Raw genomic sequence first — 72,089 nt, 5'->3', positions numbered from 1 at the left:
CAAATGTCCCTTATGGAGGCCCAGGCATTGGTGGTGAAGTGCTGCTGGTCACTGCTTCGAATCATATTGGTGTTCTGGAGCTGGAATTCCACAATTGTCTGCTGCTGTTCACACTTTCCAGCCTACACAAAGGGGAATTGCATCTAGTTGGTACATCACATATGAGGCAGTACGTGAGCAGGCCAAAGTTCCTCTGTGGAGCAGTAGGGTCTGAATGCCAATCATTCAAACTGCATGCACTCACTTTAAAGTGACAGGTTGCAAGAGCCCATTACACCTGCATTGCAAAGATGACTTTGTCCATTTTTTGAGCATTTTCATTGAAATATAATTGTGTTTTTACTTATCTGGCTCCCTGCCAGAATCCTGTTCTGAGTCCCGGGGGAAGGGGGATGGGCTTTGTTTCATTGTGCTGCTCAATTACTCCTCAACCTCCACCTTTCTGCTTGTTTACAATACCTCCCTATCCCATTGATGCCATCCCACCACAAGGTGAGCTCTGTCCCTGAGTGAAGGAGCAGGAGGGAGGTGTTGTAATCAAGCAGAAAGGTTATGGCTGAGAGCAAGAGTGATTGAGCAGCACAGACAAGTATTTTTTTTAAATGCCTCCAAACCAAAGCCCCCCGGACTCAGCACCGGACTCTGGCAGGGAGCCAGGTTGGTGCAGAGTGGGGTCTGCCTGCCTTTCTTTTCATCATTTGGGACATGAACAGCTGAACACATGGTGTGGACAGGCTTGGTGATGGTGGCAATGGTGCTGCTGGTGGTGGTAGTTGTGATGTCACATCCTCCCTTTGTGGGGAGACATGTGGCCTTGTAACATGGGAGACAGTGGAACAGGTTGGGCCACCTGAAGTAGTAGGGGGAGCCTTAGGTGTTTCCGGGCTCTTTTAGAGCCAATGCAGCTCATGTTTACTCTGCAGGTGCCGGGTCTTACATGAGGTGCTCAGATTGTTAAGGCTTTGGCCACACTTTATGGACACAATGTGCAAATGACACATGTTTTGTCTTCTGCATTCTGTGAGAAAAATGGCACACTACAGGCACCCTGTGTCTTAGGCCTTTGTTTGGGTGTAGGCCATGACATTGCTATGGGTTTACCACTGTGCCATGGCCCCTTTTTGCTTGGTCTACTGGCTGACCAGCACCTCTTCGTCCAAAATATCAGAGCCTTCCACTCATCTGGGCTCTTGGCCCTCACCATCACCCATAGTTTTTTTTACCACCATGACTGACTACTCCATGACTTGTAACTTAAATTGTATTCCTACTTTCAATGGGGTGAGGTGGAGGCCTCTGAACTTCCAGCTAAGAATGAGTGTGGCGAACATCATCCTCTTCCTGCAGCACCAGCTCCATCATCAGCAGTAGCACCATGCCCTTTTCCCTGTCTCTTAAATAATTTTAAAAGACATGGGGGTAATTCATCTTAGAATTTTCTCCTTCATTTCTCTTATTTTTGCAATTTTTTTGGGCACATCTGATATATTTTCATCTAAATTTGCGACTTTTTCACTCGCCTAATAAAAAGTTGCAAACCCCCCCCCAGACTCAGCTGTCTGATATATCAACCTCAAAGATAAATCAAATAAGGCCAAAAGTCAGAAAAACAAGAAAAGACATGCACAAATGTCCCAACTAAAGATAAATGACCCCAATGCAGTACCAAATTGCACAGAGACAATGCCTTCACTGACAGAGCCTTTAAAACCTACCATGAGGATTCTGCTATCAGAAGTAGATCTTATTGTTGTTGTTTCAAAGGAAAAAAATGTTGTGGGGGGGTTGTGCATCCAAAAATACCCATAGTGAGTGCTAACATGGACACAAAAAACAAAAAAACACAAGACAAAAAGCGCAGCAGTAACAGGTTTCGAACTATGTATTTCTAGTCCTTAATCATACCTACTGTGCACTGTAAGAGAATAACATAATAACTAATAACTAGAGATGAGGGAGTATACTCGTCCGAGTATACTGCTCGTTCGAGTATTAGCATACTCGGACCGGCTCGTTACTCAGACGAGTATTTCGGCTGCTTGAAATCGAGCATTAAATTAATAAAATAAAGTGAAGAAAAGTATTTTTATTGCAAAATAAAATATTCCACATGTTTCCAGATGTTTTAACCCCTTAACGACTTGGCCTTTTTTAGTTTTTTCACTTCCATTTTTCACTCCCCACCTTCAAAAATATATAACTTTTTTATTTTTCCGAAAACAAGCTAAATAGGGGTATATAGGAGTAGAATTATGCTAAAATGTAACTTTTATTTAGTACACATAAAACCGCACCAAAGTAACATGTGCTATTGGTATGATGTAAGGAAAAAAAGACAAAACAATTTAAACCTTATTGAGTGCCGTATCCTCACAGGTCTCGGTGTGAATTTGGACGTCAATATCAGAAACAATAACACTCTTACCGTGATTCTGACGCCAAAAGGATCATTCGGGCCGGAGGTTAGGGGTGACAAGTGGACATCTGTCCCTATAGTACCCCAATTGACTCCTGCCCTTACAAGGACAGTCCACAACTGACCCTGTAAAGTCAAAGCATGCCCCCTAAAAAACACCGTATACCCTGACGCGTTTCGTCAAAATAGACTCTTCAGAGGGATTTGTAGATAAATAAAGCAACCTGCCAGATGCTCGGCTTTAGTTGCGGTCGCAAGTGGCATGCATAGGAAAACATGAACGGGCTCGCTGTAAGCTGCTGCCCCGAAGACATTAATAGAAGCTGCTTATCCCTAGTCCCAGTGGTGGACTTAGGAACCTGTTGTGTGCAGCTGGCACAGGAACTTGCACCATACTGAGAGGGTTGCCGGCCTTTTAAACTCTAAGCCCCGCCCAGGCGACAATCCTATTGGGTGCGCAGGAGAAAAAAAAAAAAAAAAAAAAAAAAAAAAAAAAACCTCGGCTCCCTATTGGTCACACAGCGGGCCGCACAAAGGATCATGCGGACCGCAGTGTAAACTCACCCCGGCTGAGAGGCGGAAAGACCGCCAAGTGAACAGCAGGGGGCAGCTCATGGATCGGTGCTGCGCGTGCGCCAGATATGGCGTGTGAGTTTATTTGTCGCGCTGACATAGCAACGCTAAATAGCCCATCCCCTTACTGGGCGTGATTACCACTATGCGTCATGGTGGCTAGAACAGACAGCAGGTAAAGACAAAAAGGAGGGTGTAAACAAAATATCAACAAAAATGTAAACACAATGTAAACAAGCTCTGATAGTGATCAGAGTAAAAGGGCAAGGAGCAAAAATAGAAGGAAGACAAAAGAAAGCGAGGAGAACATTGGGAGGGAGTTAACATTGAGAAACACTGTTAGATAACAAGTAGTTATATAAATGAACAAGGAGGCCACCTAAGATATATCTATGTGAGCCTCAGGGAATAAGGTATGTATAATCATATGGGTCTAGGTCAATGCCGGAGGACGGAGTATGATATACAACATGTCAGAGGGGAACCAGATCCAGAAAAAGTATAATGAACCATCACAACAACCTTGTAGTCTAGATAAGTATCAAGCCGGGATCTCAAAAGGTATAAATTGTGTTATACAAAGTATTATAAAAATGGGGAAAATACAATTTGGTCATTTAAGCCCTTGGGGTCGATGGTGTCTAGAGTGAAAATCCATCTGGCCTCTCTTTGGAGGATAAGTTTGTCCCAATTGCCCCCTCTTTTTGGGTATGGGACACTATCAATCCCCATGAAACGTAAGGCCGTTGCATCGCCGAAGTGATACGTCCATACATGGTTCGCAAGTGGTTTATCTCTCCGGTGTGAGATGTCACCCAGGTGTTCCCCCACTCTCCTGCGTAATTCCCTGTAGGTTTTTCCTATGTATTCTAAACCACATTTACAGGTTACCTTGTAAATTACGCCAGTACTCTTACAGTTTATGTATTTGCGGATGTCATAGGTTTTACCTGTAACATTGCTGGTAAAGGTTTTGCCTGTTTGCATGTATGGACATGCAATACAGCCACCACATCTGAAATTTCCCACAACCTGCCTCTCCAGCCAAGTACCCCTTGGTTTCGGTGCTACAAAGTGACTATTCACCAGTCGATCCTTAATAGACCTAGTTTTACGAAAGGTGATATTAGGCCTGGTACCAACGATATCCTTGATGTCCTTGTCTAGTGTCAAAATGGGCCAGTGTTTCTCAAGGACCTTTCTAGCCTCCACTGAGCCATTGTCAAAAGTGGCTATGATTCTCAAGATGTTATCCCCTTCTTTTTTAGTCTTAGGAACATTTTGTAGGAGATCAGTGTGGCTTTTACCAAGGCTACTACGGTAGGCTTCCCTTAGGATCTTATCTGGGTACCCCCGTTCAAGAAACCTGTTCCTTAGATCTCCAGCCTGTCGCTGGAACTCACTTTGGGAACTACAGTTTCTACGTATCCGCAGATATTGACCCTTTGGGATTCCCTTGCGTAGAGAATAGGGATGGTGACTATCCCATCTAAGCAGGGAATTGGTCGAAGTGGGCTTACGGTAAACTGATGAATGTATGGTACCGTCCGCAGATTTGTTAATCAGAATGTCCAGGAAGGGGAGTCTGTCAGTGTGAATCTCAGACGTGAAACGTAATCCTATGTGATTGATGTTCAGTACTTCCACAAACTTCACGAATTCGGAAGAGTCACCTTTCCATAAGATGAATATATCATCTATGTACCGAAAGAACATTTCCACATGTTCAATCCCCGGAGGTGGATTCTCCCCAAAAACACACGTGGCCTCCCACCAGCCCAGGAGCAAATTGGCATAGGAGGGAGCACACGGGCTCCCCATTGCCGTGCCCCTGAGCTGGTGGTATATTTGGCCGTCAAAAAGAAAAATGTTTCTAGTGAGAGTGAACTGTAGGAGATCCTGGACCAGTTTGCTATGTGCCTGATATTGTATGCCCCTTGTTGAGAGGAAATATTCCACCGCCTCCAGGCCCTTATTGTGAGGGATGGATGTGTATAGTGCCTCCACGTCGATACTACCTAAAAGAGTGTTAGGTTCGATGGTCAGACCCTCCAGATGTCGTAGAAGATCTGCCGTATCTCTCAAATACGAAGGTAGGGCATGGACGAATGGTCGAAGTACTGTGTCAATATAAATACCAACGTTCTGACAAAGAGAGTTCACTCCAGACACTATCGGTCTTCCTTTTAGGGGAGTTACTCCCTTATGGAGTTTGGGGAGACAGTAAAAAGTCGGCATCACTGGGGTGGTTGTGGTCATAAAGTCAAGTTCGTCATCACTGATTATCTTAAGAGACTTGGCCCATATGAGAATGCTACCCAGTTCTGACATGTATTCGTCCGTGGGGTTAGATGTTAACACTTCATATGTTAATCTGTCACTCAGTAGGTCCCTACACATTTGTGCATATTTTGAAGTGTCCATTATGACAATATTTCCGCCTTTGTCGGACGGTTTAATCGTAATAGTGGCATCCTTTTCTAGTTTACAGAGTGCTGTGATTTCCTCCTTGGAACAGTTATATGTAGTGTTAGTCGGTCGGATCTTTTTAAGATCTGAACATACCCTGTCAACAAAAACATCGATGCATGAAATGTCCCCTTGGGGGGGCATCCTGGTACTATGATTTTTTAAATTGGTGAAGGGACCATGTCCCTCTGGTCTAGGGTTTGAATGTTCAAGACTGGCCAATAATCTCACATCATCCACCATATCAGGGGGAACCCCAAGTTCTCTACTCGACTTCTCCATTCTTTTTCTAAAAAACTTTTGCCAACTAACCTTTCGTGCAAACAAATTTACATCCTTGGCCCATGTGAAGGGATCGTAATCTGACGTCGGGACAAATGACAAACCCTTTGACAAGACCGCCAGATCGAACCCACTTAGTTCTTTTTGTGACAGATTAATTATTTGGGGGGAGCGCTTGCATTGGGCGCTTGACTGCGGTTCCTGAGGGGGTATGGGTTTTCTAAAAAACGGGCTGAAGAACCCCTGCCTGCCCCCCTACCTCCCCTAGAAGTGCCCCTTTTAGTACTCCTCCCCCTTCGATCCTTCTGTGGTCCTTCACTATCTGAGATTTCGCCCTCTGTAGACGAGACCTCTGTGTCTGTGACCCGAGGTTGTGATCGTAAGCTCAGGACACTATAGGCTCTATTCTCCTTGAAATCTTGGAGGTCCCTGACAAATTGTCGGTGCTTTCTCTCCTTCAAAAAGTACTGGTATTTCTCTACTGTGTTTTTGAGGGTTGTTTCTTTACTCCCAAATTCTGACTCTGTTTCAAATTTCTTGACTAACTCAATTTGATCCTGTAATTTTTTCTCCTGCTTGTCAAGATTTAATTTCTCCTCTTCTAGGAGGATATTCATAAACCTAAGCGAGCTTGATGTCGCTTCCTTTTCCCACTTTTTAGTGAGGGTTAAGCTTCTCAATCGATTACCTGGGGTTAATGTAATCCGTAGGCCCCTGGGGACAATATTATTTTTGATATAATTTTCCAGGCTTTGTACCTCCCACCAGGATGTACAGTGGTCCTTGTAGATCCTGGTGAGATCTCTAAAAGCTGTCTGGAAAGAGGGAGTGTATTTTTTCTGTATAAGATCTTTCTCAGAAAAAACATCTTTCACTTCTGAGAGCCATTGCTGTCTGTCGATGCCCGCTGAAAGGAAGCCAGCCATAACGTGGTCAAAAATTCAATAACAAAAATAGCAACCAAATGGATAAGTTTAAAGTTCCTCCCGTAACTTACAGTACAGAAAACAAGCTAAATAGGGGTATATAGGAGTAGAATTATGCTAAAATGTAACTTTTATTTAGTACACATAAAACCGCACCAAAGTAACATGTGCTATTGGTATGATGTAAGGAAAAAAAGACAAAACAATTTAAACCTTATTGAGTGCCGTATCCTCACAGGTCTCGGTGTGAATTTGGACGTCAATATCAGAAACAATAACACTCTTACCGTGATTCTGACGCCAAAAGGATCATTCGGGCCGGAGGTTAGGGGTGACAAGTGGACATCTGTCCCTATAGTACCCCAATTGACTCCTGCCCTTACAAGGACAGTCCACAACTGACCCTGTAAAGTCAAAGCATGCCCCCTAAAAAACACCGTATACCCTGACGCGTTTCGTCAAAATAGACTCTTCAGAGGGATTTGTAGATAAATAAAGCAACCTGCCAGATGCTCGGCTTTAGTTGCGGTCGCAAGTGGCATGCATAGGAAAACATGAACGGGCTCGCTGTAAGCTGCTGCCCCGAAGACATTAATAGAAGCTGCTTATCCCTAGTCCCAGTGGTGGACTTAGGAACCTGTTGTGTGCAGCTGGCACAGGAACTTGCACCATACTGAGAGGGTTGCCGGCCTTTTAAACTCTAAGCCCCGCCCAGGCGACAATCCTATTGGGTGCGCAGGAGAAAAAAAAAAAAAAAAAAAAAAAAAAAAAAAAAAAAAAAAAAAAAAAAAAAAAACCTCGGCTCCCTATTGGTCACACAGCGGGCCGCACAAAGGATCATGCGGACCGCAGTGTAAACTCACCCCGGCTGAGAGGCGGAAAGACCGCCAAGTGAACAGCAGGGGGCAGCTCATGGATCGGTGCTGCGCGTGCGCCAGATATGGCGTGTGAGTTTATTTGTCGCGCTGACATAGCAACGCTAAATAGCCCATCCCCTTACTGGGCGTGATTACCACTATGCGTCATGGTGGCTAGAACAGACAGCAGGTAAAGACAAAAAGGAGGGTGTAAACAAAATATCAACAAAAATGTAAACACAATGTAAACAAGCTCTGATAGTGATCAGAGTAAAAGGGCAAGGAGCAAAAATAGAAGGAAGACAAAAGAAAGCGAGGAGAACATTGGGAGGGAGTTAACATTGAGAAACACTGTTAGATAACAAGTAGTTATATAAATGAACAAGGAGGCCACCTAAGATATATCTATGTGAGCCTCAGGGAATAAGGTATGTATAATCATATGGGTCTAGGTCAATGCCGGAGGACGGAGTATGATATACAACATGTCAGAGGGGAACCAGATCCAGAAAAAGTATAATGAACCATCACAACAACCTTGTAGTCTAGATAAGTATCAAGCCGGGATCTCAAAAGGTATAAATTGTGTTATACAAAGTATTATAAAAATGGGGAAAATACAATTTGGTCATTTAAGCCCTTGGGGTCGATGGTGTCTAGAGTGAAAATCCATCTGGCCTCTCTTTGGAGGATAAGTTTGTCCCAATTGCCCCCTCTTTTTGGGTATGGGACACTATCAATCCCCATGAAACGTAAGGCCGTTGCATCGCCGAAGTGATACGTCCATACATGGTTCGCAAGTGGTTTATCTCTCCGGTGTGAGATGTCACCCAGGTGTTCCCCCACTCTCCTGCGTAATTCCCTGTAGGTTTTTCCTATGTATTCTAAACCACATTTACAGGTTACCTTGTAAATTACGCCAGTACTCTTACAGTTTATGTATTTGCGGATGTCATAGGTTTTACCTGTAACATTGCTGGTAAAGGTTTTGCCTGTTTGCATGTATGGACATGCAATACAGCCACCACATCTGAAATTTCCCACAACCTGCCTCTCCAGCCAAGTACCCCTTGGTTTCGGTGCTACAAAGTGACTATTCACCAGTCGATCCTTAATAGACCTAGTTTTACGAAAGGTGATATTAGGCCTGGTACCAACGATATCCTTGATGTCCTTGTCTAGTGTCAAAATGGGCCAGTGTTTCTCAAGGACCTTTCTAGCCTCCACTGAGCCATTGTCAAAAGTGGCTATGATTCTCAAGATGTTATCCCCTTCTTTTTTAGTCTTAGGAACATTTTGTAGGAGATCAGTGCGGCTTTTACCAAGGCTACTACGGTAGGCTTCCCTTAGGATCTTATCTGGGTACCCCCGTTCAAGAAACCTGTTCCTTAGATCTCCAGCCTGTCGCTGGAACTCACTTTGGGAACTACAGTTTCTACGTATCCGCAGATATTGACCCTTTGGGATTCCCTTGCGTAGAGAATAGGGATGGTGACTATCCCATCTAAGCAGGGAATTGGTCGAAGTGGGCTTACGGTAAACTGATGAATGTATGGTACCGTCCGCAGATTTGTTAATCAGAATGTCCTACCGTAGTAGCCTTGGTAAAAGCCGCACTGATCTCCTACAAAATGTTCCTAAGACTAAAAAAGAAGGGGATAACATCTTGAGAATCATAGCCACTTTTGACAATGGCTCAGTGGAGGCTAGAAAGGTCCTTGAGAAACACTGGCCCATTTTGACACTAGACAAGGACATCAAGGATATCGTTGGTACCAGGCCTAATATCACCTTTCGTAAAACTAGGTCTATTAAGGATCGACTGGTGAATAGTCACTTTGTAGCACCGAAACCAAGGGGTACTTGGCTGGAGAGGCAGGTTGTGGGAAATTTCAGATGTGGTGGCTGTATTGCATGTCCATACATGCAAACAGGCAAAACCTTTACCAGCAATGTTACAGGTAAAACCTATGACATCCGCAAATACATAAACTGTAAGAGTACTGGCGTAATTTACAAGGTAACCTGTAAATGTGGTTTAGAATACATAGGAAAAACCTACAGGGAATTACGCAGGAGAGTGGGGGAACACCTGGGTGACATCTCACACCGGAGAGATAAACCACTTGCGAACCATGTATGGACGTATCACTTCGGCGATGCAACGGCCTTACGTTTCATGGGGATTGATAGTGTCCCATACCCAAAAAGAGGGGGCAATTGGGACAAACTTATCCTCCAAAGAGAGGCCAGATGGATTTTCACTCTAGACACCATCGACCCCAAGGGCTTAAATGACCAAATTGTATTTTCCCCATTTTTATAATACTTTGTATAACACAATTTATACCTTTTGAGATCCCGGCTTGATACTTATCTAGACTACAAGGTTGTTGTGATGGTTCATTATACTTTTTCTGGATCTGGTTCCCCTCTGACATGTTGTATATCATACTCCGTCCTCCGGCATTGACCTAGACCCATATGATTATACATACCTTATTCCCTGAGGCTCACATAGATATATCTTAGGTGGCCTCCTTGTTCATTTATATAACTACTTGTTATCTAACAGTGTTTCTCAATGTTAACTCCCTCCCAATGTTCTCCTCGCTTTCTTTTGTCTTCCTTCTATTTTTGCTCCTTGCCCTTTTACTCTGATCACTATCAGAGCTTGTTTACATTGTGTTTACATTTTTGTTGATATTTTGTTTACACCCTCCTTTTTGTCTTTACCTGCTGTCTGTTCTAGCCACCATGACGCATAGTGGTAATCACGCCCAGTAAGGGGATGGGCTATTTAGCGTTGCTATGTCAGCGCGACAAATAAACTCACACGCCATATCTGGCGCACGCGCAGCACCGATCCATGAGCTGCCCCCTGCTGTTCACTTGGCGGTCTTTCCGCCTCTCAGCCGGGGTGAGTTTACACTGCGGTCCGCATGATCCTTTGTGCGGCCCGCTGTGTGACCAATAGGGAGCCGAGGTTTTTTTTTTTTTTTTTTTTTTTTTTTTTTTCTCCTGCGCACCCAATAGGATTGTCGCCTGGGCGGGGCTTAGAGTTTAAAAGGCCGGCAACCCTCTCAGTATGGTGCAAGTTCCTGTGCCAGCTGCACACAACAGGTTCCTAAGTCCACCACTGGGACTAGGGATAAGCAGCTTCTATTAATGTCTTCGGGGCAGCAGCTTACAGCGAGCCCGTTCATGTTTTCCTATGCATGCCACTTGCGACCGCAACTAAAGCCGAGCATCTGGCAGGTTGCTTTATTTATCTACAAATCCCTCTGAAGAGTCTATTTTGACGAAACGCGTCAGGGTATACGGTGTTTTTTAGGGGGCATGCTTTGACTTTACAGGGTCAGTTGTGGACTGTCCTTGTAAGGGCAGGAGTCAATTGGGGTACTATAGGGACAGATGTCCACTTGTCACCCCTAACCTCCGGCCCGAATGATCCTTTTGGCGTCAGAATCACGGTAAGAGTGTTATTGTTTCTGATATTGACGTCCAAATTCACACCGAGACCTGTGAGGATACGGCACTCAATAAGGTTTAAATTGTTTTGTCTTTTTTTCCTTACATCATACCAATAGCACATGTTACTTTGGTGCGGTTTTATGTGTACTAAATAAAAGTTACATTTTAGCATAATTCTACTCCTATATACCCCTATTTAGCTTGTTTTCTGTACTGTAAGTTACGGGAGGAACTTTAAACTTATCCATTTGGTTGCTATTTTTGTTATTGAATTTTTGACCACGTTATGGCTGGCTTCCTTTCAGCGGGCATCGACAGACAGCAATGGCTCTCAGAAGTGAAAGATGTTTTTTCTGAGAAAGATCTTATACAGAAAAAATACACTCCCTCTTTCCAGACAGCTTTTAGAGATCTCACCAGGATCTACAAGGACCACTGTACATCCTGGTGGGAGGTACAAAGCCTGGAAAATTATATCAAAAATAATATTGTCCCCAGGGGCCTACGGATTACATTAACCCCAGGTAATCGATTGAGAAGCTTAACCCTCACTAAAAAGTGGGAAAAGGAAGCGACATCAAGCTCGCTTAGGTTTATGAATATCCTCCTAGAAGAGGAGAAATTAAATCTTGACAAGCAGGAGAAAAAATTACAGGATCAAATTGAGTTAGTCAAGAAATTTGAAACAGAGTCAGAATTTGGGAGTAAAGAAACAACCCTCAAAAACACAGTAGAGAAATACCAGTACTTTTTGAAGGAGAGAAAGCACCGACAATTTGTCAGGGACCTCCAAGATTTCAAGGAGAATAGAGCCTATAGTGTCCTGAGCTTACGATCACAACCTCGGGTCACAGACACAGAGGTCTCGTCTACAGAGGGCGAAATCTCAGATAGTGAAGGACCACAGAAGGATCGAAGGGGGAGGAGTACTAAAAGGGGCACTTCTAGGGGAGGTAGGGGGGCAGGCAGGGGTTCTTCAGCCCGTTTTTTAGAAAACCCATACCCCCTCAGGAACCGCAGTCAAGCGCCCAATGCAAGCGCTCCCCCCAAATAATTAATCTGTCACAAAAAGAACTAAGTGGGTTCGATCTGGCGGTCTTGTCAAAGGGTTTGTCATTTGTCCCGACGTCAGATTACGATCCCTTCACATGGGCCAAGGATGTAAATTTGTTTGCACGAAAGGTTAGTTGGCAAAAGTTTTTTAGAAAAAGAATGGAGAAGTCGAGTAGAGAACTTGGGGTTCCCCCTGATATGGTGGATGATGTGAGATTATTGGCCAGTCTTGAACATTCAAACCCTAGACCAGAGGGACATGGTCCCTTCACCATTTTTAAAAAATCATAGTACCAGGATGCCCCCCCAAGGGGACATTTCATGCATCGATGTTTTTGTTGACAGGGTATGTTCAGATCTTAAAAAGATCCGACCGACTAACACTACATATAACTGTTCCAAGGAGGAAATCACAGCACTCTGTAAACTAGAAAAGGATGCCACTATTACGATTAAACCGTCCGACAAAGGCGGAAATATTGTCATAATGGACACTTCAAAATATGCACAAATGTGTAGGGACCTACTGAGTGACAGATTAACATATGAAGTGTTAACATCTAACCCCACGGACGAATACATGTCAGAACTGGGTAGCATTCTCATATGGGCCAAGTCTCTTAAGATAATCAGTGATGACGAACTTGACTTTATGACCACAACCACCCCAGTGATGCCGACTTTTTACTGTCTCCCCAAACTCCATAAGGGAGTAACTCCCCTAAAAGGAAGACCGATAGTGTCTGGAGTGAACTCTCTTTGTCAGAACGTTGGTATTTATATTGACACAGTACTTCGACCATTCGTCCATGCCCTACCTTCGTATTTGAGAGATACGGCAGATCTTCTACGACATCTGGAGGGTCTGACCATCGAACCTAACACTCTTTTAGGTAGTATCGACGTGGAGGCACTATACACATCCATCCCTCACAATAAGGGCCTGGAGGCGGTGGAATATTTCCTCTCAACAAGGGGCATACAATATCAGGCACATAGCAAACTGGTCCAGGATCTCCTACAGTTCACTCTCACTAGAAACATTTTTCTTTTTGACGGCCAAATATACCACCAGCTCAGGGGCACGGCAAGGGGGAGCCCGTGTGCTCCCTCCTATGCCAATTTGCTCCTGGGCTGGTGGGAGGCCACGTGTGTTTTTGGGGAGAATCCACCTCCGGGGATTGAACATGTGGAAATGTTCTTTCGGTACATAGATGATATATTCATCTTATGGAAAGGTGACTCTTCCGAATTCGTGAAGTTTGTGGAAGTACTGAACATCAATCACATAGGATTACGTTTCACGTCTGAGATTCACACTGACAGACTCCCCTTCCTGGACATTCTGATTAACAAATCTGCGGACGGTACCATACATTCATCAGTTTACCGTAAGCCCACTTCGACCAATTCCCTGCTTAGATGGGATAGTCACCATCCCTATTCTCTACGCAAGGGAATCCCAAAGGGTCAATATCTGCGGATACGTAGAAACTGTAGTTCCCAAAGTGAGTTCCAGCGACAGGCTGGAGATCTAAGGAACAGGTTTCTTGAACGGGGGTACCCAGATAAGATCCTAAGGGAAGCCTACCGTAGTAGCCTTGGTAAAAGCCGCACTGATCTCCTACAAAATGTTCCTAAGACTAAAAAAGAAGGGGATAACATCTTGAGAATCATAGCCACTTTTGACAATGGCTCAGTGGAGGCTAGAAAGGTCCTTGAGAAACACTGGCCCATTTTGACACTAGACAAGGACATCAAGGATATCGTTGGTACCAGGCCTAATATCACCTTTCGTAAAACTAGGTCTATTAAGGATCGACTGGTGAATAGTCACTTTGTAGCACCGAAACCAAGGGGTACTTGGCTGGAGAGGCAGGTTGTGGGAAATTTCAGATGTGGTGGCTGTATTGCATGTCCATACATGCAAACAGGCAAAACCTTTACCAGCAATGTTACAGGTAAAACCTATGACATCCGCAAATACATAAACTGTAAGAGTACTGGCGTAATTTACAAGGTAACCTGTAAATGTGGTTTAGAATACATAGGAAAAACCTACAGGGAATTACGCAGGAGAGTGGGGGAACACCTGGGTGACATCTCACACCGGAGAGATAAACCACTTGCGAACCATGTATGGACGTATCACTTCGGCGATGCAACGGCCTTACGTTTCATGGGGATTGATAGTGTCCCATACCCAAAAAGAGGGGGCAATTGGGACAAACTTATCCTCCAAAGAGAGGCCAGATGGATTTTCACTCTAGACACCATCGACCCCAAGGGCTTAAATGACCAAATTGTATTTTCCCCATTTTTATAATACTTTGTATAACACAATTTATACCTTTTGAGATCCCGGCTTGATACTTATCTAGACTACAAGGTTGTTGTGATGGTTCATTATACTTTTTCTGGATCTGGTTCCCCTCTGACATGTTGTATATCATACTCCGTCCTCCGGCATTGACCTAGACCCATATGATTATACATACCTTATTCCCTGAGGCTCACATAGATATATCTTAGGTGGCCTCCTTGTTCATTTATATAACTACTTGTTATCTAACAGTGTTTCTCAATGTTAACTCCCTCCCAATGTTCTCCTCGCTTTCTTTTGTCTTCCTTCTATTTTTGCTCCTTGCCCTTTTACTCTGATCACTATCAGAGCTTGTTTACATTGTGTTTACATTTTTGTTGATATTTTGTTTACACCCTCCTTTTTGTCTTTACCTGCTGTCTGTTCTAGCCACCATGACGCATAGTGGTAATCACGCCCAGTAAGGGGATGGGCTATTTAGCGTTGCTATGTCAGCGCGACAAATAAACTCACACGCCATATCTGGCGCACGCGCAGCACCGATCCATGAGCTGCCCCCTGCTGTTCACTTGGCGGTCTTTCCGCCTCTCAGCCGGGGTGAGTTTACACTGCGGTCCGCATGATCCTTTGTGCGGCCCGCTGTGTGACCAATAGGGAGCCGAGGTTTTTTTTTTTTTTTTTTTTTTTTTTTTTTTTTTTTTCTCCTGCGCACCCAATAGGATTGTCGCCTGGGCGGGGCTTAGAGTTTAAAAGGCCGGCAACCCTCTCAGTATGGTGCAAGTTCCTGTGCCAGCTGCACACAACAGGTTCCTAAGTCCACCACTGGGACTAGGGATAAGCAGCTTCTATTAATGTCTTCGGGGCAGCAGCTTACAGCGAGCCCGTTCATGTTTTCCTATGCATGCCACTTGCGACCGCAACTAAAGCCGAGCATCTGGCAGGTTGCTTTATTTATCTACAAATCCCTCTGAAGAGTCTATTTTGACGAAACGCGTCAGGGTATACGGTGTTTTTTAGGGGGCATGCTTTGACTTTACAGGGTCAGTTGTGGACTGTCCTTGTAAGGGCAGGAGTCAATTGGGGTACTATAGGGACAGATGTCCACTTGTCACCCCTAACCTCCGGCCCGAATGATCCTTTTGGCGTCAGAATCACGGTAAGAGTGTTATTGTTTCTGATATTGACGTCCAAATTCACACCGAGACCTGTGAGGATACGGCACTCAATAAGGTTTAAATTGTTTTGTCTTTTTTTCCTTACATCATACCAATAGCACATGTTACTTTGGTGCGGTTTTATGTGTACTAAATAAAAGTTACATTTTAGCATAATTCTACTCCTATATACCCCTATTTAGCTTGTTTTCTGTACTGTAAGTTACGGGAGGAACTTTAAACTTATCCATTTGGTTGCTATTTTTGTTTTTTATTTTTCCACATAAAGAGCTCTGTTATGGCTTATTTTCTGCGTAACAAATTGCACTTCGTAGTGACGGTATTTAATATTCCATGGCGCGTACTGGGAAGCGGGAAAAAAATTCCAAATGCAGTGAAAATGGTGAAAAAACACATTTGCAACGTTTTCTTGTGGGCTTGGATTTTACAGCTTTCAAATGACATGTCTACTTTATTCTTTGGGTTGCTACGATTATGTGGATACCAAATTTGTATAGGTTTTATAATGTTTTCATACATTTAAAAAAATTAAAACCTCCTGTACAAATTTTTTTTTTTATTTTGCCATCTTCTGGCGGCAATAACTTTTTCATACTTTGGTGTACGGAGCTGTGCGTGGTGTCATTTTTTGCGACTTTTTATGGAGTTTTCATTGCTATCATTTTTAGGACTGTGCGACCTTTTGATCACTTTTTATTCATTTTTTTATATTTTCCAAAATGGCAAAAAAATGTCATTTTTGAATTTGGACGCTATTTTCCGTTACGGGGTTAAACGCAGTGAAAAACCGTTGTTATATTTTGATAGATCGGACATTTTCGGACGCGGTGATACCTAATGTGTTTATGATTTTTACTGTTTATTGATATTAATATCAGTTCTAAGGAAAGGGGGGTGATTTGAATTTTTAGGTTTTTTTATTATATATTTTTTTTTTTTAACTTTTTTTAACTTTTTTTACTTTTACTATTTTTCAGACTCCCTAGGGTACTTTAACCGTAGGTTGTCTGATCGATCCTACCATATACTGCCATACTGCAATATGGAAGTATATGGGGATTTTACTCCTCATTCATTACAATGTGCTGATAGCACATTGTAATGAATGGGTTAAAACGAGACAGCTTCGGGCCTTCGTGAGACCCGAAGCTGTCATGGCAACGGATCACCGCTCCCCGTGACGTCATCGGGGAGCGGCGATCCGCGGCAAGATGGCGGCGATGGCTGTGAAAGCACCCGCGATCGGTGCTAGCACGGATCGCGGGTGTTACCGGTAAGCCTTTGCTGCAATATGCAGCAAAGACTTACCGGCTATGGAGAGGGCTCGGCCCGTGCATCGGGAAGGGGTTAATTGTTAGAATACATTGAAAAAAAACTATTCTTCACTTTCCAGGTGTTCGCGCTTGTCTCCCGCCAAGTTCGGAGATGTTCGGAACATCTGGAATGTGAAGAATATTGTTCTTTGAATGTGTTCTGCAATTAAATGCTCCTGTGTTCACTGTTTTAACTGTTTATATTCTATTCTTCACATTGCAGGTGTTCGCGCATGTCTTCCGATAATGTCAGAGATGTGCGTGCACATCAGCAATGTGAAGAATAGAATAAAAACATTAAAAACAGTGAAAACACAAACATTTAAGTGCAGAACTAATTCAAATAACACTATTCTTCACATTGCTGATGTGCGCGCACATCTCCGACATTATCGGAAGACATGCGCGAACACCTGCAATGTGAAGAATAGAATAAAAACAGTTAAAACAGTGAACACAGGACCATTTAAGTGCAGAACGCATTGAAAGAACACTATTCTTCACATCCAGATGTTCGACGCACATCTCCTAACTTAGCGGGAGACACGCGCGAACACCTGCAAAGTGAAGAATAGTGTTTTTTCAATGTACTCTAACAATTAAAACATCTGGAAACATTGGGAATATTTTATTATGCACTGTTCTTTTAATGTTCTATTTTATTTAAAAAATGCTCGGGTCTCCCATTGACTTTAATGGGGCTCGTTATTCGGTACGAGCACTCGAGCATCGGGAAAAGTTTGTACCGAATAACGAGCACTCGAGCATTTTAGTGCTCGCTCATCTCTACTAATAACCAATTTGCGTACAAGGCACCCCAGATACTGTAAGGAGGATTTTGAGCATTCAATAAGATACATTAACTGTGAGTCGTCATATATAGTGTAAGTTTTGATGTAATAGGACACATTTGTACTAGTTAAAGTAAATAAGGATTTTTCAGCATGTACTTCCATATGTTGCAACGGATACTGCCACAGCAATAGCTACCTTTGATTTGTAACCAGGAACTCTCCTGTTTTTTGTCAGTGTATGAATTCGGAGATAGAATGTCCCCAATGTAGAATAATAAAAACACCTCATTAGTTTGCAAAGCGACTGCGAGCAATGTATTATTGCACGCTTCTAGATGTCACCCTTCACATACAGTAAAGAACCATCCTATTGGAAAATTTGTAAGAGCAAAGCGCTCCTGAACGCTAAAAGAAAGTTATAAATGAGAATGCAATACCATTACTCAGTGACTAAGAGTAAGGGGTCACAAAAAAATTCCTGCAAAAGGGCTGTGAACATCGTAGATAAAAAAACTATCACACTAACAACCGAAAACAGCCAGCCAAACAGGAGCATCACATAGTTGCCGCAGATTTGTCGGCTGCACATCCATGATGCGAATCTCCGGTTCCACCACATCCCAAAGATGCTCTATTGGATTGAGATCTGGTGACTGTGGAGGCCATTTGAGTACAGTGAACTCATTGTCATGTTCAAGAAACCAGTCTGAGATAATTCCAGCTTTATGACATGGCGCATTATCCTGCTGAAAGAAGCCATCAGATGTTGGGTACATTGTGGTCATAAAGGGATGGACATGGTCAGCAACAATACTCAGGTAGGCTGTGGCGTTGCAACGATGCTCAATTGGTACCAAGGGGCCCAAAGGGTGCCAAGAAAATATTCCCCACACCATGACACCACCACCACCAGCCTGAACCGTTGAAACAAGGTAGGATGGATCCATGCTTTCATGTTGTTGACGCCAAATTCTGACCCTACCATCCGAATGTCGCAGCAGAAATCGAGACTCATCAGACCAGGCAACGTTTTTCCAGTCTTCTACTGTCCAATTTCGATGAGCTTGTGCAAATTGTAGCCTCAGTTTCCTGTTCTTAGCTGAAAGGAGTGGCACCCGGTGTGGTCTCCTGCTGCTGTAGCCCATCTGCCTCAAAGTTCGACGTACTGTGCGTTCAGAGATGCTCTTCTGCCTAACTTGGTTGTAACAGATGGCGATTTGAGTCACTGTTGCCTTTCTATCAGCTCGAACCAGTCTGCCCATTCTCCTCTGACCTCTGGCATCAACAAGGCATTTCCGCTCACAGAACTGCCGCTCACTGGATGTTTTTTCGGACCATTCTCTGTAAACCCTAGAGATGGTTGTGCGTGAAAATCCCAGTAGATCAGCAGTTTCTGAAATACTCAGACCAGCCCTTCTGGCACCAACAACCATGCCACGTTCAAAGGCACTCAAATCACCTTTCTTCCCCATACTGATGCTCGGTTTGAACTGCAGGAGATTGTCTTGACCTTGCCTACATGCCTAAATGCACTGAGTTGCCGCCATGTGTTTGGCTGATTAGAAATTAAGTGTTAACGAGCAGTTGGACAGGTGTACCTAATAAAGTGGCCGGTGAGTGTATGCAAGTACAGTAGTACAAATGTGTCCTATTACATCAAAACGTACATTAACTGTGAGTCGTCATAGGTAGTGTATCTTATTCAATATCAAAATGCTCCTTACAGTACCTGGGATGCACAGTACGCAAATTTAAAGATCGCATTAGTGAACACATCCCAGACGCAAATCCAAACACTACCACTAGTACCCGTAATTTATCGGGGTTTTCTAAACATTATAAGGAAGTTCATGCAGGATCAATGAGTGGCAGTGCTATGGAACAGGTATTTTGACCAAACAGAGGAGGGGATTTTTGGATCCTGGGCTTAGATCCACATTTCCCTAAAGGATTAAACCATTAGGATTATTGTATTTTTACTATATGTGAACAAGTTATTATGTCACTCTCTTACAATGGACAGATGTGGCTCATTAGATACGTCGTAAGGTCTCCACCTTCATAGGAGTGTGCACTTCACACAACCCACACTCGATACTGAATACTTCCATTATTTAAACTCAGTGCGAGGTTCAGCATGATAGGTATGATTAACGACTAGGAGTGTGCTTTTTGTCTTGTGTTTTTTGTTTTTTATGTCCATGTTAACACTCACTATGTGTTTTTTAATGAAGAAATTATAAAACCTTTTTCTATGTTTTAACAGCTTTTTGTAAGTATTTTTGGATGCTGGAACCCCCGAACAACATTTTTTCCTTTGAAAAAAGTATTACCTAACTCTGGATTTCCAGACCAGCATTTTTTAGGGATTCCGAGCACCCGCCCTTCCCAGCATAATTGACCAACAGACCTTCTAAGGGTGAGTTGAAACCTTCCCTTTTTCCTTTTTTTTATATAGATGTGATTGTAGATTCCTCCTGCCTGCTTCTGCCCTAATCTGTAATTTAAAGGAAACCTACCATTGGATTTGATGCATTATGAATTAAACATACCTTGAGACTGATGTAGCTACACTGATGCAGGATAATTTCTTGGTTAATCCCTGAGCAGAGTGGTTTTGCTGGAAAAACAATTAGGAGCGGTGAGCACAGAATATCTGAGAAGTCCTAACCTCTCTCAGGTCCTCTTCTGCTCCAGGCGCCGCTCTGCTCTTAGTCCTGTTGCTGGCACATATTGCCATCACCTGCACCTATAAGTGCTGCATTCAATGATCGAAGTGCTCATTGTCCAAGGCTCTCTAGGCCAGAAGCTCTACCCCATTCACAGTAAGGGTAACAATATTGAAACCTTTTACTCTCAAGTGGCTACATGATTCAGTAACATTAACAAGAAGCAATTGCAGCATTGAGATCCCTAGCTGATAATATACATATACATATTAGGACTGCAGACAAGTTGATGATTCAATCAGTCTTATATGCATGTTACATGTAAATGGCTCCTTACCTACAGAAGGGCTCCTCTTGATGTATCCTCGCTTGACAGTAACAAAGTTCTACACCTTCACAGATGCAGATAGAACAATGCCAAAGAGAAAAAGTTTATACTTAGTGCAATAAATTTATTTACAGCACAATGCTTTCCATTCCCTCTGCCAGGTTTACCTCCAGATGTGCGGCACAGCAATGGGAGTGCAATTTGTGTCAAGTTGCAAATCTTTATATGGTGGACTCTGAAAATAAACAATAAAGGGAAACTCCTAACTGAGTAATGTAATTTTTTATTAACAATATGATTACCATTTGTATATTGCATCATTTGTATATTACTATTTGAATAATTACTATTAATAATATGGAATGGTAACAAAAAAAAGTATAAACAATTTTATAAACGTCCTTAATTCAAATGAATGGGGTCTTTTAATATATTTCTATTGGACATGTCAAAGCAGATGTATAATTCTGGAGATCCCATAGTAGACATATAATACTGTAGACCTCCAGAGTGGTTTCCTAGTCACCAGTTTTAATCGTCCTAAGCCAAGTATACTAGTTGCATTTTAGAGTTTGCTGTCTTAGGTATATATACCTTTTGGTGTTTTGTTTCCCAAAATGTTAGCTGGCTCTCTAGTTATCTCTATTATGTGGAATATACACTCACCGGCCACTTTATTAGGTACACCATGCTATTAATGGGTTGGACCCCCTTTTGCCTTCAGAACTGCCTCAATTCTTCGTGGCATAGATTCAACAAGGTGCTGGAAGCATTCCTCAGAGATTTTGGTCCATATTGACATGATGGCATCACACAGTTGCTGCAGATTTGTCGGCTGCACATCCATGATGCGAATCTCCCGTTCCACCACATCCCAAAGATGCTCTATTGGATTGAGATCTGGTGACTGTGGAGGACATTTGAGTACAGTGAACTCATTGTCATGTTCAAGAAACCAGTCTGAGATGATTCCAGCTTTATGACATGGCGCATTATCCTGCTGAAAGTAGCCATCAGATGTTTGGTACATTGTGGTCATAAAGGGATGGACATGGTCAGCAACAATACTCAGGTAGGCTGTGGCGTTGCAACGATGCTCAATTGGTACCAAGGGGCCCAAAGAGTGCCAAGAAAATATTCCCCACACCATGACACCACCACCACCAGCCTGAACCGTTGATACAAGGCAGAATGGATCCATGCTTTCATGTTGTTGACGCCAAATTCTGACCCTACCATCCAAATGTCGCAGCAGAAATCGAGACTCATCAGACCAGGCAACGTTTTTCCAATCTTCTACTGTCCAATTTCAATGAGCTTGTGCAAATTGTAGCCTCAGTTTCCTGTTCTTAGCTGAAAGGAGTGGCACCTGGTGTGGTCTTCTGCTGCTGTAGCCCTTCTGCCTCAAAGTTCAACGTACTGTGCGTTCAGAGATGCTCTTCTGCCTACCTTGGTTGTAATGGGTGGCGATTTGAGTCACTGTTGCCTTTCTATCAGCTCGAACCAGTCTGCCCATTTTCCTCTGGCATCAACAAGGCATTTCCGCCCACAGACTGCCGCTCACTGGATGTTTTTTCTTTTTTGGACCATTCTCTGTAAACCCTAGAGATGGTTGTGCGTGAAAATCCCAGTAGATCAGCAGTTTCTGAAATACTCAAACCAGCCCTTCTGGCACCAACAACCATGCCACATTCAAAGGCACTCAAAACACCTTTCCTCCCTGTACTGATGCTCGGTTTGAACTGCAGGTGATTGTCTTGACCATGTCTACATGCCTAAATGCACTGAGTTGCCGTCATGTGATTGGCTGATTAGAAATTAAGTGTTAACGAGCAGTTGGACAGGTGTACCTAATAAAGTGGCCGGTGAGTGTATATAGTTAATATTGTTAAGGTGGATCAAGATTTTTTATAACCTGATGTAGCTGTATAAAAAAATAGAGGTCTTTCCCACTACATACATAGATATAGCCGAATGTATTAATAAATGAATAGCTCATATTGACAGATGGGAACTGCACTGAGTTTGTAATAGTGTTGGGAGGTGTCATGGCAGCCTGTGTACTGGGTACTCAGCATATCATTAACCACAGGCATATTCATATAACAGCACTGCGCTGCCTTTTCATGTCCTAATAATTCTGCCAAAAGCCTACTAGGGCATAATGTACATTAAATCCTTTCCTACATGGATTCCTATTCCAAGGTATGAGCAAGGAGGTAATTCTTTAATTTACCTCTGCCAGCATCCCATAATCTAATATCCTAAAACCCTCTCTTCTTCCGTTAAAAGCAACCTGAAAACCTACCTCTTCAAAAAAATATTATAACTCTTCAAATTACAATGGTGTACCCCTTAGAACCTGAAGCTATGATTGTCCCTCACATAATAGACATTAGTCAGATAATCTAAAAGGATTACCACAGTCACGGTGCCTGAAGTGTTCCTAGCTTATCATGCTGGATTTTGATGGTAGATTTCCTCTAAAAGCCTTCTTTAAACCTTTAATATACTTTTACTGTGGTTCTTATTGATGTTTTTTAAAACATTTGAAAAGAAATAAAATAATGGATGACTTCTCTATCAGATGTCAAGTATAACAGTCAACTTCATCATGTGATTATTACATAGTCCACTGCAGATTGATAATGCTGCCAATGATACATGATTGCACAACAATCACTATGAGATGTGGTAAATATTTATAGATGTGGTAATATATTTTTTTTCACTTTTAGTCTTGTTTGTTTATTTAAACCAGGGGTTCACAAACTTTTTGCTCTGAGGGCTGCACTGTCCTTCCACTCAACTTCGAGGGGCCAAACTAACTTGCACCCTGGAACTGCCACCCAAGAAATTATAAATGCCACCCACAAATACCAAACACTGCATTCAGACAATACTAATACAGACCCCAGACAAGGCAATAAATAATTATACTGACCCCAGACTAGGCAATAACTAGAGCACCCAAACCAAACAACTAATAATAGAGACCCCAGAGCTAACAAATAATAATAATAATAATAATAATAATAATAATAATAATAATAATAAAAAGGAGAACCCCAGAACAGACTAACAATATTAGAGACCCCAAAGAAGACCATAATAGAAATATTAACCCCAGAACAGGCAAAGATAACCCTAGAGCATACTAATATTGGAGGCCCCCAGAGCAGATTAATAATAGTGGAGACCCCAAGAGTAGACAGCAATAATAATGGAGAGACCCCAGAGCAGGTGATAATAATGAAGACACCCTCAGAACAGGCAAATACTTAAGACCACCAGATCAATCAACTGATGCCAGAGACCTCCAGAGTAAATGATAACACTGGAGAACTCTAAAGCAGACTCATAATACTGGAGACCCCCAGAGCAAATTATAACATTGGAAACCCCCAGAGCAGATGATAATTCCTAAAGAGACTCAGAGCAGATGACCATTCTGGAGACCTCAATGCGGACAAATACTGTATATGGAGCAAACGTATAATATGGGAGAACCAATACTAGACTAATACTGAAAGAGACTCAAGAATAGACTAATATTAATTATAGAGAAACCATAGCATACTGATATTAAATGTAGAAACCATCGATCAGACTAATATTAACTGTGAAGACCTCAGAGCACACTATCAACTATGGAGATTGCAGGTTAGACTCATATCAACTATAGAGATGCCAGAACAGACTGATATTACCCATGGAGACCGCAGAGCAGCCGTAAACATTTTTTACTGACTCCTCTTCTTCTTCTTCTGACATAATGAACTATCTTTAATACAGGGACCGCTCTGTTGTGCTTCCTGATGCTGTGAATATATGCTAGCACCAGGACCCGGAGCAGAGCGGGGGGAAGGACATGGGAACTGTGTGTACAGCCGACAAGTACTTACCGCTCCCGTGTTCACTCCTGCTCTGGGCTTTACGTTGACATATATTCCAGTGTCAGTACACAGAGTAGCAGAAGAGGACCCAGGAGCAAGACATATGAATTGCAAGTATCATAACTAGATTCCTCTGGGCCCCTGGCAAAAATTCCTAACGGGGCTCCACTCTCCTTACAGGCAGTCCCCTACTTAAGAACACCCGACTTACAGATGACCCCTAGTTACAAACAGACCTCTGGATTTTGGTAATTTATCTTGTACGTAACCCGAGGACCGCCTGTATATACAAAAAGCATTGAACCCTACCGACCCTTCCACTCATTTTAGTGTTTTGCAGTGCTATACTTTACAGAAGACAGAGGTTATTCTTTTTTTGCAGCCTGTCATTGGTGAGTGAAAACGTAGAATGGGCAGTCAGCTCATGCACGGACCGTGGAATCCATAGAAAGTTATGGGATTGTGTGCTAGCTGCTAAAAAATGGCTAGTTCATGGCTCAAAACACACTTATGTGCATGAGGGCTAAGGTTTTGTCCTCATTTAAGTTAAGTTCTTCCTTTTTGGGTTACTGCCCTCTTCCTTGTTGCATCCATCTAATCTCATGTTTAATTCCCATTTCTTTGTAAGTGCCCCCTTTTTGCCCCAATTCTTAGTGACTATTTTCTTAGTAAATTTCCCTTTTATTTGCCCCTGGTGCATATAAACAATAATATAACCAAACTCACTGCATAGAAACTATAACATAAATAAAAGTTTTACATGGGGACAGTACTAAAACCAATCTTACCACATCGATGCAGAACCAAGCTTACAACTTAGATACAGCACCAGAATCAACCTTACTACGTTTATGTGTTACCAGAGCCAATCTTACTACAAACAGAAACTACATCAGAACTAAAATGACTACATAGATACGGTACCAGATCCTAGATTACTGTATAGATGCATTACCAGAATCAAGCTTTCTGCATAGATATGTTACCAGAACCAAGATTACTATATAAATGCAGGAACAGAAAGATTACTACATAGAAACAGGACTATATTGCAGCATATTTATCACACTGCCTGATGCTGGATTGGAGATCTGGTCTCCATGCAGCTCCCTCTCATAAGAGAAGATAAAATAAAGAAGATAGAAAGTCACAGCACAGGGGAGATACTGAAGTATTTTGAGCTAATGGGTAATACCAGCACCTACTGTAAATTTTATGACAGATGATTAGAGAATTTCTCCTTTTCTTGTTCTTCTTCTTCTGGCCACCTTGTCAGCTTCTTCCAGCCATGAAGTGTTTCTGCAGATTTAGCAACACAAAAATTAGCAACTTGGCAACAAAACTTGATACTGTTCATAGGGCCTTGCAGTAGCCTATATAAATACAGTGCACCTACAATAGCCAAGATAGTAACATGGGCCTCACAGTAGCCAATACAATTACAGTGCCCCCACAGTAGCAATATAGTTACAGGGGCCCCAAAGTAGCCAATATAGTGATGGTGCTCCCTACAGTAGCCAAATCACAATGCCCCCCACAGTAGCCATGTCAAAGTGCTTTCCACAGTAGCCAAAGTCACAGTGCCGTGGATAATGGTAAATTATAAGCTTTATTATTCAGTACAGGATAAAATGACATTATTTAATGAAACATGGCAGATGTGGATTACATATCAATCAAGAGTCTGATCCAAAGGATGATATCCCTATTCTCAACAGGACCCATCTCCCCCTCCCTAATCCTCTTTCTCCCCTGCATTTTCTTTCCCTTCCCTCCTGTCTTATACTTGTGATAGTTTATCTTGTAGAGTTATAATTAGAGATGAGCGAGCACTAAAATGCTCGGGTGCTCGTTATTCGAGACGAACTTTTCCAGATGCTCGAGTGCTCGTCTGGAATAACGAGCCCCATTGAAGTCAATGGGAGACCCGAGCATTTTTCAAAGGGACCATGGTTCAGGAATAAAATGTGTTATTTAATTGAAAAAGAATGTCTTCTGATAAGTGATCAGATGTATGCAAACATCTGCAATCTATTCTTCACTGTTCCGCGCGTATATTATCTCCCGACAAGTTATCAGATGTGAAGAACAGTGAAGAATAGAATAAAAACAGTGAACACAGGATCATTTAAGTGAAAAACGCAGTGAAAAACACAGTGAAGAATAGATTACAGATGTTCAGCAAATCTGCTTACTTGTCGGGGTGATACGCTGTCCCGGGATCCGCTCCTCTTCTTCCACTGAAGTCTCCCTGTGCTGCCCGATGTCTCCCCCGTGCTGCCCGATGTCTCCCCCGTGCTGCCCGATGTCTCCCCCGTGCTGCCCGATGTCTCCCCGTGCTGCCCGATGTCTCCCCCGTGCTGCCCGATGTCTCCCCCGTGCTGCCCGATGTCTCCCCGTGCTGCCCGATGTCTCCCCCGTGCTGCCCGATGTCTCCCCGTGCTGCTTGATGTCTCCCCGTGCTGCTTGATGTCTCCCCGTGCTGCTTGATGTCTCCCCGTGCTGCTTGATGTCTCCCCGTGCTGCTTGATGTCTCCCCGTGCTGCTTGATGTCTCCCCCGTGCTGCTTGATGTCTCCCCCGTGCTGCTTGATGTCTCCCTGCTGCCGTTCCGCGCGTATCTTCCGACAAGTAAGCAGATGTGCCGAACATCTGTAATCTATTCTTCACTGTGTTTTTCACTTAAATGATCCTGTGGTCACTGTTTTTATTCTATTCTTCATTGTTCTTCACTGTGTTTTTTTAATTAAATGCTCGATCTCGAGCCGGGGAAATACTCGTCCGAGCAACGAGCCGTTTCGAGTACCTTAATACTCGAACGAGCATCAAGCTCGGACGAGTATACTCGCTCATCTCTAGTTATAATGTATCCGGCTGTTATTTTGTTTTCAAATGGCAGTCTCGATGGACCAGCTATGTTGTAATCATTGCTTGCATATGCTCTCCTCTCCCCCTTTTTCTTTGTGTACCCCTCCTAAAAATTCATGAAAAACCCAATACAAATATTGTGAAACAAAGTCACAGTGCTCCAACAGTTGCCGAGTTACATTGCCCCACCACAGTAGCCAAGTCACAATGCCCGCCACAATAGCAGAGCCATAGTGCCCTCACATTTCATAATATTCATATTGCTCCCACAGATGCCTTTATTCATATTGCTCTCCAACAAAAGGCATTATTCATATTGCTTCCCCACAGTAGTCATACGGACAGGTCCCCACACCACAATAGATACAGGGCCCTCATAACTTGAGGAAAAAATACTAACCTTACTCTACTCCTCTTTATACCTATCTTCTCTAGAGCTCTGGGGCATCCATCGAATGATGACGCGTCTGCTGGCCCTGGGTCAGGTGCCAGGTCACAGGCCTCAGCAAACCAGGTGCAAGGTGGATCTGTCATTATACTGTGCCTGTGCCACATCTCCTTAATCACACAGGTGGTATGCTGGTGGTCTGTGTGATGGAGAGCAGCAGAGCAGGGGAGCTAAAAGCTCCTTTGACCCGTGCCACACATGGAAAGCACTTATTGTTACCTTCCAGACAGCTGTGTGGGCTGCAGCTCAAGGCTTTGCAGGCCACAGGCTGTGCACACTTGATTTAAACAAATGGTTACATTCATATACCTGGCTAGACTAAGAATAGTTGATAATATTTAACTACCAGGAGAATTTTTTTTATTTCCTACCATAGCAGACAAATGTTCAAGTCCAGAATGTTTGTTTAGCAAACCTTTATAAAACATTTTTTAGATAGACTATAATGTGTAAGTGCTTTATTATCATTTATAGGCACTACATTCTTTTGTTAAATAAACCATTGTCAACTATTGTGAATTGTATTTTTCAAGTTCATTCTCAAGAGCAAAATGTGAACTTGAGACTTGGGAAAATGTAATATAGATTCCTCTGTGCATGTGCTAAATAACTCGTGATTCACAGTGTTGTTTTAAGAACTCCTTAAATGATATTCTTCCATGTAGTATAAACTCAAGTGATCGTCTTACGTACTGGTCTAAGGTTCCTTAATTATCTGCATCTGTCATGTGACACAATACCCCACAGTCATAGTAAAGTCACTTAAATATATTTGGTCTGGTCTGGAGTTGGGTGGATCGTGCTGAAAATCGACTGCTTGCCTGAAATGAACTTCAGCAATTTACACACTTAACTGAAGCAAATAACAGTTCAGAATATAGTTTCTAAAATTGACATACTGGTCTTCCCACTACAGGCGGTCCCCTACTTAAGAACACCTGACTTACATACGACCCCTAGTTACAAATGGACCTCTGGATGTCGGTAATTTCCTGTACTTTATCCTTAGACTACAATAAACAGCTATAACAGTTATGACAGCTGTCTGTAATGAAGCTTTATTACTAATCCTGGTTCCAATGACAATCCAACATTTTTAAAATCCAATTGTCACAGAGACCAAAAAAAATTTGGCTTGGGGTTACAATGATAAAGTATACCACTCCGACTTGCATACAAATTCAACTTAAGAACAAACCTACAAACCCTATCTTGTATGTATCCTGGGGACTGTCTGTATTAGCCAGTGTGCTACCAACTCATGAGCAGTCCACTCTTTCTTAATGGTCTGCATCCAATATAGGTTATCATCTACAGATACAAAGGGCAGTAAGTAGTTGACTTTTTGGGTGGTGAAATAAAGCTGCAAACTTTGGAAATTTAACCTCCTTGAAAACTCACTGGGGGTTATTTGTCGTTAGTTCAGCTCCTTAGGATAGTTCTATGTCTTTGGAGCTCTGCTGCCAATTAGATTTGTTAAATTGACTTTTGTCCCTTTAACCCCTTAACGACTTGGCTATTTTGCACCTTCCTGACACAGCCTGTTTTTTGAAATCTGACATGTCACTTTAAGGGATCATAACTTTAGAACGCTTTAAAATATTCAGTTGATTTTGAGATTGTACTCCATGTTGGTTGAGAAATTTAAGCAATATGTTTAGTATTTATTTGTAAAAAAAAACAGAAATTTGGCGAAAATTTGGTTGAAGTGACTTCATAAGGCCTACATGACAGAAATCCCCCACAAATCACACCATTTTAGAAACTGTACCCCTCAAAATATTCAAAACATCCTTTAGGAAGTTTGTTAACCCTATGAGCGTTTCATGAGGGTGAAAAATACATGAAAGGGAAATTACAGAAATGTAATTTATTCTTACAATATATTGATTGAACACTAAAATTTGAACCTTCACAATGGGTTAAAAAGGAAAATGCATTTTACAATGTTTAGTGCAATTTCTCTAGAGTATGTCAATACCCATTTTGTCACTGTACCCTGCTGTATGGGCACAGGGGCGCACTTCAAAGGGAAAGAGCGTTGTTTTGTTTTTGGAGGACAAATATGGCTGAAAACGTTTTCATGTGTCAGGATGCATTTAGAGAGCCCTAGTGGTACAAAACAGATGAAAGTCCCAACAAGAGACACCATTTTGGAAAGTACACCCCTTGGAGAATTTAGCAAGGTGTAATATGTGTATTTGTCATATTTACCCCTAAACCTATTTCTCCCGAGTGTAGAATTACCCCACATGTGTATATAAAATGTTGCCTTTAAGAAGCCAAATTTGACAGAATTTTTTTTACATGTATTTGGAGAGTCCTATTCGTATAAAACAGAGAACAACCCAAAAAGTGATCCTAATTTTTGAATGCACATCCCTTAGAGAATTTATCAATGTGAAATATGTGTATTTGACCCTGCAGGTGAATGATCCTAAAAAATGAAAAGGGTGAAAATATCCCTATAAAGGTCACTTTTACACCTAATTTTTGTAAGCCACAAGGAATAAAAGATGAAATAACCCCTAAAAATGTGTAAAACTGTTTCTCCCGAGTGTAGAAGTACCCCACATGTGCATATAAAATGCTTTATGGGCGCACAGTAAAGGAAAAGAGGGATGTTTGTCACTTGTTCAAGCTCTATACCGCTTACACAGTGCAATACAGATGTATTGCATTGTGTAATGTAAGAAACTGAGCCTGCTGCGCTAGCTCAGTGTATTATATCCGCGTCCTGCCAGGAGGCAGGGACCCGACTCCCCAGACAGATCGTGCAGCCCCTGGGGAGGGAGAAACCTATTTCATCAGCCTCTCCCTCCATTATTCGTACACACACAACCTGCTGGAGACCTGCCAGCCTGTAGGCTTGTCCTCTGGCCACAATACCATGCCATGTGACCACAGCGTGCCCAAGGCTGCATAAGCCAACCACACCAGTAATTCTGGGCCCCGGCTGCTTCCAGCTAGAAATAAAGGCTTGGTCATGGTGGGGGATGTTGTGCTAGCATAACCATTCACATGCTAAGAGAGCCACACATTGTGGGACACACATCCTGGAATTTAAACTCTCTTCCCACACCCAATAGACAGGGAGTGGCATAGGGTGGGCACTTTAGCTATAGCCTGCACCAGTTCCTGGCCTGACCTGACATAGAATTAATATATACGAAGTCTCTTTGTATTTTTGCCTGACATGGGGAGCACTGGGAACATCAGGAGCTGGTGCACAATGAGCCAGCTCTTGATAAATCCCTCCATTGATTCATTGATTCAAAGTATCACAAAATTATGTTGTATTTTTCAAACTAGTCATCTTGAACAAAATCTCTGGATATGTTAAGCGAAGAAGAAATGTAATGAGACCTTTTCACGTGCTTTCACAAAAAGACACAAAGCTGTACATAGGTCATAAAGGAATATACATATATAAAACTGCAGAAGTATAAAGTGGTATAAGAGCGCTATTTGTTATCATGCTATATTTTGTTTATGTGTGGAGCCTGTTTTCTACCTTTGTTAAAAAAGTTTTAATTATTCAGGATGAGATATTTTTATTTGTGGTAAAATGGAGGAAAAGTATCTATTGGACCATTTAGGCATTTTTTTGTTGCATCATTTACCAAATGGGGCAACTATATTTGTATTTTAATGGTCTAAACATTTTCTGAATGTTTTATATATTTTTTCTTTTTCTATACAGGCAGTCCCCGGGTTACATACAAGTCTGTAGGTCTGTAGGTTTGTTCTTAAGTTGAATTTGTATGTAAGTCAGAACTGTATATTTTATCATTGTAATCCCAGCCAGAACTTTTTTGGTCTCTGTGACAATTGGATTTTAAAAATGTTGGATTGTTATAAGAATCAGGATTAACAATAAATCTTCATTACAGACACCTGTGATAACTGTTAAAGCTGTTTATTGTAGCCTAGGACTAAAGTACAATAAATTACCAATATCCTGAGGTCCGTTTGTAACTAGGGGTCGTATGTAAGTCGAGTGTTCTTAAGTAGGGGACCGCCTGTATAGTTATTTCAATTTTTGTATTTTTTAAAGTTTTTTTAAAAGCCTCAGCCCTCCTTATAATATATGCTTAACAACACTGTAAAGGGTGTGTTTTTAAGGGTGTTGTGCAATTGACACTTATGACTCTGTAATGCAGTGCAAGTGTGCATGCACTGTCTGCGCGACAATAGCTTCTATTGGACATCTGAGACTGCAATGCTATACTAGTGGACAGGTAAAAGTGTTTTAGTGGCTAAATATATTTGAGTGTGAATCAGGACTAAGAAAATTAAGGACCTATTTTATGTGGAAGCTAGACACATAGCATTTATAGATGCCTTATGTGTACTTTAATGTTTTCTTTTAAGGGCTATTCTGGGCTTTATAAACTGACCATTAGGAGCTTGGTCAACCCAGGATATAGTGAGAGCATTTAGCAAGTATTTACACCTCTTTTCATTGGATGCATAACAGTAATCAATTCTCAAAGGAATAATAACTGCAGACAAAAACAGTTGGCTTACACATGCATAGATATCCTTTAAATTAGATCCACAGTTAATCTGTACCATTATTTTTTTGACCATGAACCTTGGCTTTCAACAATTAAACATAGAAGTAATAATATATTTACTAGAGCAAACATGATAATATAATTCCAGATATTCCCAATCAGGAAAGCTTGGGGATTTCTGTCATATGTAACTCAAACCAATTTACCATAAAGCTAGCTGGGGATTTCTTTCATGTGCTTCCTGTTTTAGATTTTGATCTTCATGGATTATATGGATTACAATTTAACACTGGGTTCAGCTGTCAGGAGATGTAAGTTCACTTACTAAATATTACTTTAATAATATAATAATAGTTTATGGCAGGCAATGACATATTGTGCCACAAAGGCAGCAGGGGGTTTCTCCTTCCCCAAACAGGCTGTTCTCATCCTCCTCCATGGAGCTGAAAGTACAAGAGAAGATCTGCGAGTGTACTACAGTCAGTGTGCCTCACTGTTGAGTAGCAGTATAGTAGAAAGTGGGAGTCATCTTCATTGGCTCCTGGCGCTGTTGGCATTATCAGCTCTCACTGGGCATGTACGCCTGTCTGTGCAACTCAGACTAGTTGACCAGGTTTTGGGTTGGTACTTTCTCCAGGTGCAGGGTAAAGCTACATTCACACGAACATATGTGGGACGTATATATGGCCGATGTATATACATCCCCCATACACGGCAGTGGGCAAACTGTACCGTCCCGTAGCCGGGAGAAAGATAGGACATGTCGTATCTTTCCCCAGAATACAGTGCCGTGCGCTATATATCTCTATGGAGAGGGGCGGGGTGAGTAGCTCTCATACCCTCCTCAGCAATTGAAAAACTATGATAGGGGGCGCTATTAGCAAGTGGTTAGCCACGTTTTAGTACAACCTAGTCATACAAATACTGTTTCATGAGCCGCTCACAAGCCAGTGTACAGTATACGCAGTTTCCATGTGATATTTCATTTTAGAGGGAACTCTTATTTTTTGCTCCAGGGCTTTGGTTGTGACTGTTGGTGCATACTCCAGGTGAATGACCCATCGCTGGGAAACAGAAAAGTATGCCTGGAAAGCTTTAAGGTAAGGTGTTAGATAACATAAGAGAAGTCAGGTGGTGCAACACTGTGGAGAGCTTTATATATGAGTGTGATAAGTGGATGGGGCATAAGGAATCAGTGAATTGATTGACACAGGGTTGAGGCATCTCAACTAGGCTTAAAACATGCACACTATGTTACATGCACACTAACATTGTTTTGGTCCATGTGTTTCCGTTATTTTTGCGGCGCACTGGCAAATTAATTTCAATGGACCTGTGCAAAAGAATGTTTTTTCATAGATCGATGTGGAAGCAGTAGAAAACTCATAGCAGGTCCTCTACCTGTCCATATTTGTGGCTCAAAAGTTCCCATAGAAGTTTATGGGATTGTGAAAAATATGGATGCCACACAGATAACACATCCATGGGGCATCCATATTTGCAGTTCAGTTGCTTGGTAACACTTTCTTGTGACCTTTCAAGGGTTCTGGACAAACTAGTGACATAATTTACTAGCCTTCCATTTTTTTGTGCATCCACAAAAAGCTGATGACATGAGGATGACAAATCGGACTGTTTTTGCAGACATACAGCTCACTAACTGATTACGTGTGTATGACAAACGGACAGTAACTGTCCACTGATTTGTTATTTCAGGCCCAAGAACAGCACACATGAGCAGGCAACCTAAAGGCGAGTCTGACTGCAGCATACAGGACAGATTGTAGAAGGTTTTATAAGCTACAGTCAACAGAGCAAGAAAACTTCAAATGCCCAAGTGCTAGAACCCTCCACCACTATCCAAAATATTTCATCAAAAGAATAAAACTTCATTGATCACAAATAAAATAACACCTTTTTGTGAAGAAGAAAGTTACAACTACTGAATCGTTTTACACTGGAAGTGGCTTAGATGCATCTGTGCGTTGACTAAAACGGTTAACACAATTGTACAGTGTCATTGTGCAGATAGTATGTCTGATGGGACACATTATTTGTGAAAAATGATTGATGGTTATGTTGACAGAGCAGGTCTGAAACATTTTAGGAACCGCAAACATAAATAATTCCAAATAACAAGCCTTACATGACCCAGGCTTAGTAATATGTAATCACTAAATTCTATTACTGGTAGGTAATGGGATCAGAGGCTCTACAATTATATTTGTGTGGTCTATAATACATGCTCTCTGTTAGTAAAAAGCTTCTTGTTGGGGAAATGGAGAGAATTCAAACAGACATTCAGTATGTTGGCTTTAGGCCGAACACACACTGGTATAATGGCACTGTGGGAAAACGTGCAGCAATGCCACAGCCTTGTTCTGCTCAATTAGTGTCACAACACAGTAACAAAGGGTCTGCATGCACAATTAATAAGGGGAAATAGAATGTTTGTAGTCACTAGGCACATTACACATGTTCCCATAAGCATTCCTAAATTGTTTGGTAGATTTTACCTCTCTTTGTCTGACCCTCCAAACTTGAAAAAACTGCCCTCAATTCTGCAACAATCCATACAGTAGCAGAATATGATATTCTGAATATGATTTTCCTTTTTTTACATGTACAGTAACTACCGTATAGAATCTAATTAACCCCTTAACGCTGAAGCCACTTTTCACCTTCCTGACACGGCCCATTTTTTAAAATCTGACATGTGTCTATTTAAGTGGTTATAACTTTGGAACGCTTTAACATATCCAGTTGATTTTGAGATTGTTTTTTTGTGACACATTGTACTTCACGCTGGTTGAGAAATTTAATCAATATATTTAGTATTTATTTATGAAATAAATGGAAATTTGGCAAAAATTTTGAGAAAAACAATGTTTTCCAAATTCAAAATTTTCTACTTTTTGGAAAGTTGGTCATATCACTAAAATAACCTGATAACTAACATTTTCCATATGTCTGCTTTAACTTGGCATCATTTTTCAAACATCTTTTCCTTTATTTAGGATGTTAGGAGGCTTATAACTTTAGGTGCAATTTTTCAGATTTTCACGAAAATCATCAAAACCTACTTTTGGAGGGTCAATTTAGTTAGAAGTGACTTTATAAGGCCCACATGACAGAAAACCCCCACAAATTACACCATTTTAGAAACTACACCCCTCAAAATATTCAAAACAACCTTTGGGAATTTTGTTAACCCTTTGAGCGTTTCATGAGGGTGAAAGATAAATGAAAGTGAAATTAGAGAAATGTAACTTTATCTCACTATAGATTCATTGAACACTAAAATTTGCACCTTCACAATGGGTTAAAAAGGAAAATGCATTTTACAATGTTGAGGGCAATTCCTCCTGAGTATGCGAATACCCATTTTGTCACTGTACCCTGCTGTACGGACACAGGGGGGCACTTGGAATGGAAAGAGCGTTGTTTCGTTTTTGCAGGGCAAATATGGCTGAAAAAGTTTTCATGTGACAGGATGCATTTGGAGAGCCATAATGGTACCAAAACAGAGAAAAGCCCCAACATGAGACACCATTTTGGAAACTACACCCCTTGGAGAGTTTAGCAACATGTAATTTGTGTATTTTCCCCAACAGGTGTTTGATTCAATTAGGCCCCAAAAGTGAAAAAAGGTGAAAATTTTCTCAAAAAAGTCACTTTTACCCCAAATTTTTGTAAGCCACAAGGGATAAAAGATGAAACAATCCCATAAATGTGTAAAACTATTTCTCCTAAGCACAGAACTGCACCACTTTTGCATATAAAGTGTTGTATGGGTGCACAGTAGGGCTCAGAAGGGGAAGAGGGGCTTTAGCCTTTTAGAAGCCAGATTTGACAATCATCCTTTACATGTGTCAGGATGCATTTGGAGAGCCCTAGTGGTACCAAAACAGAGGGGAACCCCAACAAGTGTCACCATTTTGGAAAGTGCACCCTTTGGAGAATTCAGCAAGGTGTGATATGTGTATTTTCCCCTACAGGTGTTTGCTTCAATTAGGTCCCTAAAAGGAAAAAGGTGAAGATTTTCCCAAAAAAGTCACTTTTACGGCTAATTTTTGTATCCCATAAGGCATTAAAGATGAAACAACCCCAAAAAATGTGTACTAGCATTTCTCCCGAGTATAAAATTGCCCCACACGTGCAAATAAAATGTTGTATGGGTACACAGTGAAGCTCAGAAGGGAAAGAGAGGCATTGGCCTTTTGGAAGCCAAATTTGACAGACATCCTTTACATGTGTCAGCATCTCATTTAGAGAGCTGTAGTGGTACCAAAACAGAGGGGAACCCCAACAAGTGTCACCATTTTGGAAAGCACACCCCTTAGAGAATTTAGCAAGGTGTAATATGTGTATTTGTCCGTAAAGGTGTTTGATTTAATTAGGACTTAAATAGATAAAAGGTGAACATTTTCCTATAAAGGTCATTTTACTCCTAATTTTATATAGCCACAAGGGATAAAAAATGTAATAACCCCCCAAAATGTCTAAACCTATTTCTCTCGAGTGTAGAAGTACCCCACATGTGTATATAAAATGTTGTATGGGCGCACAGTAAAAGGAAAGGGGAATGTTTGCCTTTTAGAAGCCAAATTTGACAGAAATGTTTGACATGCATTTGGAGAACCCTAGTGGTATAAAACAGAGAAGAATCCGAAAAGTGACCCTAATTTTTGAATGCACACCCCTTAGAGAATTTTGCAATGTGTAATATATGTATTTGCCCCTACAGGTTAATGATCCAATTAGGCCCGAATCATTAAAAAGGTGAAAATTTTCCTATAAATGTCACTTTACCCCTAATTTATGTAAGCCACAAGGGATAATATATTAAATAACCCCAAAAAAGGTGTAAAACTATTTCTCCCGAGTGTAGAAGTACCCCACATGTGCATATAAAATGTATTATGGGCGCACAGTAGAGGAAAAGAGGGATGTTTGTCTTTTAGAGGCCAAATTTGACAGAAATCCTTCACATGTGTCAGGATACATTTGGAGAGCCGTAGTGGTACCAAAACAGAGGAAAACCCGAAAAGTGACCCTAATTGTTGAATGTACACCCCTTGGGGAATATAGCAAGGTGTAATATGTGGTGTAGTGTAATACACGTGGTGAAATGAGCATTTTGAACATATAGGTGGTTTCCAAATATGATGTGCAATGGAGTCCAAGATGGAAATTTCAATTATTTCTGGAACGTTCAGTGCCCGTTATGTGGCGCCCCTTATGAAATAATGGAGGGGTATAGGGAGCAACGGGACATAACAGTTGTTACAATTATTCATTTTACCGAAATTAATTCACAATAGGTTGGGCGTGAATTGTGAATGTCTAGTGTATAAGGAGGTAGTACATATCAAGGGACCAACTAAACTTTTGTCACTCTGGAGTTGTCGCAGGTATCTTAGTAGTATGTAGTGTCCATCCTAACTCCTCTTTTGGAACAGACTCTTTATTGAGTCCTATCATTAGAAGCAGCAGAATTCACCGGGAAAATGCTGTCCTGGCAAAACACAGAAACATCTAAACCAGAGGTACTGGGGCCCCGTCCTTCTTGTCCCAATATTAGTTTCCTAATATCTTCCTCTTGAAAACGGAGAAATGATACGGCAGGACATGCACATTGGAACAGCAAGTAAGAGTTGTACAGCATCATCTGAACAATGTGCACGACCAGCGCTTTTCTTCGTTTTTCGTAGGGAAATTATCGCCAAGTGTTGCTCTTATTCACCTTAGCGATGCCCATTGTGACAAATATTGCTGCTTTTGGCTGGACCAAATCGACCAGCCAATAGCGGCAAACATGGACAGAGGAGGGCAACAAAACCCATCTGGACCGCAAGGCAAAATTGGTGGCAGTCAGGAACAGCCGCCACCCTGCCCCGATCACCGTGTCTACAGACATAGTGACCGGTATTACTGACGTCATAAGTAAATTCGCTGCTATTGGCTCGTCTGAATTGATGAGCCAATAGCAGCGATAATAAACTGGGGGTGTGTGGGGGGGATGTAACCCTTCTGGTCCATGGGGCAGGATGGATGGCTGTCAGGAACAGCCGCCGTCTTACCCCGATCAGTGAACAGCCGCCGTCTTACCCTGACCGGTGTTGGAAAGTCACTACTCGCCGCACCGTTCTATAACAACGCTCGTTGGGAATAGGCTATACAATCTTTATTTATTTTTTAAGCAATTTAGAAAAATAAGGGCTTATTTTTTGCGAGACGAGATGCACTGTAAAAAAAACTTCATTTTAGTGGGTTTTTAGCTTATTGAAGCAATTTTATTAACTTTTTACGTGTGGAGGAAAATAAAATCATCAATTCTTGTTTTGGATTTTTAGCATTTTTTTGGGGGGGTGTTCACTGTAGCATAACAATAATATATTATCTTTAATCTACAGATCACTACGATTACGGTGATACCTCATTTATATAGTTTTATTTTTATTTGTCCAATTTTATTGAAGGAAAACTAGAATAGAAAAAAATTGCATTTGTTTTAGTATTGCCATTTTTATAGCGGCATAATTATAGTATTTTTTGGTTTACGGAGCTGGTTGTAAGCTTATTTTTTGCGTGACAAGTTGCTCTTTTTATTGGTATCATTTTGGTGCTTGTAACTTTTTCGGATCACTTTTTAGAACATTTTTTGTAAAGCAATTTGATAAAAAGTTGTAATTTTTGGCAAGTTTTTGGTTTTTTTTTTTACAACGTTCACCGAGCGGGTCCAATTATGATTAGGATTTATTGTACAGATTGTTACGGACGCAGCGATACCAAATAAGTGGGGTTTTTTCGTGATTTAGTGTTTTTTATACTTTATTACTTGTGTAAAGGGAAATGTGGTGTTTGGGGGGACTTTCACTTTCTTTTATTATTTATTTTTATTGTAAAAAACCTTTATTTATTTATTTTTACTTTTTTTACAGTTACTGACATCTAAGCTTGAACAAGTGATCTTCTGATCACTTGTTCAAGCTATTTTACAGATTACACAGTGCAATACAGATGTATTGCACTGTGTAATGTAAGACACTGAGCATGCTGCGCATGCCCAGTGTCTTACAGCCGGGTCCTGCCAGAAGGCACGGACCCGGCTTCCGGATCAAGATCTTGCAGCCCCGGGCACCGGCAGTCCCGGGGCTGCGATCGGAGCAGCGGACCCCCCCGGTAAGCGCCGCGGGGGGGTCCGATTCAGCTATATCTAACTTTAAATGCCTCTAACACGCCGCGGTCAGCGCGACCGCGGCGTGTTAGGGGTTAACACCCGCGATCGGAGAAATCTCCGATCGCGGGTGTTTGAGGCGGGTGCCAGCTATAATATATAGCTCCGGCTCCGTTCAGGAGCCGGCGCCAGAAGCTTGACGTAATAGTACTGCATTTTGCGGGAACGCACCTCCCGCGATGCAGTACTATTACGTCAAATGTCGGGAAGGGGTTAAGAAATGAATGTTCATTTATCTCGCTGATAAGGTTCTTGTTGCAGTGTTCTGGGCTTGTGAACCAAATTTCTGACTGCCCCGCTTGAGCCTGTGATTGACAGTTTGCTCTACAGATTCAGTTCCTTTGAGATGGGTGTATGTTCTATGAAACACTGGGTGAATACCACAGGAACATGGGAATACCACAGGAACACAGGAATACCACAGGAACACAGGAAACACGGTGCGTGTGCGCCCTAGTGATCAGGGATGCGTGCGCGGCCCAGTCAGAGCAGGATCGCAGCCTAGTCGGGACCGGAGCCGAGCAGGAGCCAGGAGAGGTAAGTCCGGGCCGGGGGAGCAGAGGCACCACATTGCGGAGCACGGGTGTACCCGCGATCCGCGACATGGATCGCGGGGGCACCCATGACAATAGCTCATGGACCAAGACCTCTTCATACATGGTGGGCAACATATAAAAATGATTATCCCATTCTATGAATCCCCATTTTGCCTCCCATAAAAATAAAAGAAAATTATCAAAAGGTTGTGCAAGTGCCGCATCATGTGCCGCATCATGTGACAGAAATCGGGGACGATGAAACTGATTCGGACTGAGTGCAGGATTTAACATTCAATTTGTGTCGCAGGACAATAGACTTACATACACCAGGAAGAAAAAGGTGAACTCCGGCAGACCTGAGCGGGGAAGCGAAAGATGCAGGATATCGGGCGTACGATTTTCGTGAATTGTGCAGATGTGCATTCTGGTCGGACAATGCACTTCGGGGATAGCGCAGGACAGTAAGCAAATGTGTGCCGTTATTTCAACTCTGTAGAGAGAACACAAAAGGTGAAGAGAAAAAAACGAAGGGTAGGAGACAAACCACAGCATAAACTCATTTAACCTAAAAAATAACAAAACCTCATTATATGTCAACATAGACCAAGCAAAATAATGGAGAATACAAAAGCCTAAATATGTCCAAGAAAGATCCTATTAATTTAGTGATTTTTCTTTTGGTAGAATCTGTGACTGGGAGGCTGTGGGGGAATTTGTGCCATTTACAAAAGTTTTATTTTATCTAAACAAATATTTTTTATCTAAAAGTATCAATTTTATTTTAAACTTAATTTAAAAAATGTTAGAAGTCTCCAGGCAAGACAGAAATAGACAAGGAATACTCAACATTGAAATGATCTGGAAAGCCAAACAGAATGTTTTCACCTCTAATACATATTTATTGAATCTCTGTTATAAACTGCAATGTGTGTGCTGGACTGTTCTGTAGTAATTATTAACCAGGCTGAGCTAGCACTGTGAAGAAGCCGAAAACTGCACCAAAATAGACCCCGTCATTGGTGCCAAAGTGTTTACCTTGGCAGTAAATAATAAGATAAACAGTTTATGCAGAGAAAGGGTATTGGGACACATCTGACTTGTCAGTTAGCTCAGCTAATGTAATCATGGCAAATATTACTACAGAATCTGTGAAAAAAAGAGGCAATAATATTTGTACTGATCAAAGTGTCTGTAGAAGAAGGAGATTAACCCTTTAAGTAAATACAGGTTTATTAACTGTTGACAACAGTTCCATTATGGCAAATTGCATAAATTATTTGTTTTTCATAAGTTGTCATAGTAATGTAAAAAATACCTTAATAAAAAAATTATTAAAATTATGTTAACGCCTAATGCAGGAATTTTTGTTAATGTTTCATTCATCCGGAGGGTAATTGCATAAATCCATGTAAATTCATTGTGAATCCATATATATAATAGCACAGTATCAGACGTTACACAGCATATTTGACATTTTTTATTTGCTTGTGCAGCTGCAGCCTGACATTGGGAACTGCAGCTTAATGTGACTATAAACTGAATACCAAATCCTTTCTCTTATTCTGTAGTCCCTAATTCTATACCATTTAATGTGTCTGTAGTGTTACAAATTATGGGGTCTAGGTATATTACTTCACATCTATTAACATTTTTATCTGCCATACACTAGCATGTGTTGCCAGTTCTAGGCCTTTCTGTGATATTTTTCACGCTTTTTTCAAGAATTCCATAACTTTATCATCATGTAGAAAGAAAGACAGAAACAGTAACAACTAAAGGTAAAAGTAAAAGGGTTACTTACACAATAATATCTGGCATTCACCCAGACGCCTGTTTTATTGCACAGATCTATTTCCAGAGGTACATTAAAGTATAAAACATAACAATATAATCCCAAAATACATAACATAAACACAAACCCAAACATGACAAATCCTTCCCCTATTACATACTCACCTGCTGGTTCAGTCCTATTCACATCTTGCATGCTTATTTTTTTTTCAAGAAGTAATAATAATAATGAAACATACACCAAAAGTAATTAAATAACATAATATATGACAACCTCCACCCAGCCAATGATCACAACATAAACCAAACCCTATGCTATATTCTAAGTAACATTTACCCCTTACAATACAACTTACCACACTTTGTCCCTATATATAAAGCTTATAATGTGTGGGCCTCCTAGTGTTTTATAATATATACAATTCTCACATAGTACCCCTGGATTGAGATATATACATTGCTTCATAAATGAAGGATATAGAGACATATATAGTTCACTAGAATTAATTATATTACATACAGCATTAATCTTTACATACTTCGCCTCTTAATAATATATAATATCCTCTAGTAAATATACACAACCCTGTTATTATTAGCTTACATGCAGCAGCCTCCTAATATACATACAGATGTCCCTTATGAATTAACTTATATACATCCTAATGATTTTATATAAAGCCTTATATATACAGGTCATTTTGCCCATATGAGGATCCACCAGATACCCCACAGCTGACTTTAACCCATCTTTCACACCTATCTACTATTTAGATCGTATTGCTCATTTGATGTTACATTTACATCTCTTATTGAGATCTTTCTTAGCCTGGAACTCGAGTATAAGCCAAGTTTTTCAGCACAAAAAATGTGCAGGGAGCCAAAGACGGAGCAGGAGCTGAAAACAGAAGAGGACCTGCGGAGGGCATCGGAAAAGTGAATACAGAGCTTTTTAGTTTTTTTTAGGCTGGACAGGGGACTTCTGGCTATATACAGGGGGGAGGGGGCAAGCATTGGCTATAGACAGAGGTGCAGGCACTGACAATATACTGGGGGCAGGCACTGGCTATATACTGCCAGGCAGGCATTGGATATATACAAGGGGAAACTGGCTGGATATATACAAGGGGGTTTCTGGCTATATACAAGGGGCAGGGGATTGCTGGCTATATACAGGGGGGCAGGCACTGTCTATATACAAGGGGCCTAATGTCTATGTACAAGGGGCAGACACTGGCTATAAACAAGGGGGCTGTTGACTATATACTACGGGGCAGCTGGCTACATGCTAGTGGGCTGCTGGTTATATACTGGGGACATGGGCTGCTGGCTATATACTGGAGGCAGGGGGATACTAGCTTTATACTATGCGGCAGAGGCTGGGTATATACTAGGGGGCAGGAGCTGGCTATATACCGGGGGGCATGTGACCAATGTATTTCCCACCCTCGGCTTATACTCGCGTCAATAGGTTTTCCCATTTTTTTGTGTTAAAATTAGGTGCCTTGGCTTATAAATACATTGTAAGACACTGAAGGGGTTAACTGTGGATGGGTGGTATGTTTCCCCTAGGTTTTCATACTATGCAAGGCCTTAGTGCTGAGTTTGTGTTGTCCAGCACCTTGGACACAGGTGGTGGGAGCAGCCTAATCAGGCTGCATAAAGCTGCTGAGCAGAGCAGAGAGCGTTGTCTCTCTGAAAGGAGGCTGGAGAGCACACAGCCCTGAATCCTGTGCCTGGAGCAGCGACGTCTTTTATGTTCTAGTGCTGAGTTAGAGGAACTCTGTTTAGTTAGCACCCAGACGGGTAGGATTTTGTTTATGTTTGATGCCTGAATGTGAAGGCTGTTTTATTTTGTACCTGCTCCTGGAATAAACGCAGGCGAGACCTGTTTTGGACTAAACTTTGGTGTCACTGTCTTGGACTGCATCACATATCACCGCTACCACGGTCTCTACTGGTTCCCTTTAAAGATATGTCACTGAACAGCAGTGACTTAGCAGTACTTTTCTCCTAGTACTTACAGCAGTTGGACCCAGTCTACCGCCAGGTGTTATAAGACATGAGAATAGAGATGTTTGGTTTTATTATCGTTCCACTCCTCAATAATATTTCAGGATATAATCATTGTTTGCTCAAGGTTCTATTACAAGGTAATCAGTACAAAAATCATTAATGTTCACCATGAACACCTCCACAGTCTTTAATTATTATGATTAAAATCTCCTATTAATTTTCATTTGACACAGAAAATGTATACTCTGTTATAAATATGGCCAGATCAATATTTATGGGCTATTTGCCTGTGTATCTATTGACCTCTGTATGTTCTCCTGCACCAGCTTACCATGATTAAGTTTTGCTTATTTAGGTATATTAAAGGGCTGATCCCAGAAGAATCGAAATGTTCTCTGATCATCAATTTATTATTGTCTGAGAAACTACTCAAGACTCAAATCCAATGTAAAATCTTACTTTGTGAATAAAACAAAGCTGATGCCATCACATTCCAACTTTGTAATATCAACAAAAAAACCACAAATATAAAAAACATATAATTTAACAAACATTCTTTTATATATGACTTCGTCAGCCATTACCATGTTCATGTTATTTGTAAGCATCAAATAGGTTATTTAATTTTTTGTTTTACAGAATAAATAGGATTTTTCGTCTCTGTTACAGTAAACTGTAATTCTCTAAGATGCAATAGTGTTGCTATTTAATTAATATTTTGCAGTTTATACCTTCCTCCTGCTTTTGTTTGATAAATATCACCTGATCAGCTCTTATGAGCAGGAGGCAAGGGAGATTGGCCTAAAGCAGCATCTTGTAGGGCATAAAAGCTAGATTCCACCTGAAGTTATTAATGATCACAAGAACAGTTTATTACAGATAAATTATATGTTGTTTTAACTAATAACTTTTATGAATTTCCTTGGTCTGTTCTTAGTTTACACTATAAAATGTACCCTGAAATGCTTACATGCATGTTTGTTCCTATTACCAAATCAGGTGAAAGTAAAATGTTATGCAATTCTTTTTCTTAATAAATGTCATTTAAATATTACAATTTTGGAAATATATGAATGGTAACCACCCCTGTTGACAGTGTTTAGGATGTGACCCGTGAACACATTCTGGTTTCAAATCCAGTATTTATTAATGCAGTAATCTTCAATCCAGTAAATGTTGCATTCATTTCACATATCTTATGTTGGGAATGGTATGACTAATAATTTCCTTATAATAGTAATATCACTAATAGCACTATCTTTACTATTATGGTTTAATACATTTGCGGATTTCCCCAGAAACACTTACACCACAGTAGATATCTCTTTCACAATTTCTATGAAAAAAATTAAAAGAATCTCACCAAGGAAATATTTTTTCTCTAGAAATTATTATGTAATGTTACAGGAGAAAAATGATTTCCCAACTCCACTTACTGCCAGTAATGCTGGAGGGAATTCCAGAAGTCTTGTATCTAGATTTGCAGCAGGCATTTTCTCAAGCAGGAAAGTAAGTGATAACAAACAGATTAATGTTCACCAAAAGGTTTTAAACTTGCATGAAGAAACAAGTGGTTCAAACAGAGGTCACTATGTGAATAGGTGCGAACAACATACATTATTCAGCATTATGAGAATAAAGCCTGACATGTAGAGCACTATAATGCTAAATTATTTTAGAAAGGCTACCCAGCAACACCTAATATACTTTTATGGCATAGAAGTGAAAATAATAATAATAGCCATGTGAATGACAATTCATTACAGCTGTACCAGGAGGGACACAAACAAGCTACTCTTCATTAGTAATGCCTTTCACAAGTCTAGAGCAACAAACACAAGCAAGCATTTACCTTGGGTAATGGTTTCACATTGGCGTTTTTTTTTCACATCAGTGATTTTTCACTGAACCCATTTGGACACGTACAGATTGGTTTTCTCTTCTCTTTTTTTTTGCATTGATCAGTGGTCAGTTTAGAACCTGTTCTGTTTGTGTTCAATGACAATATTGGATCAGCAGAAATATACTGAAATGAGTGTTTAAAAACAGTGTTTCAGTAAGGCGTCAGTGAAAAATCACTGAAGCCAGGAAGAGAAAATCAATCTATATGTGTCCATAGCCCAAAATGGGTTCAGCGAAAAATCACGTCAATGTGAATTCACCCATACGTAAAAGCCAGTATGAAAACACCCATTGAAACCAATGACTCTGTAAGAAAATTGAAACCAATGGCTCTGTGAAAATTACTGAACCACGGATGTGAAACACAACACCAATGTCAAAGAGCCCTTAGTCACTAACACTGTCTGTCTCGGGTACTCTCATTCCAGTGACTGACGGTCTCAGGTACTCTCATTCCAGTGACTTAGAATGAGATTTTCACTCAGAAAATCCCATAGCAAGCATAAAGATAAATCACGGTTATATTTGTATTGTGTGTCCCTCAGAGTTAAAAGGGTATTCCAGGAAAAAGAATAATTCATATAGAAAAAATTAGTAGAAAAATGTTGTTGACATACACTGTAATGAAGAATTAAAATGTTACTGGGCTTTAATCAGTCTGTTGATTTCCTCCGTGCGGAGCAGACACAGGACAGAAGATGGCCGCTGGTCACATGTCCACATGACATGTCCTGCACCATGTCCACATGGTTTGGCTGTAGTCGGTTGGTTTCAGTACATCCAGTATGGCCAGTGTTGTGGTGATGTGCAGTGATGGCAGTTACACATCATTACTATGGTAACAGAGCAAGAAAGACTGTTACATCATCACTGGGAGCAGAGCATAAGAGGGAGGAGGAGTTACTGAGAACTAAAGAATCTTGGGCCTTGTAGTTTCCAGTGGCGGCCATCTTAATGATAACTTGGCATACTTTAGAGAGGCCAAAAAAGCTTGTGAATCATACAATCAAACTATTTAAGTTCATTTTGTGAGTAATGACATTGAGTTTTGTTATATTCATTTATTTATAGCATCATGGGTTTTTGTATCGGACGTTCATATTCCCGGAATACCCCTTTAAGTTTTGTAAACCAAGTACATAATGAGGAACATTTACTAAGGGCTTTGTTGGACTGTGCACGTTCTTCTGGGCTAAAATGGCTTGCACGGGTATTTAAGAAGTGTCAGATCCTAAGATAAGATGGCAGATCCATGTTTCTATGTTTGCAATGAGATCATTGATCCATTGCAAAATCATAACTAAGTATTTTTCTTTAAAGCATAACTTTAAAACTATTTAGTGATATTTACAAAATTATTAGATGTGATTCCCCCTTTGAAAACAAACAGAACGATGCCTACTTTGTGCTGCTCGTCCTTTTTTTCCCAAAGTTATGGCATTTTCTTTTTTGAAAATGTTTGACAAAAATCTTTCTCACCAGAGGTGAAGTGGGCAAATACTAATATGTGTCAGTCTATACCCTCAGGCTGAGGCCAGCTAACTTACCCACACATCCCATGATGCCTTGTGTTCTCTCTCAAAGTAATTTAGCATTAAATACATTAAGTTTCCCACAAGTAAATCCAGTGAACACTGCACAGTGCACATACAGGATGAATATGGTGACAACCTGGCAGCTTCCATCACATGGAGGAGCAGGGGACATGTACAGCACAGACAGAATGTATATGGTGACAGCCTGGCAGCTTCCATCACATGGAGGAGCAGGGGACATGTACAGCACACATGGTGACAGCCTGGCAGCTTCCATCACATGGAGGAGCAGGAGACATGAAAGAAGTGGTAGAAATCATTAGTACACCTGTTACATGAAGTCTATAGCCTGTGCTGTTTGAGCAGTTAGGGTTAATAGCTTATTTAGAAAGAGGGGATACTGCAGATGACAAGGTGGGGGAAGTGAGTTGGTAGAAGAGCAGAGACAGACATAGAAACTTCTCTAGAATCACAGACTGGTTTCGAGGGACTCATAGGGAACAGAGAGATCTTGTACCTAACGATTCTGTGCAGGAGACATCTGTATACATATACAGCTCTGCTGCATTCACTGTTAAGAACACTTTCAGCTCTGCTGAGTTCACTGAAACATGACCTCCTCCTGAGCAGGGGGTAGCAGCTCCTCCCCTCCCATGAATCCGTAGTTTATTAACACTGACGGATTCCAGGGCTTATCCGCACATGGAGTGGTGGCAGCTATTGCAGCTCTGAGGTAATCTGAGGGCTATAGCAAGGAAACTACTGTATATAGGTAATAAACATAATAGCCAAAGTTGTTTTACATCCCAAGAGCTATCTATTTGTGAAAAACAAAAAACCTTTACAGTTTCTCTTTAAATAAATCAGTAATGCAAGTAAAAATAACAAACTTTGAAATGAACTTTATTCCAAAAAAATTAAACAGCATCCTATTTTTTCATCCACTTTTTCTCTGTAGTGCATCAGAAAGCAACTGTGTAGACTAAAGAAAGAGAGTAGACAAAATTTTAATTCCTTATAGACATATTTGGGGGATTTATAAACACACTTGCGCCACAATTCTGGTCGTTTGGGGCCAAAAACACTGGCTAAAATGCCTTGCACCACAGTTATCAAGCCTTTTAGACCTTTATTTGGCACTTTCCCGACTTGTCCTATTAAGGGGGCATAGCCTTTGTGAGATGGGCATGGCTAGCGAGAAAGGGGCTTGCCTTGCGGGAAAATTCTGGCGCACAGTTTAGACAAACTAAAAGCAAGTCTAACGTAGGAACCAACAGTCTTATGCTGCACCAGAATTCATCATCACAGTGATAGATCTGGCACACCAAAAGACAAGTGTTTTCCAGCTAGAAACTGGTCTGAAGCTGAGACACATTTTAAATACCTCCCATTGTATCAGGTTTCTGTTTGAATACTACAACAGTTACTTCAGGGGGAGGGGTTTTGCTGTGTTCAGTAAAGAAATCTCACAAACCAGTGCACTAGAGAGCCACAAGTCCAGCTACATTCTTGAATTATAAATGCATTTTCACAGTCTTGTTATTACCGTAATAACAACACACAAACATGTATGATTACATTGCACTCCTGGGTCGCTTCTTAACACTGGCTACATTTTGTCTGGTCAAAACTACAGACAGATTCCCTTTGAAGAGGTTTACTGGTTCTACTGGAAGAACGCTGAGGAGCCGTATCTAGGGCAGGAAAAAGAAATGTTACCTGCCTCTTTCTTACTCCCCTTCACCACGGGGAAATCCTCAAAGGTCTCATGTTTGTATACATAAGTTCTTTTTACTACGAGTTTAAATCTAAATCAATGAAATAAAGGTAATGTTTCTTCTTTCTGATAACCCATGGGTACACAATGTTGGCACTAATAGTAGAAAATAGTAGTATAAATAGAACAAATAAGGGTTCAGTTGCATAATGGAAATCAGTGTTTAACCATTAGATGTTTTTTATTTTAATCCTATAATCAATTGCACAACCATGTTTCTAGTTCAATGTTTAAGAAACCTACGCCCTATTTATATACTGTAGTGCTAACTGCTACTATATAGTTTTCGCACTCTTTTCTTCTGTTTCTATTAAACCTTGCACATATCAGACCACTCGATTTCCCCAGTTCAACAAATCACTGCCATCACTAAGCAGAAACAATTAAATGAAATCTACTATCAAAATGAAGCATTATAAACCAGGGACACTTGCTCATAGATCCAGGCACCATCACTGTGGTAATCTTCTTATATTTGTTATTCACGGCCTTCTTCCTTCTAAAATCAACTTTTGAAATTATTCTAATGAGCTAAAAAGGCTCAGGGGGGAGAACACCCCAAAGCTTCACAGGCTGTTACACTGTTTACCCCCTGCTCTCTCAGCACTTTCCCCCTCCATCTGCCTGATATAATCTTAGGGCAGCAAAGGAAGTTTCCACACACCATGGCAGGGGGGAATTGTTCCAGCACATTGTAACAGTCTATGAAGCCAAAACATGGCAGGGCTTTGGTAATGCCCTTTTAGCTCATCAGCATAATGTTAAAAGTTGATTTTTAGAAAGATTTTAGAAGGAAGGAGACCATGGATAACTATTAATAAAGATACCCTCAGTCACAGTCCTTGGATCTATTAGTGTCAATGGTTTATCATGCTTGATTTTGATGATAGATTTCCTTTACATGATCTCTGCATAGACACTGTTATTGCTTAGCAATGTAACCAGCTATGCCATGTCAACCCCAGGCCAGTGACTGGCTGCATTGGCCCAATCTTCTTTGGAGCACCAAAAGCTGAGATGAATGGACAGTTATGGATTTTTTTTCTTTACATTTACATTGAATTTCAGCCCATTTTAGGGAAACCTTGGGGGATCTGTTCCAGCTGTCATGGCTACAGATGCCCTCTATAGGGGGGTACGCCATAAAAGATAGCGGCTCCCATAGGCAGCACTGTAGGTGCTATGGTCGAGTTTGATTGCTGCATTTAACAGGTTAACTGTGGCAATTGGTGCCACTGACCACTGCAGTTATCAGCAATGGTCAGCTGTGTGTGTTGACTGGTTGTGAAGGGGATATCGAGGGCTAACTCTGCATCCTTTAATAGGTGCTACTCTAATGATTCTAGCAGTTGACACTTTTTCTGAAGCCCGTACCATTGGTCTCAGTACCCAATAATCTAATAAGACTCTCTACTGCCAGTTTAAATGGAGCTGTATGAAATATTCTTGATAAAGGTGTTTGTGCTAAAGATGATGAAAAGCTGTTATCTTAAGGCTGTCTGCATATGATGCGTATTGCGCAGATTTTTTGTGTGAAAAATCTGCAAAATAACCCAGTAGCAGAGTAGTGGTACGCTGTACCAAAAATCAGCAGCAGAGACCCCAAAATTTGTAATTTTGTTTTTGCTATGAAAATTTGATTTCTGGCCCAAATATTTGACATAAAACTGCAACAGAGACTAGTCAGGACTTGTTGACTCCATATTGGTTTTATTTATAAGAAATCATATTTATCATACAGCATTTAATGACAAAACTGGTAATTTAAAGGGAACCTGTGATCAGAAATTGGCCTAATAAACTATTACCAGTATGTAGTCAAGCAGATGAGCAGCTTCTAGATCATGTTTCTATCGTAGGCCAGCTTGGTGGCATCATCCAGAAAATCACCTTTGAAGTGAGATGTTAGTTGGCTCTGTAAAGTCAGGGAGGCAGAGAGTTTTACCACCTCGGAACTCCTCCTCCCCTGTGATTGACATCATACAGTGAAGGAGGCATTCTGAGGCAGTTAGAGCTTAACTTCATTGTTAAACTCTCCGCCTACTTGACTTCATAAAACCTATTTACATCTCACTTCAAATTTGATTTTCTAGATGATGCACCACACCAGGCCATGAAAGCAACACAATCTAGAATCTGCTTATCTGCTTGACAACATACAAGATGGGTGGGTTCACTTTTATTCTAGGGCCCATATCACAACCTGTAAAATAGAACCCACTGATGCCTATTGATCATGACAGTACCATGAAATGATTTCATTTATGTGCCATCAGAGCTGCAGCTATGAGATTATGATGCAGGGCACTTGACCTATGATGCCATATGTTTAGTTGCTATATGTGACCAGAGCAGAGCTGGGAGATTCACTGGTATATATTGTAACTAACAAGGGTGAACCTTTTCTTCTCTACTCTTCTACTCTTCTGTACTTTACACCTCTGATTGGGTGTAGAAGGCTATTGTGCAGTTTCATTTTACTTGAAGTTGCTAGTTTGTGGGTTGGACAGGCCTCCTGAGAGCTGCAAGTGAATATGGTGATTAATACCATAAGGAATGCAATATTTATTGAGACTTGAGCCAAGCCTATTTTCCCAGGGTGTTTACTGCTCCACTATATGTTTGCATCGTTATACACACCTGCTGGAGAATACAGATGTTACATCGTGCTATGTATGGGAAAAAAATTCACACACCAGTCATCTTTGACAGAAACTTGACTTATATCTGCACTCCAGAGCTAGAATTACTGCATAGTCCACTTCCAGTGTGAATAATGAACTGTGTCTATTCATTCCTTTTTAACATACTCAACACACAGTAATGGAAGAGATTATCTTAGTGTCTCTGCAATATGTAACTTGAAAGAAATATTGACTTTGAGTCCAAATTCTAATAGAATTAATTCATTACGATAGAGGATAGCTTTTTACTGAGTTGACATTTGCGTTGTATAATAACAGATGGATGGGTTTGAAACTATAGCAACCAACACTTTCTCAATATGCAGACGGTTTTATTGATTTAATGATGCAAATTCCAGAAAATTCCACTGAAATGGACATTCTTTATGTATTTCATAAGTACAACTAAGTGAATACATAAACTGTATCTAAATCATTCATTAGGTTTAGTAGAACCCTTCTATAATTCCATCGTACTCTATAGAGTAATATCTGATGGGCAAAAAAACACCATGTTACCTTGAAATATACTCTATACTGTATACAAGTAAATTGAGGTTCACACATTAGGATTAAATAACAGGCAAAAAGCTTATTAGTTCAGTAATAGAAATTGCATAATTTACATTTGGGATATAAAAGTGTATTTCCAGCTGCACATGTCTGTTTTTCTCTTACCACTCTGGATCTGTGGTCCATTTTTACTGTCTGTGTGTCATCGTGGTGTAATCAGTTTCTGAGCCATGTATCCACAAAGATGTTCTGTGTGTCATTCACATATCAACTGTTTCTGCGTATCAACACAAAAAAAAACTGAATTCTGGCAAATGGTGTCACTATCTTGTCCCAACCTCTTGAGGGACCACATGATTGTATTAGATTGATCTGCAAATACAGACTGCTTGTGGATGACATATTTTTCACATTCCCTTAGACTTCTATTAGATGGCCTCTGCCACAAACATAGGACCTGCTCTGAATTTTCTACAGTATACTCACGTATTACTTTCTTAATAATCTGTTATTTTAGAGCAAATTCTATTTTTAAATTTCTGTCTTTATTCAAATTGAATTCCATGTGCGCCAGGGAGGGGCCACACTTACTGAAGAACTTGTTTTCTTCTTTATAAAGCACAGTTCATACTTTATTTTTTTTTTTTTTATTTGTGCTAAAACCACTTGTGCATACACCTTAGTGTTGGGGATTTTAGCAATCAAAAGGCATGTCGACATTTGGTGGGACTGTATTAAAGTTCGTCCCTTCTGGGACTCTGTAACCCCAATTATTACTGAGCTATGCCTAGGAGCACCACCACTTAAACCAGAAATTTTTTTTTCAACCTTATCCCATTATTCCACACTGCAGGGTTCAATAAGTCCTTGTTACTACAACTTCTCATGGCTGTGAAAGCACCCATCCCCTCCCTCTGAAGAACCCCTACCACTTCTCCTTCCCACTGGGCGAATAAGGTTTCCCAACTCTGCAGACTTGAAGAGATCTGCACCTTTAAGAACCGTAACCACTTGAAATACAAAAAAAATCTGGTCCTCCTGGAAATGCTCAAAACACCGACAAACTCCCCAGTCTCCTTATATTTCTCACTACTTACAGACAGTTAGCCCTCTACCTCCCTATCCCACTCCACTACTCATCAATAAAATTCTTCCTTTTCATGACCCAACCACCTCACCTTTCATCTGTAGGCCCCATGCCTAACTTCACTTACTCTATAGGCGCGTTCATTGTCAACATATACATTTCTTTTACTCTACCTCATGTATTTCATTATGCCACTGCATGTTAAACAATTTCGTACAATGGAGCTTTATTTATTGTTGATTGTTTGTTTGGTTGTTCTATTTAGGGTACATTCACACAGCGGTATGCCCGCCGTGCGGGCATACCGCCGTGTGCTGGAGAGGAGGAGGAGGCAGCCCCTCCTCCCTCCATAGAGAATAGCGGCGCACGGCCGCACACACGCCGAAAGATAGAGCATGCTCTATCTTTTTGCGGTGTGCGGGCCGGATCTGCGCCGCGCCGCTATTGTCGTCTATGGGGACGTACATGCGGCCGCAAATTTGCGGCCGCATGTACGTCCCCGCAGACGGCCATGTGAATGTGCCCTTAGGTAGTACAGTATGGTAATGTAACCCAGTCTGTGAATTCCTACATGTTTTATGCTGTTATATTAAAACAACAATGAAAAGAGATTTGAAAAGAAAACATAGCTCGGGGTCCAGTACTTCACATTGGAGGGAATTGGAGGCAGATGGTCCCTTCCACTGTGCAGCGGCTGTGCTGGGTAACTGCATCTCAGCTTCTGTTCACTTCAATGGTGTTGCCTGAGCTGATATGCAGTGCATGTATTTCTGTACAAAGGAGCAATACAGCCTCTGCTCTTGCTATACAGGCTCCAGAGATCTGCTGTGTGTGATTTAGCACTTGTGCCACTGCACAATAAAAACATATCTTAGATTATAACTAGATTATAACCTACTGGATATATTTTCTCTATAAATGCTTTTACTTTTACTCACTGCTATGAATTACTGCCAACTGAAACAAAAATTGTGGATGCTAAAGGAAGACTGGCCACTACAGAATGGCTCACTGCCTACTTCCTCTTCATTTTGGCAAAGAAGCTGCAGTACAAATATTCTTATCTAACACAAATGGTTAATTGTCTGCTTCCTTCCCTTTTAAAGTCTCCCATTCATAATCTTCAACCTTAAAATCCAAAGCAGCTTTTACTGGCTATGCCAGTTTTAAGCCCAACTAAGGTGTTACACAATAATTACTTTTATAAAGTTAAAATAAGAGAATGTACTTAGCTTTTAAATCTGTTATACCCCCCACCCCTGACCCAAGAGCATCACTCAGGATAAGGTACTTACGGATACAGAAAACTCAGTTTACTCTTACTCCTACTGTGCCAAAGTTAACTTTTGAAATATGCAAATTAGGCTGAAGTGCTTTATGGGTGTTAGCAGAGTACCTTAGGGCTCTGGCTCCACATCATTAACAATGCTTCATGCTATGCTATGCAGCTCCCAGAACCTTCTCCCATCCTCCCCCCTTCAGTTACATCACTCCTGGACCCAGAGAGATGAGGATCCCTAAACTGTCCTGCAAAAACACTGTCCAATTTGCATATTTCTCAAGTGACATGGGAGGAGTGGAGCAAAGCAAAGATATGGGTGGCATGTGTGGGTAAAGCCATTGAAGTTAGTTCAGGTAGTTAAAGGGGTATTCTCGCCTGGGCATTCACATTCAGTTTCACTAATCTTCCATTTATAAACATTTCTTCAATTGAATGTTATTAAAAAAAATGTTCCTGTGTGAAGATAATTTCTCATAAATGTAGTCATTCTGTCCCTTAGAAACGAGATGGCTTCCTCGGTTACGACCACGTCACACTCTGGCAGTGGTTGCCAGACATGAGCTATTGAGTCCTGTCTGACCTCCAGCATTCAGCAATCATTACCACAAGACGGCTGTGCGACATGTAGTAAATCACGGACATTTCATATACAAAAACCTTTTGTTTCTTTGTGCAATCCCTCCAGCAGACGTGGCCGTATCCGAGGAAGCTATATCGTTTCTAAGGGACAAAATGACTACATTTATGAGAAATTATCTTCACACAGGAACATATTTTTTAATAACATCTAATTGAAGAAATGTTTATAAATGGCAGATTTATCAAACTGAATGTGAATGCCCAGACGAGAATACCCCTTTAAGTTGTGATTCCCTTTGCAGATTCGCAGTGTAAGCTCCATTGCAAATGCTATCAGATTGGACAGAAAGAAAATCACTCCATTCTTGCCATCAAAACAGACTCCAGTAGTGAACCTAACGACCCAGACCCCACAGATATTTTATGACATCCATCAGGGCAGATCCTGCACAGCTTTAGAATTTGTGCTGTAAACCGATGTGAACAGAGTCAATATAGCACAAATAGTTTTAGTTTAGTTTTAGTAAAGGATTAGAGGTAAGTGTAATGTTTCTTATAATGGGTATCTTTTTATAAGGATTTTGGTAGTCTGGAATTACCCTAAATTAGCAGTTATGAAAAGTGGAAGCAATAAAATAATAGAAGCACAATAATTAATACCCTATTTTCTACCACTAGGAAGTGGTATATATTTAGTCTCCATGTGCTTTGTGACTGGACCATTTGTCCCCTGGGAGTGGATATGGAGGAGCAGTTTCCCCTCCAACCTCGGGAAACCTCTCCTCTGTATGTCCTTATAAAATGACGTTCTACCTGCTGTCATAAGCTCTCACTGACCGCATCAGGCATTCTTGCGCCTGCACGGTTAGTATCCTTCGCAAAGTGCGCCAGGACACACACAGATGAAGCAGAGCTGGCCGCGGTCAGCAAGAGTTTTAAATAGCGGGCAGAACAACGCTTGATGACATCCACAGAAGGGATACTGCAGGGGGAATTGCTAAGCTGGGTGATGGGCGTTTTATAAGTTGGAAAAAGACACACGGAGGAGCTGTTTCCTAAAGGTGGGGGAGAACTGCTCCTCTATAGCCACTCCCAGGGGATGAATGGCCTAGTCACAGAGCACATGGCATTGAAAAGTACTATATAACATAACTTTTTTTGTGTAAAACCTTTTTTTCATACAAAATCTCTTTGGCAGTATATGTACTATGCTGTATGGGGCACCAAGGTTGTGCTAAAAGTGAGTCTTTTGGTGACAGGTTCCCTTTAATATTCCTCACAATACCACACAGATGGGAAAAAAACCTCCAAATGAAGTGGACATGCCGAAAAATGCAGCTGGGCCATTTTCTTATGGACTGTTTTTATGGCAGTCAAAATGATACATCCCCTTTATTCTTCAGGTCAGTATAATCACCAAGATACCAAACTTATATTCCATTGCCGCTTCAACAAGAAGTACTGCAATATTCACTCTGCTCAGTTTACATATCAGAAGAGTAAAATGAGTTCATTAATGGTCTTAAGTAACACATTCTTCATAGTTCTAGATATTTTTATTCATGTAATTTGTCTGAGACATTTTTCAGACAAAAACAAGATTTAAGTTGCCTTAAAGGAAATCTACCATTTGTTTTTATGCACCGTGAACCAAACATACCTTGACACTGATACAGAAACATATTGGGGCAGATTTATCAAGTGTCTGAAAGTCAGAATATTTCCAGTTGCCCATGGCAACCAATCACAGCTCCCCTTTAAAATATTCATGAGCACTGGTAAAATGAAAGCTGAGCTGTGATTGGTTGCCATGGGCAACTGGAAATATTCTGACTTTCAGACACTTGATAAATCTGCCCCATTTTGTTTAATCCCATAATTGAGTGGTTTTGCTAAAAAAACAATTATAAAATTCAGGACCTTGGAAAAGCTGGTTAGAGGCCATACTTAAACACATTGCTTCCACATACACAAGAGCTGCCTAAACTGTCCAGACAAGACTAATCAACCTGAGATAGATGATTCATATGACACACATGCAGCTGTGGGATGGTGCATTACTTCTGCCTTTCAGGGAAAACACAGTGATGACGTATTCTCGGCTTCTGCTGGGCAAGACAATACTGAAACAAAGCATAATTAGGGCGAGGAGAGCTCGGGGCAGCCTCAGGAGCGTAAGAGCCTAATTATCACAATTTTATAATTGTTTTTTTCAGAAAAACCACTAAGTTCAGGGATCAAACAAGATATGTTTTTGCATCTGTGTAGCTACAGCATTCTCATATTTTTCTAGTCTGAATATTTTTTGTTCGCTCATTCCATTATTTGTGAGAGCTGCATTATATTGTTGTATAGTGTAGCGTACAGCACATACATTAATACATTCAATATACAGATGACTTATGTAGTAATGGTGATACTATTAACCTTTGTTATATATTTCATCGGCTGGTGCATAGTCAGTATGTCCCACATAAACAGAATACCTGGCTTGATAATCACAAAACCACAGGCATCAGGCCCGGCGCCAGCACCCGGCTAGCCCGGGCAAGTACCGAGGCCCCGGGGTACTGGAGGGGCCCACTCGGGCCCCCGGGTCAGCAGGATATCTGCCCCGCTGCCCGGGAGGTTCCTTCTCTCTCTCATTGTGATCTGTGTCCGGAGTACCTGTGCAGCCACTGCTTTCCCCGGCAGGAGCTGCAGAGGCTGAAGGACATCATGATCACATGACCTGCCGGGGAAAGCAGTGACAACACAGAGAGCTGCATCTGAGCTGAGGTGAGGAGGAGACATGACAGGGGCCAGGGAAGGGGGAGAACATGGGGGCTGTGTGTATACAGGAGAGGGGCAGTGTGTATACAGGAGGGGGGGCAGTGTGTATACAGGGGCAGTGTGTATACAGGAGGGGGGGGGCAGTGTGTATACAGGAGGGCGGGCGGTATGTATACAAGGGGCAGTGTGTATACAAGGGGCAGTGTGTATACAAGGGGAAGTGTGTATACAGGGGCAGTGTGTATACAAGGGGCAGTGTGTATACAGGGGGCAGTGTGTATACAAGGGGCAGTGTGTATACAGGGGCAGTGTGTATACAGGAGGGGGGGCAGTGTGTATACAAGGGGCAGTGTGTATACAGGGGGCAGTGTGTATACAAGGGGCAGTGTGTATACAGGGGGCAGTGTGTATACAGGGGGGCAGTGTGTATACAAGGGGCAGTGTGTATACAGGGGGCAGTGTGTATACAAGGGGCAGTGTGTATACAGGAGGGGGGGCAGTGTGTATACAGGGGCAGTGTGTATACAGGAGGGGGGGCAGTGTGTATACAGGAGGGGGGGCAGTGTGTATACAGGAGGGGGGCGGTGTGTATACAAGGGGCTGTGTGTATACAAGGGGCAGTGTGTATACAAGGGGAAGTGTGTATACAGGGGCAGTGTGTATACAAGGGGCAGTGTGTATACAAGGGGCAGTGTGTATACAGGGGCAGTGTGTATACAGGAGGGGGCCAGTGTGTATACAAGGGGCAGTGTGTATACAGGGGGCAGTGTGTATACAAGGGGCAGTGTGTATACAAGGGGCAGTGTGTATACAGGGGGCAGTGTGTATACAGGGGGCAGTGTGTATACAAGGGGCAGTGTGTATACAGGGGGCAGTGTGTATACAAGGGGCAGTGTGTATACAGGAGGGGGGCAGTGTGTATATAGGGGCAGTGTGTATACAGGAGGGGGGGCAGTGTGTATACAGGATGGGGGGCAGTGTGTATACAAGGGGCAGTGTGTATACAAGGGGAAGTGTGTATACAGGGGCAGTGTGTAAACAAGGGGCAGTGTGTATACAGGGGGCAGTGTGTATACAAGGGGCAGTGTGTATACAGGGGCGGTGTGTACACAGGAGGGGGGGGCAGTGTGTATACAAGGGGCAGTGTGTATACAGGGGGCAGTGTGTATACAGGGGCGGTGTACACAGGAGGGGGGGCAGTGTGTATACAAGGGGCAGTGTGTATACAGGGGGCAGTGTGTATACAAGGGGCAGTGTGTATACAGGGGGCAGTGTGTATACAGGGGGCAGTGTGTATACAAGGGGCAGTGTGTGTACAGGGGGCAGTGTGTATACAAGGGGCAGTGTGTATACAAGGGGCAGTGTGTATACAGGAGGAGGGGGCAGTGTGTATACAGGAGGGGGGCAGTGTGCATACAGGAGGGGGGGCAGTGTGTATACAGGGGGAGGGGGGCAGTGTGTATACAAGGGGGGCAGTGTGTATACAGGGGGAGGGGGCAGTGTGTATTATACAGGGGGAGGGGGGGCAGTGTGTATACAGGGGGAGGAGGGGGGGCAGTGTGTATACAGGAGGGGGAGGGGGGGCAGTGTGTATACAGGAGGAGAGGGGGCAGTGTGTATACAGGGGGAGTGGGGGCAGTGTGTATACAGGAGGAGGGGGGGCAGTGTGTATACAGGAGGAGGGGGGCAGTGTGTATACAGGGGGAGGGGGCAGTGTGTATACAGGGGCAGAGGGGGCAGTGTTTATACAGGGGAGAGGGGGCAGTGTGTATACAGGGGGAGGAGGGGGGGCAGTGTGTATACAGGAGGGGGGGATGTGTACATGGGGATGAGGGGCAGTGTGTCCACGGGGCGGAGGGGGGCAGTGTGACTACTGGAGGGTGGCCCATAAAGGGGCCCACTAGAGCTCTGTCACCCAGGGGCCCCCTAAAACCTGGAGCCGGCCCTGACAGGCATGTTTCGTTGCAGTGGATGTGTGGCATATCCCTTCGTTAAAACTGGGAGAACCTCTATTGTGACGAACAAAACCATTAAAATTAAGACATTTATAAATTGTAAAACTGAAGGTGTGGTGTGTTGGGCTGTCTGTATCTGGGGAATTGAATAAATGGGAAAAACAATTATGGAATTTAGATGCAGAATAGGTGCCCATTTATCAGACATCAGGACATGACACTCCTGTTGCCAGATAAGTTAATTGTTGTTGAAACATCCCCCCACCGGGGCCTAGCCTTTCCTTTCGGCCTGGAGGCATCCAGGGCCCAGAATACTGGAGTGGTTGGCGGTTGCGGCCTAGGCACGCTAGTTTCACGGTGCTTGACATGGAGACCGGAGGGCTATCCTACAGCTTGGCAGGTCTCCAATGGGTGGTGTATGCAAGAAATATGGAGGGAGAGGCTGATGTACTGGTTCTCCCTGGGGCACCCCTTAGTGTCTGTAGTATATGTCCCTGGGTAGTGGATGGGGAAGCCCTTGATGCTACAGCCGTAGCAGGGACCAGACGGAGGCAACGTTGCGCAAAAATAACTTACAGTTCTTTATTCGAATCAACAGCAGGCAACGCGCCAAACGATTCTGTATAGAGGCTGGATTGTTAGATAGTCCGGATTACTGGAGTGGTCATGGAGAGTGAACCTCAGGAGTTTGTTCACCAGCCTGGTTGTAGATGCAGACTGGGATGTAGTTGTGTCCAATGCTGGAAGCTGCAGCTTTAATCCTAGGAGGTAGCTCTATGTGAGACACTGAAGGTGTATCTCACACTGTCTCTGATCACTCAGTGTTGTAGAAGAGGTGCTCCTGTCTCAGGAGCTGGGGCCCAAGAGCTTCTCATGTGGTGAGAGTTGGGCCTAAAGAGGTGTGCTCTCTAGAAGAGCTAGGTTCCAAGAGAGGTTGTAACTTCTTGTCCAGGGGTTTTGTTACACTCTGGTCAGGTGGTCTCACTCTCCAATCACACTCCAGTTACAAAGGTGGAACATCATTGGATAATAACACTAAATAAGATTAACCCTTGCCTGTTCAGGCAGTATCTACCGCTGCAGATTTACCTCTATTTAACTATATGACCTTGAAGTGTGTTGTACAGGCTCACCTACTGAGGACATACAGACAAAGGGGCTTATTCGCAACTACTCCTCTGCCTATGCATTGGCAGGGGTGTTGCACTGTCATGGCGGTGATGCCAAAGTTTTGAAATTTATGGCATCACAAAGGTTAACCACTCACCACTACAGCAAAGAATCCCTAGGTGCATAGAGAAAACGTTGACACTAAATGTTACTAATCATGCAAACAGGTGAGAGTACTACCCCACCCATGTAATGTCAAAAATAGTCCCAAAAAAAACTGCCCTCCATACAACTGGCAATGTTATAGCAAGCGTTCAAACAATCTTATAATTAATAAAACAGTATATACATAAATTAAACATAAGTTAAAAACATGCATAAACAGACAAATCTGGAGTGTATTGCATGAATAGAGACAACAATAGAGTTTCTGAAAAGAGCATGTACTACATTATTATTGTTTCATTAAAGCGTAACTGTACAGCTATAATGATTTTACCAAATGATATGTGTTTTCCCCATTGAAAACAAACAGAATAATACCCATTTTGTGCTGCTCATCCCTTTCTTTCCAAAGTTATGGCATTTTCTGTTCTGAAAGTGTTTGACAAAAAACTTTCTTGCTAGAGGTGAAGTGGGTGGAGACTAATGCCTGTCAGTCTTTTCCCTCAGGCTGAGGCCAGTTAGCTTGCCCAAGATCCCATGATGCCTTGTGTTCTCTGTCAAAGTAATTTAACATTAAATCCATTTAGCGTTCCACAAATAAATCCACTGAACACTGCACAGTGCAAATACAGGATGTATATGGTGGCTATCCTGGCAGTTTCCATCACATGGAGGAGCAGGGAACATGTAATAAGTGGCAGAAATCATAAGTAAACCAGTTACATAAAGTCTATAGCCTGTGCTGTGTGAGGACTAAGAGTTAAAGGGGTTGTCCGAGTTTAAAAAAAAATATATATATATGTGGCCGGGAGCAGGCTGCCTAAAATAATAAAGATGTACTTACCTCAGGTGCCCTCCGGTATCCAGCGCTGCTGTCGCTCCGGTCCGTAAACAAACATGGCTGCCAGAGCAGCGCTGGACTCAGCTTCCGGCCGGCCGTGGCCGGGTACGCCTATCCGTCCCTATACACAGCATTGTGTATGGGGGCCGGAAGGTTGTCGGGTCCGGCCGGAACCAGCGCTGCTCCGGTGGCCATGTTTGTTTACATGGCGCCCGGACCGGAGCGACAGCAGCGCTGGATACGGGACGGCACCGGGAGGTAAGTACAGCTTTATTGTTTTAGTCAGCCCGCTCCCGGCCACATATAGTTTTTTTAAAAAACTTGGACAACCCCTTTAATAACTTATCTGCACAGAGCTGATACTGCGATGACAAGGTGGAGGAGGGGAGCTACATAAGGACAGGAGAGAGACAGATAAAGTTTTGTAGAATCACAGAATGGGATGGAGAGACCTATAGGGAACAGGGAGATCTTGTACCTCACTATTCTGTGCAGGAGACTTCTGCATTCACTGAATTGCACACATCCAGCTCACATGACCTCCTCCTCTGTGAGCAGGGAGCAGCAGCTCCTCCCCTCCCATGAATCCGACTGAGAAACAAAGTGTAAACAAAGTACATATTCACAGGGCTTATCAACAAGGATTATTCATGATCCGATGCCGGTACATACTGTCGGAACTGCGGTAGTGTATGTTGTCTTAGCAATGCTTGCTGCACTGTTAATTATACATTCAAGTACCTTATCCCGTGGAAGATTTAATGTCCACCATTTGGTAACGCTATTGGCTGAAAGACAGGGCTGTAATACAGTCGTCCTCATTGTGGGCTGCAATCTAGTCTGAAGATCACTATTTGAGTGGCACATGCGCATTATGATGTTGCACACGCCAGTTAACTAACTCGCATGCCGGAAACGGTGGGGTTGTTTTTGAACATAAGCCACTGCCTGGCTCATTACCAATCTTCCTCTGTTATATCTTATACAGGGAGGTGGAGACATCCCGTGATAAACCACATATTTTGAGGGGGAAACAGGTTGAGTTGTTATGTTTGCTGGCCCCACGCATTAATTTTCAACACTATAGTATCCGGTGAGATTGTTCTATACTAGTGTTTACATTCAACTTACATCTGTGGATTTAATGTTCCATATTTAGAACATAATCAGGTGGAGCACAGGTTATATGTTTTAAAGGAAACCTACCACTTTCCAATAGTACTTCTAAGCAGCAAATACCGAGCACCAGCTCAGGGTGAGCTGGTGCCTGAGCATATCTTCTTTGTGTTCATAAAGCGGTGTATTGCTTATAAACACTTTAGTAATCTTTAGATTGGAAGCAGCTTCGGCGCACGGTGGTACTTGCTCAGCGCACCATGCACGTGCCTGAATAGGAAGTGCCGGAGAGCGGGTGACATCACGCGCGCACAGTTGCACACATGGTGCGCCGAGCGTGTACCACCGTGCGTTGTAGCTGCTTCCAATATAAAGATTACTAAAGTGTTTAACCCCTTAAGGACGCAGGGTTTTTCGGCTCATTTCTCGCTCTCCAACTTCAAAAATCCATAACTTTTTCATTTTTACGTGTACAGACCTGTGTGAGGGCTTATTTTGTGCGTAACAAATTTTAATTTCCTGTAGTGTTATTTATTTTAACATGCCGTGTACTGCGAAGCTGAAAAAAATTCCAAATGTGGAAAAATTTTTAAAAAACCGCACGTGCGTCACTTTCTTGTGGGCTCAGTTTTTACGACTTTCACTCTTCGCTCCAAATAACACGCCTACTTTATTCTTTGGTTCGGTGCGATCGCGGTGATACCAAATTTATACAGGTTTTATTGTGTTTTAATACATTTTCAAAAATTAAACGAATGTGTACAAAAAAGAAAAAAATTTTTTTGCCATCTTCTGATGCTAATAACTTTTTCATACTTTGATGCACAGAAATGTGTGAAGGGTCATTTTTTGCGAAATGAGGCAACGTTTTCATTTCTACCACTTTGAGGACTGTGCGACATTTTGATCATTTTTTATTTCATTTTTTATGTTATGTAAAAAGGTGTAAAAGTCGCATTTCGGACATTTGGGAGCCATTTCCCGCCTCGGAGGTCACTGTTATTATATTTTGATAGATCGGGCATTTTGGGACGCGGTAATACCTAATATGTTTGTGATTTTTACTGTTTATTATGTTTTATATCCGTTCTAGGGAAAGGGGGGTGATTTGAACTTTTAATATTTTATTAATTTTTTTTATTTTTTAAACTTTTTTTTTATTTTTTTTTTCACTATTTTTTAGACCATCTAGGGTACATTAACCCTAGATAGTCAGATCGCTCCTACCATATACTGCAATACTTCTGTATTGCAATATATGGCATTTTTGCACACTATACATTACAATGAGCCACTGGCTCATTGTAACGAATCTGCAGATGCCAGATAATCTCGGGTCAAACGAAGACCCGAGGCTACCATAGCAACCGATCACCGTCCCCCGATGACGTTCGGGGGCGCGGCGATCGTAATAAAGATGGCGGCGCCTGCGCGCCGCCGTCTTTTGAACGCCGCTGGCGACTTTGCCGGCGGCGTTGAAAGGGTTAATAGCCGCGATCGGTGCAAGCACCAACCCCCACCTCTGTATGAAGAGGACTCAGCCCGTGAGCCCTCTTCATACATCCCTTATACCTCTGCGCCGTAGAGCTACGGCGCAGAGCGTTAAGGGGTTAAAAACATTACAGCGCTTTATGAACATAACGAAGATACGCTCCGGCACCAGCTCACCCTGAGCTGGTGCACAGTATTTGCTGCTTAGAAGTACTATTGGAAAGTGGTAAGTTTCCTTTAAGTGTATACACATTAAGAATTACCCTAACCCACCACTATCTCCCTATACTTAATGCTTTTTGGGGCTTTAAAATTTAATGTTGTATCCATCTATGTGCAGCCATTATCTACTGAGCCGCGTAATTCAATTTTAAGCATTTTCAGTTTTGTATCTGTATTTAAATGTGTAACTTTTAACATTCACTATTAAAGGTTATGTTTTAGTATAGCCACTTTTACTTTATGTATATTTGTTATATATTTCATTAAGTTAAACAGCTTTTCTGTGCATTTTTTCTGGAATGCAATGAGCAGTGTTTCTGAAGTAGTACACAATTTAGGGATAAGTTAAGTCATTATACACATGTTCTTTTATCACTGAGCTGTCAGTGGCGTATGGGGACAGAAAAGTGACTTACACAAACTGCTAAAGATTACTGTTATAATGTGCAGTATTGATTTATGAAATTTTGTTAAAAGTCTTCATATGTTTAAAAGGGTTTATTTTGTGAATGAATCTGGCTGGCAGTGCTACAGTGCTGGGCCATGTGAGCTGTGAGTCTTTAGTTAACACCTTAAGGACACAGCCTAAAATGGCCTTCAGGACACAAGCCTATTTTTCAGACCTGACATGTATCATTTTGTTTGATAATAACTTCAGAACACATTAGCTTATCTGTGTTATTTTGAGATTGTTTTTTCTTGACACACTGTGCTTTATGTCAGTGGTAAATGTTAGTTGATATGATTCATGTTTTTTATTAAAAAAGGGGAAATGTAGCAAAAAATCAAAAAAATCTGCAATTTTTCTAATTTAACATGTTTTTTTTTCAGACAGACAATCTTACCATCCAAATTACTTAATAAATAGCATTTACCATAGCTCTGCATTATATTGTAATAACTTTGTAAACATTCTTACATTTTTCTAGGATGTTAGCAGACTTACAATAGTAACAGCAATTTATAGGAAAATTTGGAAACCGTGTTTATGGACTATTGCAATTAAGAAAGGGCTTTTGAAAAGACTTTGCAATAAAAAACCATCACAAATGACTTCATTTTCAGAAATGCTCCCATCCAGCTTTTCAAAACCACTTTTAGAAAGTTTTTTTTAACCCTTTCGGTGTTTCACAGGAATTAAAGAGAAATAGAAGTAAAATTTTTAAAAATAATTTTTTTCACTAATATATTTATTTAGGCCTAAAATGTACAAATTTACAATGGGTTGTAGCAAAAAACACCCCCCCATTTTATTGCACAATTCCTCCCGAGCACGGAAATACCCCACATGTGGGTGTAAACTGCTTTTAGGGCATATAGCAGGGCACAGAACAGAGCGCCAACGAGCACCATTTGGTTATGAGTGATTAAATTTTCCTGAAAGTTTTATGTCACACCTTTCATTTACAAAGATTTTTGGGAATGGAAACAGTTAAAAACCCCAACAAGTGACCCCATTTTGGAAACGAAACCCTTAAAGGTTTCCAGAATAAAGCAATGGTGACTTATAGGCCCCATTCCACACTTATAGTAGATTTGAGCTCACAGAATAATGTAACACCACCATAAGTGAACCTTATTGAAAACAACACCCAGAAAGCAGAAATTATTCATCTAGGGGTATTATGAAAGTTTTTGGTGCTAGTAAAATTAAATCCAGGCAAAATCTATTTGCATATGTTGTGAAGAACACTTGTTCCTTCTGTATTCATCTAGGGGTATAATGAAATGAAATGTGGAATTTGGGGAGAAAACATATTTGGGGGCTCCCAACCTGGGTCACTTGACTGCTCTTCACTCTGCCTACTGCGCCTTTGTGAGGGTTCATCACTGTCACTAGAGGAGGACATTAGAAAGTGTTCTTCATCACTTGCAGTGTCTGTATCTGAACACATGAAGGCATAGGCCTCATCCGCAGAATACACCCGTTTAGCCATGCTAGAAACTATATTTTTTTGTATTTTTTTGTTTTTTAGTATTTTTTTTGTAGTTTTTTTAATTTTATGGTAAAACAAAAAACTAACTGAAACGTCAGCGCAGGAAGGGATACAAATGCTGAAGATCTGTGTAGGTGTAAGTATATGTAATAATGTACCCCTACAGTACTAAACTGATACTATATCTATAAAACTAGAAACTATATTTTTTTGTATTTTTTTAGTTTTTTAGTATTTTCTAATAGGTTTTTTTATTTTTTTATTTTTTATTTTTTTTTTAAACTGTTTTTATTGTTTTTCCAAAGTAAACATACATGAAAAGAAATGTCACTTTCTCAATCCAACATTATGTTCCAAGGTCAACACTCTTCTTGCCCTGGAGGAACTACATTCACATATATCATTTTTGAATTTAACATTTTTAAAGTAGCAGTGTCAAGTACAATCGATATAATAATACTACAACTGTCGTCCCAGGGATGTCCTGGACTTCATGTTGAATTCATGTTATGTTGAGAGAGACTAGGCAAGTATCTATTAGTCTGAAACTCTTGGATATCTAGCACATTTTTCATTGAATAAAATTAAATTAAATAAAAAAAATAAAAAAAAATTGTATGCATGCAACTCAGGTCCAAGTTGTTGTTGGTCTCTGTTCAGTTGTACAAAATTTTTTCAACGGTTTCAAAGGTTTAGGTTAACTCAAATCAGTAAAATCCGTGTTCAAAGTAGATCGGACACAGGAGTATATGAAAGATCTTAAGTGTCACGCCTAATAGTCAACCCTTAACTGCAGGAATCAGGACTCAACAGATGATTTGGAAAGATAAAAAAGAGGTTTTTTTATTTTATGATAAAACAAAAAACTAACTGAAACGTCAGCGCAGGAAGGGATACAAACTGCAAAGATCTGTGTAGGTGTAAGTATATGTAATAATGTGCCCCTACAGTACTAAACTGATACTATATCTATAAAACTAGAAACTATATTTTTTTTTGTATTTTTTTAGTTTTTTAGTATTTTTTAAATATTTTTTTAAATTTTATGATAAAACAAGAAACAGTAACTGAAATGTCAGCACAGGAAGGGATACAAACGCTGAAGGTCTGTGTAGGTGTAAGTATATGTAATAACGTACGATTTTATATACTGCTTTTGTGTATACAGTATATATTCCTAACCGCTAGCCCTGATCACTAACCCTAATCGCTGACCCTAATCACTATAGATATTCTGCAGCCCTAACCACTATCCCTAATCACTATCCCTAATTACTATCCCTAATCACTAGCCCTAATCACTAGCCCTAATCACTAGCCCTGATCACTAGCCCTGATCACTAGCCCTGATCACTATCCCTGATCACTAGCCCTAATCACTAGCCCTGATCACACAAAAAAAAAAAAATGACAGCTCCGGCTGTCACACTGAATAAAGATGAAGAACAGGGGTGTGGAGGGGGTCGGATTGGGTTTTGGGGGGTATTTGTTTGTGAGGGGGAACTTTCCACACACTGAGGGGACAGAGCTTCGGTTCACGGCTCTGATCCTGTCACTTCTGTCACGAAATATGACAGAATCAGACCCGGGAACCAGCTCTCCCCTCCCTCTTTAACAGTGATTGGTCAGGCTGGATCCCCTGACCAATCACAGTGATCGTCGGGCAGGGACGGCTGTGATAGGTCCCTGGACCGATGTCCGTGACGATCCGCTGTCGTTGACAGCTGTCGTTATGGACTTGTGTAAACACATGGTGACTGTTTCAATGTGTGACGATATAGATCGTCTTTTTGTGCGAAGTACTTGCGGAAAAAGACGATCTATATCGTCTAGCGTCACTAACGTGTTAAGCCCCTGTCTAAAATTGAAAAATTGTCAATGTTCTCCCTTTGCTTTTAGCAGCATTTACTGCTATACCTTCACAAACTTAGGAGCCAGATAAACTTCATATTTTAGTGCTTGATTATTACAGTTCAGTACTTCTGGAATGACAGGTGGGACATGAACTTATTGAAGCCTGGTGTCATTTTCCAGCAAATTAGCAACAAATGAAAATCTTTTTTTCACATGTGCCTTAGAGCTATTATCCTGAAATATTTATGGACAACGACAGTACTAAATTGCTGCCATTTTGTTCCCACGATACTCACAGTGAGTAGAAATTTATTTCTATGTACAGCTAACTGACTTAATTGCTTTTTACCATTCTATATTACAGTAATTAAATGAAACATTTGCACTGGTGATGTGTTACCTAATTAACCGTAAAGAATAAATGGCAATTGTGTTAATAAAATGATTTCACTGAGGTGTGCAGTTCAGTGATAGAAATTACTTCCACTTTTAACTTGTGTCAGACAAGGAGCCATAACCTATAAATAACAAACAGAATAATATATTCAATAACATACATATAAGAACTAGGTGAAGAATTTTCATTAGAACATACAATATATGAGTTTGTACAGCTTGGCTGGGACATTCCATCTGCATGCAGGTTACATCCACACCATCAATATATGTACTATTGGCATTATGCACATATAAGTAACCAATAAAATACCATATGGGCTTAATGATTGTGTGGAATCAGATGGTAAATCAGTTCGTTCGCATATGTGGTGGCACAAAAAAATGAGCTATTCATTTTTCAATAGATAGAAAATATTAATGTGAAAAAAGATAAGTGTTTTATCAGGTGTAATATACAAACTATTTTAAGCAAAACAAATAAATATAAAATGACTTAGCACATGAAGTAATACATATGGAAATAATTATCAATGCAATTATTAATAATTCCATAATTTTTGGTCAGCTCTCCTTTCCCCACAAATCCATGTCTCTTTTACAGAGGCCAAATCATAAAGTATCTAAAACTGTCTTAATCCCTTGATAAATTTTACCCTACCTAGGACATTTTGTCCTACTTAAGGACACCCGACTTACAGACGACCCCTAGTTAAAGACAGACCCACTGTGACCTTTGGTGAAACTCTCCAGATGCTCTACTCTAGTCCCATGCTGCAATGATCAGCTGTAAAGTGTATGTAATGAAGCTTTATTGATAATCTTTGATTCCATTACAGCTAAAAATTTTGAAACTTTAATTGTCACTGGGCCTTAATTTTTTTTTGCCTGGAACTACAATTATAAAATATACAGTTCCGACTTATATACAAAGTAAAGTTAACAACAAACCTATGGAATCCGGGGACTGCCTGTATTGTAAATTTGCTCCATTCCAAATACACCTTGCAGGATCTAATAGTTACCTCTCGAAGATGTCTGGGGTTAGTGATAGTCAACATAATGGTGTTGCCCATGCTCTATATTTAGAGGCTCAGATATTATTATCCTTAGTATAAGTAAACAAAAGAAAATCAGAAGTGGTTTGATATTGGCATCCCATTTGATTAGCAGTTTGAAGAGATTGCAGCATTTGAACATTGTCGGCGATTGTGTGCCATTGTATAAAAACTGGCGTGCAAGCCCTGATAAATCTGCCCAATGACTTTAATCCTCAACAAGCATAGAAACTTGCTCGATATTACAGCCACATTCACTTGATGAATGGAAATGACATCTCTGGGCTGTAAAGTAGAAGTGGTGCTTAATGAAATGCAATATCTGCTTCAAAGCAGCTCATCACACCCAGCCAATAGGATATTGATCACATATCCTAAGTATAGTTATTAATATTACATATTCAGGATACCCCATTTAAAGTTTTCAGCATTAAATGTGTTCTACAACACAAACGTGACATCTCCGTTACTAATATGTGTGCAGCAATTGACTAATGCAGTGTGATGGTGACTAGAGATGAGCGAACATACTCGTCCGAGCTTGATGCTCGATCGAGCATTAGCGTACTCGTAACTGCTCGTTGCTCGGACGAGTATTTCGCCCGCTCGAGAAAATGGCAGCTCCCGCCGTTTTGCTTTTTGGCGGCCAGAAACAGAGCCAATCACAAGCCAGGAGACTCTGCACTCCACCCAGCATGACGTGGTACCCTTACACGTAGATAGCAGTGGTTGGCTGGCCAGATCAGGTGACCCTGGGATAGACTAGCCGCTGCCCGCGCTGCTCGGATCATTCTCTGTCTGGATGCCGCTAGGGAGAGAGCTGCTGCTGCTCAGGGAAAGCGTTAGGGTGTTCTATTAGCTTACTGTTAGGCAGGAGTGATTCTTAAAGAACCCAACAGCCCTTCTTAGGGCTACAATAACGTTATAATTTTTTTTTTTTTTATTTGCAGCTAGTACCATATTGTGAGGAATTAGCAGGGGGACTTGCTACCGTTGTGTTTAGCTCTTAGTGACACACATATCCACCTCAAACACCAAAGTGGGAAAATTTATTAGGGGTTTGAGTAGAATTAGGCACAGTCTGCCAGTTTCTTTTTATTTTACGTTTATTTTTTTCATAACTCAGCGTCATCTCATCTGGCATAGTAGTGTGCTGTAATACTTGGCTAGAAAATAGCCATAGGAGAATACAAACGTCTTAATTACGCCTGCAGTAGCGTTATATATATTTGATTTCTGGTTGATCTGCTGGTGGCTGTACTTGCTGCAGTGCATCTACTATCAAATTGGGAGCAATTTGGAGTCAGACTTGCGACCACTGTGTTTTAGTGACGCACATATCCATCGCAAAGACCGAAGTGGGAAATTTTATTAGGGCCCGGGGTTGTATTTCAATTAGGCACAGTCTGCCAGTTTCTTTTTATTTTACGTTTATTTTTTTCATAACTCAGCGTCATCTCATCTGGCATAGTAGTGTGCTGTAATACTTGGCTAGAAAATAGCCATAGGAGAATACAAACGTCTTAATTACGCCTACAGTAGCGTTATATATATTTGATTTCTGGTTGATCTGCTGGTGGCTGTACTTGCTGCAGTGCATCTACTATCAAATTGGGAGCAATTTGGAGTCAGACTTGCGACCACTGTGTTTTAGTGACGCACATATCCATCGCAAAGACCAAAGTGGGAAATTTTATTAGGGCCCGGGGTTGTATTTCAATTAGGCACAGTCTGCCAGTTTCTTTTTATTTTACGTTTATTTTTTTCATAACTCAGCGTCATCTCATCTGGCATAGTAGTGTGCTGTAATACTTGGCTAGAAAATAGCCATAGGAGAATACAAA

At 41.3% G+C, this 72,089-nt stretch overlaps 1 long non-coding RNA gene across 1 annotated transcript; it reads right to left on the bottom strand.

The window, feature by feature from the left end:
* Positions 1 to 20,659: 20,659 nt before the first annotated feature.
* Positions 20,660 to 46,648, bottom strand: LOC140129072 (uncharacterized). The gene is made up of 5 exons (XR_011855290.1): positions 46,489 to 46,648; positions 40,484 to 40,652; positions 25,754 to 25,847; positions 20,820 to 20,887; positions 20,660 to 20,716 (listed from the first exon to the last, which is right to left on the bottom strand). It is a non-coding gene; the product is annotated as an uncharacterized lncRNA (long non-coding RNA).
* Between the last annotated feature and the right edge of the window lie 25,441 nt (positions 46,649 to 72,089).

The sequence above is a fragment of the Engystomops pustulosus genome, chromosome 4, assembly GCF_040894005.1.
Source record: "Engystomops pustulosus chromosome 4, aEngPut4.maternal, whole genome shotgun sequence".
NCBI lineage: Eukaryota > Metazoa > Chordata > Amphibia > Anura > Leptodactylidae > Engystomops > Engystomops pustulosus.
The sequence above is the reverse complement of the archived record's forward strand: the minus strand, read 5'-3'. Positions and strand labels throughout refer to the sequence as shown.